We start from the raw sequence: 70,382 nt of genomic DNA, 5'->3' as shown, positions 1-70,382 counted from the left end.
GAAACCCTGCTAGTGTGTGCGGCCAGCCAGAAGAGAGCCCCGATCCCACTGAGCGAGCACGGCAGGCGGCTCCCAGCTCCACACATGGCACGTGGCGACAGCTCAACAGCGCTGGCGTAAAAGAGGAGGGTGAGCCTCCCGCGGCGGCCAGACTGCCACCTAGACTGCCTGGCTCGGCAGTGACCCACCTCGAGTCCCAGGTTCCCTGCAGGTCTGGATTTGGGCGTGTGCCCAGCAGAGGGTCCACGAGTCCACCCCGGTACAGACGCTGGGCTCAGCTCTGGAGTGGCCTGGCAGGCGTGTGAAATCACCATGAGGTACAGCTGAAGGCCCGAGGTCCCACATGGCTCCACCCCACACCTTGCTGTAACGCACGGGGCCAAGAGCATCACTGCGCAGAGTCCTAGCCCGCCACCACCCACCCGGGGCCGCAGGGCTCCAGCCCAAGGCCGCCGTGCACAGGCAGAGGCCACGGTCCATCCAACAGCAGAAACCAAAGGTGACACTTGGTGGGGACCGGAAGGCACCTCCTCTCACGCTAATCAGGAAAACACGCGACTATCACAGCCTCTGGCAACAGGCATTAAAATAAAAACACACTTCAGCCTCCATGACCCAATACCAAGAAGCCCCTGGATGAAAGGGCCGTTCTACCAAGACACTTGGTAGTGGAGAATGATGGGGAGAACCAAGGGTGCCCATCACAAGATGGTGCCCACAAGGCCCCGGGCGGGATCCTGAGACTCCACACACATCATCATTAGCTCCTCCTGGCTCCTCACAGTGGTGACCCACGCACCCACCTTGACCAGGGACCTCCCTGACCCTCTCCTGACCCAACACACTGAGCACTCTTTCACTAGCAGCCTGAGTCCACGGGACCACAGGATGATCCACACTTACCAGTTACACTTTGTGGGAAGACTACGAGGGAACACAAGGCCCCAGGGAACACCAGGCCCTAGGAAACACCAGGCCCTAAGAAACGCCAGGCCGCAGGGAACACCAGGTCCTAGGGAACACCAGGTCCCAGGGAACACCAGGCCCTAAGAAATGCCAGGCCCCAGGGAACACCAGGCCCCAGGGAACACCAGGTCCTAGGGAACACCAGGCCCTAGGGAACAACAAGCCCTAAGAAATGCCAGGCCCCAGGGGACACCAGGCCCTAGGGAACACCAGGCCCCAGGGAACACCAGATCCCAGGGAACACCAGGTCCCAGGGAACGCCAGGTCCCAGGGAACACAAGACCCTAGGGAACACCAGGTCCCAGGGAACGCCAGGCCCCAGGGAACACCAGATCCCAGGGAACACCAGGTCCCAGGGAACGCCAGGTCCCAGGGAACACAAGACCCTAGGGAACACCAGGTCCCAGGGAACGCCAGGCCCCAGGGAACACCAGGTCCCAGGGAACGCCAGGTCCCAGGGAACACCAGGTCTCAGGGAACACCAGGCCCTAGGGAACACCAGGTCCCAGGGAACACCAGGCCCCAGGGAACGCCAGGTCCCAGGGAACACCAGGCCCCAGGGAACACCAGGCCCCAGGGAACACCAGGTCCCAGGGAACGCCAGGTCCCAGGGAACACCAGGTCTCAGGGAACACCAGGCCCCAGGGAACACCAGGTCCCAGGGAACACCAGGCCCCAGGGAACACCAGGTCCCAGGGAACACCAGGCCCCAGGGAACACCAGGCCCCAGGGAACACCAGGTCCCAGGGAACACCAGGCCCTAGGGAATACCAGGTACTAGGGAATACCAGGTCCCAGGGAACACCAGGCCCTAAGGAACACCAGGCCCCAGGGAACACCAGGCCCCAGGGAACACCAGGTCCCAGGGAACACCAGGCCCCAGGGAACACCAGGCCCCAGGGAACACCAGGTCCCAGGGAACACCAGGCCCTAGGGAATACCAGGTACTAGGGAATACCAGGTCCCAGGGAACACCAGGCCCTAAGGAACACCAGGCCCCAGGGAACACCAGGCCCCAGGGAACACCAGGCCCTAAGGAACACCAGGCCCCAGGGAACACCAGGTCCCAGGGAACGCCAGGTCCCAGGGAACGCCAGGTCCCAGGGAACACCAGGTCCCAGGGAACACCAAGTCCCAGGGAAACCAGGCCCTAGGGAACACCAGGTTCCAGGGAACACCAGGCCCCAGGGAACACCAGGTCCCAGGGAACGCCGGGTCCCAGGGAACACCAGGCCCTAAGGAACACCAGGCCCCAGGGAACACCAGGCCCCAGGGAACACCAGGCCCTAAGGAACACCAGGCCCCAGGGAACACCAGGTCCCAGGGAACGCCAGGTCCCAGGGAACGCCAGGTCCCAGGGAACACCAGGTCCCAGGGAACACCAAGTCCCAGGGAAACCAGGCCCTAGGGAACACCAGGTTCCAGGGAACACCAGGCCCCAGGGAACACCAGGTCCCAGGGAACGCCGGGTCCCAGGGAACACCGGGCCCCAGGGAACACCAGGTCCCAGGGAACGCCAGGTCCCAGGGAACACCAGGTCCCAGGGAACACCAGGCCCTAGGGAATACCAGGTACTAGGGAATACCAGGTACTAGGGAATACCAGGCCCCAGGGAACGCCAGGCCCCAGGGAACGCCAGGCCCCAGGAAACACCAGGCCCCAGGGAACACCAGGCCCTAAGGAACAACAGGTCCCAGGGAACACCAGGCCCTAAGGAACACAAGGTCCTAGGGAACAACAGGTCCCAGGGAACACCAGGCACTAGGGAACAACAGGTCCCAGGGAACGCCAGGCCCAGGGAACGCCAGGTTCCAGGGAACACCAGGCCCTAGGGAACAACAGGTCCCAGGAAACGCCAGGCCCCAGGGAATGCCAGGCCCTAGGGAACCCCAGGCCCTAGGGAACCCCAGGCCCAGGGAACGCCAGGCCCCAGGGAACCCCAGGCCCCAGAAACCCCAGGCCCCAGGAGGGTTTCACCCCGATCCCTCGGCGCCCTTGCTCCTGCAGCTGGCTATGTGTGCTGCTGGCCAGCGCCCTCCCTGTCTGCTGGGCAGGCTGGTCTCTGCTGCTGTCACTGCACATGTTCTGGAGAGTGGCCTCTTCTGTCTTGTTGGGCCAACACCTCAAAGCTGACCTGCCAGCCCTGGGGACCTCAGACAACCATCGTAGGGTAAGGCACAGGACACAGGCCCAAGAGAGCCACAGGGCGAGCACCAACACAGGCCCCAGCACAGGTGAGCCTCCAGGAAAAGGCACCAGAGGCACCTGGATCTAAGCAACATGCGGCCGCCAGCCTGGCCAGGGTCCATAGCTGACTGCATACAGGCATCAGGGCCAGTCAGTACTCTGAGCGGAAGATGCAGAAGGCAGAAGGTGACGCGGGCCATGGCGGAAAGCCACCATGAGCCATGCACAGTGACATAGGCACCTGAGCCACAGGCACCCGAAAGGGGCTGAACACAAAGGCAGAAACCAGAGGGAAGAGCCTGAGCTGAAAACCCACACAAGCACCCGGACTGCCTTCTGTGACGTAGGATGTACACACACAGATACTAAAGCTAAACAGGAGAAGCACCAGGGAAGCAGGGCCCCATGTGTGACGTAGGATGTACAAACAGATGCTAAAGCTAAACAGGAGAGGCACCAGGGAAGCATGGCCCCATGTGTGACGTAGGATGTACATACAGATACTAAAGCTAAACAGGAGAGGCACCAGGGAAGCAGGGCACCATGTGTGATGTAGGATGTACACACACAGATACTAAAGCTAAACAGGAGAAGCACCAGGGAAGCAGGGCCCCATGTGTGACGTAAGATGTACACACACAGATGCTAAAGCTAAACAGGAGAGGCACCAGGGAAGCAGGGCCCCATGTGTGACGTAGGATGTACACACAGATACTAAAGCTAAACAGGAGAGGCACCACGGAAGCAGGGCCCCATGTGTGACGTAGGATGTACACACACAGATGCTAAAGCTAAACAGGAGAGGTACCAGGGAAGCAGGGCCCCATGTGTGACATAGGATGTACACACAGATACTAAAGCTAAACAGGAGAGGCACCAGGGAAGCAGGGCCCCATGTGTGACGTAGGATGTACACACAGATGCTAAAGCTAAACAGGAGAGGCACCAGGGAAGCAGGGCCCCATGTGTGATGTAGGATGTACACACACAGATACTAAAGCTAAACAGGAGAGGCACCAGGGAAGCAGGGCCCCATGTGTGACGTAGGATGTATACACACAGATGCTAAAGCTAAACAGGAGAGGCACCAGGGAAGCAGGGCCCCATGTGTGACGTAGGGTGTACACACACAGATACTAAAGCTAAACAGGAGAGGCACCAGGGAAGCAGGGCCCCATCTGTGACGTAGGATGTACACACACAGATACTAAAGCTAAACAGGAGAGGCACCACAGAAGCAGGGCTCCATGTGTGACGTAGGATGTACACACAGATACTAAAGCTAAACAGGAGAGGCACCAGGGAAGCAGGGCTCCATGTGTGACGTAGGATGTACACACAGATGCTAAAGCTAAACAGGAGAGGCACCAGGGAAGCAGGGCCCCATGTGTGATGTAGGATGTACACACACAGATACTAAAGCTAAACAGGAGAGGCACCAGGGACGCAGGGACCCATCTGTGACGTAGGATGTACACACACAGATGCTAAAGCTAAACAGGAGAGGCACAAGGGAAGCAGGGCCCCATGTGTGACGTAGGATGTACACACACAGATGCTAAAGCTAAACAGGAGAGGCACAAGGGAAGCAGGGCCCCATGTGTGACGTAGGATGTACACACACAGATGCTAAAGCTAAACAGGAGAGGCACCAGGGAAGCAGGGCCCCATGTGTGACATAGGGTGTACACACACAGATACTAAAGCTAAACAGGAGAGGTACCAGGGAAGCAGGGCCCCATGTGTGACGTAGGGTGTACACACACAGATACTAAAGCTAAACAGGAGAGGCACCAGGGAAGCAGGGCCCCATCTGTGACGTAGGATGTACACACACAGATACTAAAGCTAAACAGGAGAGGTACCAGGGAAGCAGGGCCCCATGTGTGACGTAGGGTGTACACACACAGATACTAAAGCTAAACAGGAGAGGCACCAGGGAAGCAGGGCCCCATCTGTGACGTAGGATGTACACACACAGATACTAAAGCTAAACAGGAGAGGTACCAGGGAAGCAGGGCCCCATGTGTGACGTAGGATATACACACACAGATACTAAAGCTAAACAGGAGAGGCACCAGGGAAGCAGGGCTCCATGTGTGACGTAGGATGTACACACAGATGCTAAAGCTAAACAGGAGAGGCTCCAGGGAAGCAGGGCCCCAAACGATTGATGCAGCATCTTAGACTCGGTACGACTATGAAAAGTGAACATAAGCTGCATAACATGAATTTATAGAGAACCATGATGAAAAGATAGTAGGTAATACACTAAGAACATGCATTATTTCAAGACACGCTTAGAAAAATGCAAAAAAATCAATTCAGTATGATGCTGCAACTGTTAACTCCATATCAAGCAGTATCAGGCAGACTTTGTCTACAATATAAGTTAGAAGTAAACAAACACTAATTTGATAGAAAAACATAAGGGAAGTTACAAAATACACCGAACTTGGTAACAAAGCAACCATGTCGAAGCTTACAGCATGCTGTTAAAAAGAGGTATTCTGTCTTGAATATATCAGAAAACAAGAAACTGAAAACAAATCAGTTGAATGCAAAAACTACCAAAAAAAAAAAAATCAAGGGCAAAATCCTTCCCCGCAAAGAGAAGAGAATGAGATGAGACTGCTGCAGGGACCACCACCAACAGGGACACCTACCTGCGAGCTGCCAGACACTCCTGAACGTCAAGGGAAAACGCCAAGGAGCCAGCACAGAAGCAGGCACAGGCCTGCTGCAATCCACAGCTCCACCAAGAAAATGGAAAGGCTCTGAATACACTTTTCAGCCTCAGAAAATTTCAAATTAAACAAAACGCCAGTTTGTGCCCGTCACCTGGCGACTACACCACCAGTGCAGACGGGACTCTCGTGGGGGAGGGGGCCCTGGGGCACCCTCTGGGGCGGCCTGGTGATAGCACGGGGAAGCACCTACACATCCCAACGCTGGACTCCATCGCGGACAGCGCCTGCTCTCAGGGGCACAGCAGGCCCATTCATTTCCTGAGGTCGCCAGCAGCTGGCAGCTCAGACAGGGACCACTAGTAGGATGAGCGGAAGGTGGACTCGATGCAGACGGTCCACCACTTTGCATGCAGGACCGCAAGTGTTGAGTTGCAGGGAGCAGGGTTCATAGGTACTATTTCTATAGACAATAACGTGCGCAGCGTGATGCAAAGAGCCTGAAAATGCGGACGTGGAAGGTGGGCTGTCAGGACAAGTATGAAAGACACAGAACCGGTGCCCACAGGTGAGGCAGGAGGAGGAGAGCAGAGATGCGCACAGGAGCTGTTCCGGAGGAGGAGACTGAGCCAGCCCAGCCGCCCAGCTCCAGAGAGGAGAGGCGACACAGGCCAGTTGGTGACCTGACTACACAGGCTCAGAGTGGGGCACAGGCCTCACCAAGGGAACATTTCCCCCTAACCTTGAGAACAACTGCCAAGCCCACAAACGGTGAGGGAAAGAGGACGTTTCAGAGAAAGAGACCCATGTAGGGAAGAGCCACGTCCAGGCACAGGTGAGAGGTGCACATGAAACCAGGCACCCTAACCCAACTACAGATGCAGAGGTCCACGTAAGGACCCAGGAGCCCTAACCCACAGCACAGGTGGGAGATGCACAGTAGCCAGGAGCCCCACCCACAGCACAGGTGGAAGATGCACAGGAGGAGCCAGGAGCCCTAACCCACAGCACAGGGGGGAGATGCACAGGAGGAGCCAGGAGCCCTAACCCACAGCACACGATAGGAAGAGCCAGGGATCTTGTAGCTGGTTTGAAGGTCAGGAAGATATACAACCCTAACGTCCTGGGTGGTGGTATATTTTTGTTGGTTTGCAGCATGAAAATGACAACCGGGCATGTGGTTCGCACAGACCACATCACAAATCACACATGGAATTAAGAGTGATGTCTGCACAGTGAAGTGCTGAACCCAAGCCTGGTTAAGTAACATGGACAAGAGAGAGCATGGTCTTGCATGACAGCAGAAACAGGAGGAACTACTGAGAAGTAAACAGCAAACCCACGAGGCCGAAAAGGAAGCAGAGTGCCTGCCGGAATGGCTGCTGAGAGCCTATACACGAGACAGCGGCATGAGACAATAACATTTTTCTATAAAACACAGGCATAGGTCCAGCACAAGTAATCAAGCCCACTGTGGAGGGGTCCAGGACTACACACATATGTCTGCCAGTCATCGACACGTAAACACCTAAGAGACCACAGGGAAAGGAGAAAGTGCAAGGTTCATCAGGGAGAACAGAGGGCTAGTGGCTGCCTGCCATGCTGGGGTTGGGACACGGTGCCCTATACTTCATATTCTGTATCACCACAGAACAGGGATACCACACTCTAGTTCACTCTCTGCACGAACGCTGCTTCTTCTCACAGGGCTACGGCTGAAGCTGCTCAGACCATCAACTTTAGGCTCTCCAGCTCAGCACCTGGCACCACAGAGAAAGGACACAGGACAGAACACCCTACAGAAGGACCATCAACTTTAGGAGCTCCAGCTCAGCACCTGGGAGCACAGAGCAAGGACACAGGAGAGAACCCCCTAGAGAAGGACCATCAGCTTTAGGAGCTCCAGCTCAGCACCTGGGAGCACAGAGCAAGGACACAGGAGAGAACCCCCTAGAGAAGGACCATCAGCTTTAGGAGCTCCAGCTCAGCACCTGGGAGCACAGAGCAAGGACACAGGAGAGAACCCCCTAGAGAAGGACCATCAGCTTTAGGAGCTCCAGCTCAGCACCTGGGAGCACAGAGCAAGGACACAGGAGAGAACCCCCTAGAGAAGGACCATCAGCTTTAGGAGCTCCTGCTCAGCACCTGGGAGTACAGAGCAAGGACACAGGAGAGAACTCCCTACAGAAGGACCATCAGCTTTAGGAGCGCCTGCTCAGCACCTGGGAGCACAGAGCAAGGACACAGAAGAGAACCCCTGCAGAAGGACCATCAGCTCTAGGAGCTCCAGCTCAGCACCTGGGAGCACAGAGCAAGGACACAGGAGAGAACCCCCTAGAGAAGGACCATCAGCTTTAGGAGCTCCTGCTCAGCACCTGGGAGTACAGAGCAAGGACACAGGAGAGAACCCCCTAGAGAAGGACCATCAGCTTTAGGAGCTCCAGCTCAGCACCTGGGAGCACAGAGCAAGGACACAGGAGAGAACCCCCTAGAGAAGGACCATCAGCTTTAGGAGCTCCAGCTCAGCACCTGGGAGCACAGAGCAAGGACACAGGAGAGAACCCCCTAGAGAAGGACCATCAGCTTTAGGAGCTCCAGCTCAGCACCTGGGAGCACAGAGCAAGGACACAGAAGAGAACCCCCTACAGAAGGACCATCAGCTTTAGGAGCGCCTGCTCAGCACCTGGGAGCACAGAGCAAGGACACAGAAGAGAACCCCCTACAGAAGGACCATCAGCTCTAGGAGCTCCAGCTCAGCACCTGGGAGCACAGAGCAAGGACACAGGAGAGAACCCCCTACAGAAGGACCCTCAGCTTTAGGCACTTCAGCTCAGCACCTGGGAGCACAGAGCAAGGACACAGAGGAAAATCCCCTACAGAAGGACCATCAGCTCTAGGAGCTCCAGCTCAGCACCTGGGAGCACAGAGCAAGGACACAGGAGAGAACCCCCTACAGAAGGACCCTCAGCTTTAGGCGCTCCAGCTCAGCACCTGGGAGCACAGAGCAAGGACACAGAGGAAAATCCCCTACAGAAGGACCATGAGCTCTAGGAGCTCTAGCACCTGGGAGCACAGAGCAAGGACACAGGAGAGAACCCCTGCAGAAGGTCTAGGCACAGCCAGCAGCCACCTCTCCTTCCCTGTACTGACCCAAACCTCCTCACACATATAACTCTAGCTCCCTCACTGTTTCTTCTTTATCGTTCTTATATGGTAGTGTATTTAGTATTCAACAAAATAGAAAACAATTTGGAAGTGTATTTTCTCAGAGAGCTTTTTTATATCTAGGATTTTAAAATTAAAGATTTAAAATTAAAGATCAAAGATTTAAGATTTTAAAGTTAAAGATTGTGTCGAACAATCATGCCTCTAGTGGACAGTTCAATGAGCTCTGACAGACAGTCCTGTCATACCCACACCAAGCCATACAATGCTCCTGCCCCTGAAAAGCTCCCTGGTCCCTAACTGCAGAGGCTAACAGTGCTCCACTCCACCCAGGTCCACACCCCACTGCCAGTGACAAGACACCAATCCCCTAGTGACGCTCTCACCCGAGGCAGATGTTCACGTGCACACACCACCCCAGTGCACACCCCATTCCATGGAACCTGTGATTTAGAGGAGACACCAAGCCCTTGATGGACTGTCGTAGAGCACAGTTGATCCTGGTACAGGGAGAGTCTTCAGTTGGGCCTGATCTTTCACACAGCCTCAGAAGCAGAGAGCTTTCTCTGGCTGATGTCAAGAGAAAGCCAGAGTTCTTACATTTGAGAACAAAATGGACTTGATGCCCCACTGCTCCTTGGAGGCCCAGGACAGAAAGGGAACAGCCTTTAGAGCAGAGAGCAGATCCTGGCTGACCGCGAGCAAAGAACTGCTCAGGGCCCACAAGCAACAGAAACTGCCAGCAGTGCAAGCAGACCTGGAGGCATATCCCTGACCACCAGCTCAGAGCCCACCCTGCAGACAGTCTGGTGGGACTCAGAGCCGAGAACTCAGAGAAGCCCATGAGCAATCTGCCTGCTAAAACTGTGAAATTCGTGGTCACTGTTACACAGTAATAGAAAACTAATACAACCAGTCCCAGGTAGACACCAATCTGCTTTCTGTCCCTACCATTTCAACTCTTCTAGACTCTCAGAGATGAAATCATACAATCTTTTGTTTGGCTTTTATCTCTTGGGATAAGATTTTTGTTTCAAGGATTTGCTGCACACATCATCAGCTCTCCTTTCCCTTATTATGGAGGAAGGTTCTTCTGTGTGGACATACCAACACATCTATCCAGTTCCCAGCAGACCTGCACATGGGCCATGAATGCTCAGGTCCAAGTCCTTCTGTTGAGGTTTTCTTCTCTCCTGGGCAAAAGCTGAGGACTGGGACTACTGGGCTGCCAGGTGAAGCATGTGCTTTGCTCTAAGAAACCGCCAATGTGCTTTCCAAAGCTTCTGCACCCTGTCCTGTTTCTAATCCCCACCTTCACACATGAGTGACTGCTGTGCACACCGCCATGCACTGTACATCTTTCTGACTGACGCCACTCTAGTAAACTAGGAGAACATGCACGTCCGCCATGACTTGGTGCCTAGCAGCTTGCACATACTCGTGTGCCATTCAGGTCACCTGCCCAGGGGAATGGAGGTTCAAATCTCCTGCTCCGTTATTTCCTGGGCTCTATGTCTCACTGACCCTTAAGAGTTCTTTGATGGAAAGTTTGTAATTATGACAAACTCTACTTTATCACTGCTTTTATTTTGTGGGTTTGTGTTTTTCTGTGTCCTGACAAATCTGTCACAAAAGACCTGCCGCTGTTATGCCCACACTGTGCTTCTCACTAGTAAAGTACGTCAGGTGTCACTGCAGGTAATCAGAAGGGAGTGGAGCTGAGGCGAGCTGAGCACTGTGCAGTCTCCATCTGGGAGCACCAAGGCTGGCTTCACAAAGCTGAAGGGCTGCAGCAGGAAGGAGCAAGTCAGGCACACAGAAGCAGGGCTGCTCCAGGAACTCAGGGGTGGAGAAGTCACCTTAGGGAGCTTACAAAGCAAGAAAATAAACCAAGGAAAAGCACCGTATGCCACTAACAAAAATAGAGAACTTTAAGCACCGTCCCATGTCTTTCACTTTGGGCCCTATTTCTGTGAGTCTGATGAAGAACTGTGCTTTATTTCCTGCAGCTTTCGCCTCTCACTGGCCTCCGCTGGTAAATGGCAGGACAGGAGAGCACAGGCAGGGAGAAGGAGCCCTGCAGCCCACCATGGGGGCACACCAGAGCCCCTGGCAGAGAGAGCAGGCTGCCCTGCAGGAAGACCCTCCTCTGCCTGCAGAAGATCTGGCGCTGGGCTCTGCTTCACAGGCTCCTTGCTCCCATCCGGCCGGGGTAACTCCATCTTCCCAGGTGCTCAGAACAAGTACCATGAATCACAGGTCAGATTCTGACTCCTTTCAGCCCCAGCGGGCACCTATACCTGTCTGCACTGCCAGGGAAGATGCAAAACTTCCTCTCAGCTTCCACCTTACCTGAGAAACAAGTCCATCCTTAGGTGCCACCAAGGAGGTCCTCCAAATTTAACCATGACATCATTCATCTCTGCTGAAAACCTGGCAGTCAGTATCTTTACATTCCAACTAAAAACCAAAACACCTTTATAAAGCCCCCCAAGACCCTTGACTAAGCCAGTCCGGCTGCAGTAACAAGACTCCTCAGCCTGGACACCTACAAACAACAGAAATCCACTGCCCTCCACTCTGGAGGCTGGGGAGGTGCAAGACCAAGGTGTCCGGTGAGAATTACTCTGCTTCAAGATGGGACCCTCCTGCAGCCGCACACCTGGAGGAAGGGGTGGGCAGCTCCTCACCCTCTCTGAGGACACTGATCCTGCTCATAAGCTTTCTTCACCTTTGGGCCTAATCGCCCCCCAAGCCCCAACTCTTAATAGCATTGCCCTGGGGATTAGGTATCAAGATGTGAATTCCAGGGTTCAGACAGTCACCCGCAGCAGCCCTACACCTCTGCCTCCAGCCTGGCCACCTCCCTGACGAGGAACCTCCACTCCAGTCACAGGCTGGTCACTCCTGACACGACATGAACACCGGCTGGCCCTGGCCTTTGCACTGCACCTCCGCTGACTGGAACACATTTCCCCTGAGCACACATAGCTCTGTCCCCTCTCGCTCCACAATCACTCTTCGGAAGGCTCACCTCCAACAGGCAGCCCACACCTCTTTAAAGCTGGGGGTCACATGCTCAGCCCCCTCACGCTGCCCATCACCAGCCCCCTGCTGTTTCTTTGCTGCTTGGCACCTTCCTATACAGCTGACTGATCTTGTTTCCTGTTGCTCTCCTCTCAATCCTCTTAGGACATAGGGCAAATCGCAGCACCTAGAACGGCTCACGGCACAGGCTAAGTACTTGCAAATAGTTACTGAATGAAGCTCAGGAGATAAGGAGAAATCTCCAACAGACCTCCTCAAAGTCAGTGTTGCCAAGATGAGTGGGCACGCAAGTGCAGGACAGTCCGCACTTGGCAGCCAGGCTCCAGGACTCCTGAGGCAGCAGGGCAGCCTCCTGCTCTTGGCAGCACCACAGGAGGGGATGCGGGTACAAGCGACCTGCTCACCTAGGTGTGGGGGGCCAGCAGCAGTGGGCGCAAGCTGCCTGTGCAGGTGGGCAGCACAGGTGTGGGCACAGCAGAATCGGATGGAAAGAACGCCCAGTAGGCTGACAAGCTGGAACCCTTGTTCACACCCTGACCTCAAACCCCAGGACTGAGTCGCCCTCTCCGACAGGGCTTCAGGCCACATGACACCCTGCCCAATCACTCCATCACTACAAGTTCACCAGCTTCATCATCACCTGCAATCATAATCCATGATAAAAGTACCCCAGGTTACTGTGAGCCCCACAAACCATGTGTAAAATGCCACAAGCATCCAAAACACAGGAGGCATTCAACAAATGTGAGCTAATTATAATAATGCTATCTTCAATGCATAATGATTTTAACAGTAGAAACAAAGAATTGAAAAAGCAAAAGCTGTATTATATTTTGTCTCACTTTAATATCTTTGTCCATTTCCTTAAATATCAAACTTAACTACTTTAATTCTATATACATCCAAGTGTCGATTTCTTAATTTTAAAACACACAAGTGGTTCTCAGTTGGTGATAAGCAATTTCGTTTATGGACCTATCGTACTTTTAAAAAAACTTAACATATGCAAAACCGTAACTTATAAAATAAATGTCTAGGAAAGCTTCACTTCATAAATGGATTTACCATTCTATTTGTTATTTCAAGCCAAAGTTCTTGGACTAGGGAGAAAGAGAGAGTGAGCTGAAACTTCAGAAGCTAATGCATCAGAAAGATGGTGCTGGCCCTGCTGGCCACCACCCCACATCCCTGGCCGTCTAGCACTCTTCTCACCCTCCCTAGCACCGCAATCCGCCTATCTTCAGATGCCCGCACTCACTGTCCTCACTCTGTAGCGACAAGGCATAAAACTCTAACAAAGGACACACAGTTCAGTGGCAAGCAGGAGAGGTAACGTGCCCTCTGCAACACAGGCAGATCCCACGCAGTCACTGTGAGAGGAAAAACCCTTTTACCTTCAGCAGCTCAGTGTACTGGGGAGGCTGAGGACGGCCAGAGACTTGGCTTAGAGAAGGAAGGATTCTTACTGGGGACTACTTCCACTGTCCTATTGATATCTGAACTTCTAGTGCCTCGCACACAACGGGAGGTTGATAAATGTTTATTCCATCAATTGCTAGCCCAGAAAAGCACAACAGCTAAGAAATAACGTCCAAAGACACTGTATTCTTAAAAAATTCTTATTTTCTTTGCAGATCAAAATGTATAAATTAGAAGACTAAGGTATTTTTCATATTAGGACATCTCAGATAACTGATTTTGTTCATTAAAACAAAGAGAAATGTGATTGGTGTTGCATGAAGCCTTGTTTTCTGCTGAATTATAAGTACAAAGCAAATTTTCTGAAGTCACATCCAGAACAAAGATTCTTCAGCCTGAGGCCACAACTTGTAGCCTTTGCTCCTGTCACAGACAATGTGTGGCCCAAGAAGGTCTCCACGGAACAGTGTTTCTAAATGTACAAAGTAAAATTCATGGGGTTAAAAAAAGACAAAGAAATCATCCGGTCACACATAAAACCAAGTATATCAAAATTTAATTCTAACCAATGACCACAGTTGTTATCTTGGACCTTAAGAACTGACAGATGATGAATTAACTTGGAAAGAATACAAATACTTTTTACCTGAACATTCCATGTACATAGTACCCCCATCATTAATAGCAGTCCTGTGACAGCTTGCCGAGGTCAGGACATTCTGTAGTTACTTGAAGTTTAAGACGCCTTGAGGATTTTATCTGTGGTAGAGCAAGCTGCAGCCATCTCTTGTTCCTATTAGGTGCATGTACTAAAATCATTTCTAAAATCACTTTATCAGTACCAAATTAATGAGTAAACTAATGCTACAATTGTATCACCGTAACATCCACACTGCTTCTCAAAGATGGTGCCCATCATATCTGCACAATTCCTTCCTGAAACCAGGGCTCACGAACAGGAGCTCTGCACCAGCTGCAGTGTGCTCCTGAAGCGAGGGCTGCCTCGCTTTCCAAAGTCTATAACTAGGCTGCACCTGCAGTTAGAGCTGTCCAGCCACACATGCAGAATGTATTTTAGAACCTAAATGTCTTTGCAGGACAGCTTAATCCACCACTCTAGAGATAAATATATTTGGGGAAAGCTGAGTTAAAGGGATGCTTCCGCTCGCCCAGAAGGTGAATTCCAAGAAGTCTCAGCAGTAAGTTACTTTGATCTTAGTTTCTAAAAGCCAGTATTACCTCGAAATAGATAAAAACTTGGGGTTGTTTGGTACCAGGAATTTAACCTAGGGGCATTTAACCACTGAGCCACATCCCCAGTCTTTCTCTCTTTTTTTTTTTTTTTTAATTTTAGAGACAGGATCTCACTGAGTAGCTAAGTTGCTGAGACTGGATTTAAACTTGCGATCCTCCTGCCTCAGCCTACCCAGCTGCTGGGATTACGTGTGTGCCACTGTGCCCAGCTAAAAAGTCATTTTTAAATGTGTCTTCCTGAAACAAACGTGTAAGCAGTAGGAACCAAAACTGTATTTCTTGACACTACACGGTATAACATTCGAAACCAAACCATGTGAAAGATCCTGAATTACAGTACATGTTGAAATCTTAACAGTACTATGACTTTCAAGGAAAAGAATATACCAGGTGGAAAAGTGTGATACCATTAAACAGCAATGTTTTAAAAACTACTTTTTTCATCTTTCAGGGAAAATCAAGTATTTTTTAAGAAATTGCACAGGAATAAGAAAAGGCCTGTTCCTAGTCTCTTATTTCTTGTACTAGTGGAACTACACACAACTGCCAATGAGTGTGATTCATGAACTTTGAATCAATCACTTTCATAGTTTATAACCAGTAAGGACAAACCTAGACAGCCTGTCCAAAAGGGTTCATTTCAGAAGTCTCTAAAACATACAACAAAAACCTTGCTTTTCAGACTGTAAGTCCTACCTACAGTGAATCTATTTGGAGTTCTTACAACAATGGATAAAGCCTATGTTACTTTTGCAGAATAAGTGTTGCTCATTTTTCTCTTCTAATTTCTGAGTAGCCTCGACCATTATCATGGAAAGGAAATAGCAAAACTTAAAACTGAATAATAAGTGAGCATCAATTTAATCAACCAAAAATTCACCTCTATCATAATTTCGTGTCAGCACTTGCTACTCCTTTCGAATAGTGAAAATCAAGGATTTTTTTAAAGAAGGAATCAGATCGCAGTCAACTTCGGAAACTGCAGTTAAAAGCACTGCAGAAACGACCTAGAAAATCCCCTGTAACCCTAACACACTTTCCCATGGGGAGCCCTCTGGGAACTTCGCGGACACATGAGCCCTGCGTTCTGCAAACTTCAGCCAGACTGCACGGAGGACTGGCTCTGGCGGACATCGAAGCCCAGGCCGCTGCGGGGGCCGCCGCACCTGGGCGAGCCGGCCTGCCCGCGGCCTCCGGGACGCAGGTGAGCCCGCCCCCGCCGCCCCGCGACCGCGGCGCCTCCCGGAGCCGCCGCCCGGCCGCCGGCGGGAGGAGGCTGCGGGCAGGGCGGGCTGGACTGGCGTCCCGCCGGCGGGAGGCAGAGCTGGGGAAGCCGCGCGCGCGTAGGCTGCGGGAGGCGAGGCCACAGGAGCAGGGCTGGGGAGCTGCGGGCTGGACCTGCGTCCCGCCGGCCGCCGGGGAGGCCGCGGGAACCGAGGAGAGGTCGCGAGCGGGGAGGCGAGGCTGCGGCGCGGCCCGGCCAGCGCTCGCGGGACCCGGAGGGCGCGGGTCTCCCAGACCTACCGTGAGTGCCGCGCTCCGGCGCCAGGCGGTGCGGCGCAGGTGACAGCGTGGCCGCGAGTCCCGCAGAGCCGCCGCCGCCGTCCGCAGACGCAGCAGCCGCCGCCGCGCGGAGCTGGCCGACTGGGACCAGCCGCCTCCGCCTCCGGGAGCCGCCCCACGCCGCCAGCCCAGCCTGCGCACGCGCCGAAGCCCGGACCGCGGCTGAAGCGACACCTGCGCTCGCAGGTCCCAGCGCCCGCCCCGCCCGCTCGCCTCGCCCCGCCCCTCGGCGCCCCGCCCCGCCCACCCTGGGGTCTCTTCGCCCCACCCGCGTCTAGTTCCTGGCGTCCGCAACGCCCGCGTCGCCCCGCCCGCGCCTTGTCCCCGACGTCTGCAACGCCCGCGTCGCCCTGCCTCTAAGATAGCCACGCCCACTCGAGCGGCTCCGCCCCTCACGCTGACCCGCCTGCGCCTAGTTCCTGGCGTCGCGACTTGGTGCGAAAGGAGGCGGCGGCCTAGAGACGCCCCAGAGGCACTCACTGAGCTGCACTCCGAAGGAAACGGCGAATAAGACAGTGGCTGCTGCCATGTCCTGGGGGGTTACAGCCCTGGGGGGTCCCGCCCTGCCCTCTCCGCCCCGGGACACCTGTTCTGCCCTCCCCTCCTGCCTTCCTTACAGCCCTGGGTATCCTCTCCTGCCCCACCCTCTTTACAGCCCTGGAGGACATGCCCTGTTGTCCTTACAGCCGTGGGGGGACCTGCCCTGACCTTGAGCTGTTACAACCTTGGGGAACCCTAACCTGCCCCGTGCTGGAGCCGTCACAGCTGTGGAGGGATCTGCCCTGCCCTCGGAAGCGCCAGGACACAGCTGGTCCTCTGCCTCCTTAGGGCTTGCCTGCTTGCTCCATAGCTCGTGCTGTCGGTGACCCTGGCCCCAGTGCTACATCCTGAAGCTACTTAATACTGCCCCTTAGGTCTGCTTGGGCAGTCTTCCCCCTTCAGGACCTGCTCCTGTGCATGCAAGACTCCCCTGTCCACTTCAGGCCACACCCTTCCAGGCAGCAGGTCTTGATTTGGTGTTCCTGATGGGTCTGGGCATCTTCAACATGACTTCTTGCTGATGCCGCTTGTCCGGCATCTGCAGTCCGGACAAAGTCCATTCCCTGTTTCAAATAATGACACCCCATTGCCCAGGTCAGAAATCCATGATGCCCGGTACTTCTTCATTCCCTCTATGCTAATATCAAGTGTTATTGACTCATATCCCCAAGTCTCTGAGATTCACCCTTCTTTCCAGTCTTCATTCAGTATTTCCATCTTTCAGTCATCGTTTCCTCTGACTCATCCCTTGAACTATTGCAATATTCATACATGCCCTACAGTTAAGTCTCCCACTGAACCAACGTTCTCCCCATAGTTTTCTACCATAAAAATGAGATCATGGTACTCCTCTGCCCAGAGCCTTTTCAGACTCCCCGTCACCAACAGGGCTCTTCGCCATCTGCCCCCAGGCTGCCAACTTCATCTGCCATTCTTCCCTGGACTCCACACTAGCCATTCTGTCCTACAGGCTCTCTCAAGATCCTGCAAGTCTCAGTTGAGTGCTTTCCTCCTCCATGGGTCCTTTCAGAACTCGTTCTTCCTTTACCCCTTTTGGACTTCTATTTTAACAGTCATGCTGTACTAGAATCATTTCTCTGTGTGCCTGACAGCAACTGCCACTCCCCCTCTTGAGAAATAATGTGAACTGTGGGTAATAAAGCCTTTTACAACCTGCCTTCCTCATTAGAGATTACAGAAGCGTAACTTCAGCTCTCTCTGCTCAAGAATTTGGCCAAATCCTGACTGTAATTTTTTCCCATCATATAATTTCCAACTCTCTACCAGTTCTCTGCAGACCTCCGCTCTGATCTTTAAACAGCTCGGTAGTAGTCCCCAATGTAAGCATACAGAGGGCAAAGTCTGAAGCAGATGAAAAGATGGGAAATTGACATTGTGCTGCCAGCTGGATCAGAGTTGCTCCCAGAAGACTTGGTGTTAGAAAGGTCACATTGTAGATGTAAACTGTATCACCTCTCAGTTCCTGTCAGTCCTTGAGGGACATGATTCAGTAGCTTCTGATGGGTGGACCCACACATATAAAGAACACTCTTTGCACCCTGCACCGGCAGAGGTACGAAAGGGAGCCCACTGCTTAAAGTGCTGAGAACACACCAAGTGTGCTCAGCTGCCACCCAGCCGCGGTACTCTGGGTTGACGACCACCCAGACTTTGGGAAGTGTGCTGCCCTCTGGCTAGACCCAGCCTCCCACTGACAAGGATGCACAGCTTTCTATTCTGATGGGCTGTGACCCAGTGTTTCAGGAGGCAATAGCAGCAGCAGGTGTGCAGGCCCTGACTGAGCTGGGTGGGGCGGAGCCATCATGGCAGGGAGAAGCAGAGACTGAAGGTCAAATCAGGGTAGGACACCAGGCAAGACCCCTTCTTTCCAGCTGTACTAATGGGGAGGGCCAGCAGGTATTTCCTGACCAAGCCTGGAGAGCAAAAGCCTGGTTTTAATTGTAGTCCTGTGCACAGCCCAGTGCCTGGCACAGAGGCCTAACACACGTCTTAGTGGGTGGAGTGGAAAGCTGGCAGTTCTCTTGATCTCCTGACTTTGAGAGGGCTGCGTGGGCCAGAGTTGCTGGAGAGGACTTCTGAATAAGCTCCAGCTTTGCAGATTAGAGGCAGGCGCATTTGAAGGCAGCAAGGAAGAGACGTGACTGGGAGAGCCAGGCTTTGGGAAGAGGTGAACAGGCCGGGGCAGGGCTTTGGGGAGGCCTTGTAAGCTCTTGAATGGCGTGATTCATATGGAGTCAGATGCCGGGAAGCATAGCATCGTGCAGGCAAGCAGAGATGCCTTCGTGCAGTGACTCAGGATGCCCCTGCCAGAGCAGCCCGGCCACAGCTGCCTGCCGGGCATGGCACCTTGCCCTTTCTGTCGTCCCCCTTTCATGGGCGTCCTCCTCCTCAGCTGTTCTTGTCAAGCCGGCACTTCCAAGCTATTTTAGACACTACCATGATGTGCCGATCCGAACCTCCCGGTCTTCATGGTATTGAATCCCTCTCCCACAGCACAGGAACATGTGGACGCGTTACTCCCGACTTGAAGTTGATCATGAGAATTGTCACACAGAATGAAATCAGAACTGTTTCAAGGCCTGCAGGGCCTGAGGACCTGCCCCTCCTGAGCGCCATGCCGCTGAGTGCTGTGTGTCCCTCTCCCTGTGTCCTTGGGGTAGCTCTCAGCCAGGCCATCCCCTCTCCTGTGGGACATGTGGCAATGGCAGAAAACATTTTTGGTTGTTGTCTTGAAGTTAGGGTGCTGCTAACAACCTACTACGGACATGACAGCCTTCCTCAGCAAAGAATTTTACAACCCTAAGTCAGATGTGAAAGGAAGAGCAACCCACCCTGGGACAGCACCCCTGCTCGACCAGCCTCTTAGGAGAGCGTCTTGTTCTGGGGCCCGCTGGTCTCTGCCTCGCCCCAGCCTGGTGCCACCTGGCAGCTGTTCACTCGGTGTCTGCTCTGCTGTTTCTGGGAAGATGGCTCCTAGAGGACCTGACTCTCCTGGTCATCATCCTTCTGTCCGTCCTGCTGTGGGACATGCCGTTCACCTGTGACGTCGACTCCAGTGGCACCCGTAGCCATGGGTGAATCATTCAACATCTTGGTTAGTATCTACCCCAAGTCTATGGAAGGAAACTTGATGATAGCACTGTCTTCCATTTTTTCTGTAAAATGAAAATCCAGTTACCACGAGAGTGGAGGGAGGACCCAGGAAGGACTGCGGAGCTGCACCCCCATGTGCCCCACATGCCCTTCCACGGTCTCCCCATCTCACAGCAGAAACCACAGGTGGAGTTACACTGTGACCAAGGAGCTGTCTAGGAGGTGGTAGACCTCGGGCCAAAGGAAAGGAAGGAGAACAGGACCTAAAAATTAAATTATGATGTAGTTTTCATGTGCACATCAACAAACCTATTTCCAAAGTACATTTGGAAGTATCTGGTGAGCATACATTTGCTTCAGTTCTTTCAACTAAGAAAATCTCTACTGAGGACATACATTGTTTTGTCTTTCCTGCTTCATAGCAGATCCACACTCTTACCCACAGACAGCTGGGGCCCCAAGTGGGGCATTTCTCCCTTTTCTGGGATCAGGGACTGGCATGCAGCTGCTTCTGGTTGATTAGTGTCCTTCCCAGAAGTTTTCAAGTCAGAGCTTTTAGGAAAGGCACCTTCTTCTCTGGTCGTGAGCCCGAGCTGCTGTCGCAGTGTGCCTTGATGTTTGGAGCAGCTGGTCTAAAAGAAGATGGCAGAGATGGGTGGAAAGGAGACCAAAGTCCAAGGGTTTTCTATCCTTCGTGGGGGGGCCGGCCATATAGGTCATCAAGTAGAGTGCCTGACTCTCTTGCTGGAGGCCCAGGTTCGAGTCCCCAGCCCTCTGTTCTTCTGCAAACAACAAACAAACAAGCGAAGGACTTCTATCCTTCGTGGGGAATTCAAGAGCTGGTTGTTCCCTGGTCTCCTGGAAGCTGTGCAGCATGACATGTCGTTAAACATCAGCGGTCAACCTCAGTGTCGCCAGCATCCGGACCAGCTCCTGCCTGACTGAGACCCAGTGGTGGTGCATCCCAGCCCTAGCCTCTGCTACCAGTGACCAGCTGTGGTCGGATGAGTGCTCGACTTAGACCGTTTTGTATCCCACACGTTATTTCACTTTGAAGCATCCTAATTTTCTCATCTATAAAAGTGGGACAAGAAATAACACGTATGCTATCTTTTGATGATGCCCCAGAGAAAAGCAACTGCACAGGCCAAAGTGCTGTTGGCACAGTCACCAATCCTGTGTCACAGGGGGGTGCTGTAAGCAGCTAGGTGCTGTTTGCCTGCTGAGTGTGTACCTGATGCAGTCTGGATGCGCAGGAAGCTGGGTTCCATCTGGCCCAAACACCCGTTCTCTGGAGGACCATCCCCACTACCCGCTTCCAGTCTCTGTCCCAACAGGACGATCCAGCTGGGGCAAACCTGACGCTCCTCAGGGCAGCCCATAACTCCTGTTAAAGACTTCTCCAACTGATAAGAAATTTTCATCACCTTGGCAGCAACAGAAATCTATATTCTCTTTCCATCAGACACTACTTAACTTTGAAAATATATTTTGTGTTTTGAAGTTAAAAATAATATTTTCTCAGAAAATTTGAAGACCCAGTGAATACTAGACTAATTCATCCATTCATATTTATTATATTTCACATGCAACATACTTAATACAGTGACTAAGCATAAATAATAAAAACCAGTGAACTACAGGGAATTAAAATGAGTAAAATGTCAGGAAATAAAATGAGTAAAATGTCAGGAATTAAAATGAGTAAAATGTCAGGAATTAAAGAGAACAAAACAGCAGAAGTATGCCCATCCAGCACCTCAGCGCTGGCTCTGATCCCAAACCACACGTGGAAGGAGGTTGGAGTCACGGTCACATCTGCAAAGCGTTTTCCCCGTGGGCTGTCAGGAGGCAGGCTCCTACAGGGCGGCTTGCGGCCGTCCATGGCAACACGTCCTAGCGACACGTGCCTGCCTGCGCAGGGATGGTCTCCACGTGCCTCGTGTGACTGAACTCAAGGTGCACTTTTGCTGTCAACCTTAGAAAAAAAAAATACGGCACCCAAAAACAAGACCAGATTTTTGCAATTAGTTGGATTGTGGTCTGGGGAAGTTTTTCCTTCGTGGTTCAGATAGTTATTTTTATTAGGACAGTTCAAATAAGGTTATTTTAAGATATTTGTTGTCTCTCTCACTTTGTTAGCCATTTAAGTTGATATTAAAAGTACTGAACTTTGGAATCAGCGGAAGCCAGGTCTCCTGGGTCTTAGAGACGTTGTCACTTTTGGACACACCTGCATGTGCTGCCTGAGGGCACAGCTACTCCACCATTGTCCTTCTTCCTTCCTTCTTTCAGTTGGTACCAGGGACGGAATCCAGGGCGCTTACCACTGGGCCACACCCCCCGCCCTCTTGAGCTGTCGTTTTGAGGCAGCCTCACTGAGATGCTCAGGCTGGCCTGGAACCTGCGATCCTCCCACCCCGGCTCCGGAGATGCCGGGGGTAGGGTGGCCCCTCCACCCCTCTCACACTCAGGACTGCTCCCTCACGGACTCCCTCTGCCTGGGCTGCAAGCTGAGTCCCATGCTGTCCCTCATGCTGCTCCTGGTTCAGGCGTCAGTGTTAGCTGTATCCTGTGGACGTGTGGGGCAGCTGCATGCCTGTGTCCACTCCAGGGCTGCCGCTGACCCCGGGCAGTGTCAGGAGGACTTGGGAAGCATAGCTCTGGGTGTGCACAGACCGGGGCTCGGGTTCCATTGCTGGTGTGGGAGCACAGTCCTCAGCTCCTCCAAGCCTGACCCTCCTGTGACCCAACTGGCCCCAGCTGGATGGCTGCAACAGGACCCGGAGCTTACCAGCCCCTGTGGGCATCTATTTGCATGGTTTTTTGGATTTTTTTCTGGCAATAGGGCAACAGGATAGACAAAAGGAGTGTCCATGGACAGCGCTGGACCCTCCTCCCTCTCGGAGCTGCTGTGTGGCATGGGCAGGTGGTTGTACCTCCTTCTCTCCTCTTTCTCCCTCCACAAATGGAAGGGCAGGTCCGGGACCTCAAGCCCTGAAGGCGGCTTTTCCAGGAGCTGTCTGACCCTGATAGTGTCAGGAGCCACATGCTTCCGCAGATTCTTCCTCTTGACTATCTCAGCGACACTGCCATTTGAACACTCAGGTGCCGCTGATACACCATGCAGCGTCAGGCACAAAGGGCCCTGGGGAGACACAGGCTGATGGCTTGGTGGCTACACGTCCCTCAGCATGCTCTCTGGGCAGAGCCAGGGAGTGCGGGAGGGTGAGGAGGAGCAGCGAGGCCTTGTGCTGCCCCGGCAGCCCAGAGCAGAGGTGGAGACAGGCCGGCCGTCACCGCAAGCCGTTCTCCAGGAGGTCTGGGTGTACATGTCCTTTGTCCTAAATCTTTTACAAATGAGTTTGTAACATAAATCTTTTACAAATGAGTTTGTAACATTTTATAGCTAAGGTTCTCTAGGCTCCAGCGTTGGAAGGGGCCTCAGAGACCAGCTTGTTGATGTCCTTGCTGTACAGATGGGAAACCTGGAGCTCAGGGCAGAGCACCCACCAGGCTGGCAGCAGCGCTGGTAAACCCGGTGAGATCAGCTCCTGAGCACTTGGACGTGCCTGGAATGACACTTGCCTGAAATGTTAGGAAGTTTTGAGAGAGAGGCTGCCGAAGTGCAGGCCACTGTCTCCTGCGTTCAGAGATGTGACAGACACCGGCACCCCATGCCCATCTGAGGACGAGGGAAGGGGCTAGGAGCACCTGGCACACGGGGTTCCACTCTTGGGAATCCTGGTATCTATGGTAGTCTGACCTTAGGAACAGTGTGAGGTGGTCGGAAATTTCCCACCTCGAGGCACACCAGAGAGCCCGTGACCTGCACACACGCTGCATCTTGGACAGGCTCATTTGTTAAAGCACTTCTTTAAGAAGCACTCCCCTCGGGGAGGCTGAGGCAGGAGGATGGCAAGTTTAAGGCAAGATGGGGCCATTGAGCAAGACCCTGTCTCAAAATGAAAAGTAAGCTGGGGTCGCTTGGTGCTGGGCTCCCGGCTCCGCCTGGAGCAGGAACAGAAGCGCTGGAGAGCTACACAGACTCTCGCCACCGCCCAGAGTCCAGGCCCCCATGCACTGCCCTGCAGCCCGTTTCTCTGAAAAGATGACATAAACACCCACCAATGGTGTTTCCAAGCTGAGCTTCCTGTTGAAATTCACTTCACAACCAAAAGGAAAAGGGGAAATTAAGACTCAACGTTTGGTAATGTAAAAAGTGGTTGGAAAATATTCAGTGATGGGAATATTTCAAAACAAGTAGGAACATCTTTAAGGAAGAAACTTAGTAGCATGTTGGATTTATTTCTAATCCTTAACTGCTCCGGTTCCTGACTCTTTCGTCCTCTTATCTGTAAAACAAGCCCTGCAGGAAAACAGCAGCTAACTTTTGTCAAGTAATAGCCCTGGTATGTGTGTTAAAGTCTTTTTACATGTTTTAAGATAAAAGTTTTCTGATTAAATTGCTTTCTACAAGTTTTGTTCTGCTAATGTTTCAAAGCCTGGAATGTGTGTGTGTGTGTGTGTGTGTGTGTGTGTGCGCGCGTGCGCGTGTGTGTAATAATGGGGTCAGATTCCTTTAATTCTGAATAACTCTCTTTATCAAATTAGAATAGTTTTCAATCCCCAGCACCGGAAAAAAAAAAATTAGAATAGTTTTAATGTGATAGAAAGAAGCTGTTTCAGTGACTGAAAACAGTGCTGACATTTAGCCCTAGATGGAACATTTGGCCCTAGATGGAACAGTAGGGTGTTTGAACATCCTAAACTGAAGCCTACAGCAAGAAGGGTTCTTGCTACTGCGATTGGCTGCACAGGAACACAGAACTAACCCAAAGTTTCATGAAATGCTTTCCCTGTGATTCAGATTTTCTGATATTTTATTCTATTTCATTTAAAAAGCTGCTAATCAGAGCTAAGTAAATTGTTTTCCGGCCCCCCTCACAAAGCACAACTACAGTCAGAAAGACAAGGAGCAAGAGGTTTTCACTGACAGGAGCAATGTTTACTGTTTCCTTTTATACAGAATGGAAATTTACTTCCATCCAGGCAGGGAAAAAAGTAGACTCAGTGTGGGTTATGAACTAGTCCATTTTCTATTTCTATGACAAAATACCTCAGGCTGCATGCTTTGTGGAGGAAGAGGCTTATTTAGCTCATGGCTTTGGGGGCTGACAGTCTGACATCAGGCAGCCTCGTCTGTTCAGCCTCTGGTGAAGGACTGTGACGAGTGGCATCACAGTGGTGTCACAGCGAGGTGGCATCACAGTGGGGACAGGTGCAGAAGAACCACATGCCTAGGCAGGAAGTCAGAGACTAGGCACCCACCTGCTAGTTGCCTCGCTCCCCGGGAGCTAACTGGTATCCAGAACCACTGTAACCCTGCTTCAAGGAGGTGCCCGTGTCCCAGTCACTGTCCGCTCACCCACCTTGCAAAGCTGGCACCACACTGGGAACCAAACCTTGGGAGACACCTGCCACCAGCATCTGAACCCAGGGGACGTGGCCACGTAACCGTCCCAGAGCTGCCAAACAGGACTTCACTCTGTGGCTCCACGTTTTACCAGTGTTGCCTTTACTCGTTTTCCTTCTCTGTGGTCAGTAAACACCACAGACACATCTCTGTCCGTGGATCGCCAGCAGGAGAGGTGCAGATCGTCTGGGGGCTAAGGCTGCTCTGCACGTGGCCAGAGCAGAGTGAGGTGGTGGGGTGTGTCAGAGCAGGAATCAGCAGTCTCACCAGTTAGGCCTGGGGTGTAGAGTTAGCTGGCTCCTTACCCTCCCCAATCTCAGGTGCACTCTGTGGACGAGATTGGCCTAGAATGTCTCAAGATAGCCTCTAATTCTCAAGTTGCCTTCTTACTGTGCCATCTTAATAATTCCTAGTACATTTACAGCAATACCTAACATTTATTGAGCACTTACTATGTATCAGGGGATATAGGTAATAATGCATCATTTTAAAGAGAAGCACTAATATTATCCTGCTCATTCAGATACTTTTATTTAATAAACATCTGTTTTCTCGGTAGGTAGCAGGCACGGACACGGATGGCACGGGAGAGTGCTGCCTCTGGACAGGACCCGGGCCCTGGCGGGGTCTTTCAGAGGGTGCAGTCTGACCCCAGGCCCCTCCCTGGGGGTCTTCCGACTCCCTGCATTCTCTAGCCCTCCCCCACCCCATAGCCATTCCTCCTAATATGACTCTTGCACGTTTGATCCCATCTTGGCCGCTCTTCTCAGGTTAGAGAGTAAAGAGAACTAAAGGCACAGGCAGCGGCTTGAAACAAGCTTAGACAGTGGTCAGTGACGGTCTCAGGAAGTGCCATTGTGGCCTGTGGTTGGGAGACCTGTTTCCAGAGTGGAACAAATTCCCAAGGGTATCAGCACTCGGGCAGACTCTGCATGAGAACCCCTCAAGCGCAGCGGCCCTTGCGCTCTACTGGTGATTGAGGGCAGAAAACGTGAGAACGCATCACGTGTGTGCTGTCCAGGCGGAGGCTGACTGTGGAGGCCGTGTGCAGAGGCTGCAGGGCCGAGCTCGGCCCTGGAGCCTGCCTGGCCGTGGGCGCTGTGGTTGCTCCAGCCTGCTTCCCCTCCTCCTTAGGACCCCGGTTCCTCTCCCTGGCTTCTGCTGGGAGCTGCAGCGTCCATGCTACTTCTCTGGTCAGCAGTTCAGGGAACAACACTGAATCTGTTTTTCCCTCTGATTCTTTCCAGTCCTGTTTCCCGAAATGTCTCCACCGCCTAAGTCGCTACTGAGTGGGTTTCAAAATACTGCACAATACGGAATAATAAGCACATTCTTATTTGGATCCAAATTTCAAACTCTTAGAAATAACATTCTTGCCTTTCCCTCTTTGTCCATATTTACCAAATCTTCCAGTGAGGATCACATTGTGTTGAGAAGCCAGGGGAAGTTTATATCTAAGGTCAAAATCTAACTCCTCTATGTAAGGGATCCAAATAGGAACACACACTAAAAATCTAATAACGTTTCACTCTAAGTTGTTGAAAGCCTTACGTTATTTTACATGCTCCATCTTTACTCCTGTCAAGTTTAACTTTACAAAGCATCATCGTTTTTAACATATTCTTTTAAATATTTGCAAAGTGCTGTGGCCAGTGGGTTTGGAGTGGATGCCCTGCACGTTCTGTAGACGCCTGGTGCTCTTCCATCTGCCAGAGCGGCTGCCTTCCTCCCCCGGGGCTGGATGGAGCTGGAGGGCGAGTGTTTTCATGAGGAAGGGAGCATTCCAGGCAGCCCGTCCCAGGCATCACAGAGAGTAGTTGTGCCCCAAAGTCGCAGTGACATCATGCAAGTTTTATCTTGCATAAGCAGCCCAGTGAGGAAGTTCCAGAATGAATAAGTCTGCTGGCGCAGCTGTGCCCCAGTTGAAAAGTTCAGGCTGTTCTTTTCAAACCCAGGACTGGACATTTTGCTGCATTTCAGACTTTGCAAGGGTATCTGGCTCCCTCCATGCCCACACTTCTAAAACATTTATAAATGGGTCTATTTAAGAAATGCAAAATTCTAAATGGATGCAAAAAGCAGTTACAAATGGATTGTCTCCATTTGGCTGATTTTGAAATAACCAGCAACTAGTTACCTTAGTTGTCCTTTCAGACGCTGATTAGGAGGTGGAAAGAACTCGGTTGGAGACTGGTTTGAGGAGGTGGAGGCCAGAAGCCAGGGCGGTCTGTTGGTCACTAGCGCTGCTCTAGTATCCATCTGGAGGGCTTTGCCCAGCTCCTCAGTCCTGCCAAGGGGCTGGGAGGAAATTGGCTTAAGTAAAGCAGGAGCTGAAACCTCCCCATCAGAGTGTGTTGGATTTAGGGTGCAGACGGCGTGACCTTCTTCCTCTGAGGGCTGTTCCTGCGTGTTCCGCGCTGGTGGCCTCCTTCAGCTTCTGGCTGTCACTGCCATGGCTTCTCCCCTTCTGCCCCTTCTCTCCTTCTGTCTCCCTCGTGTGGTGGAAGGTTGCTGTCTTCTGCCTCCACTCTGCACATCTGCCTGAGTCTTCAAGCTGACCAGTGCCCAGGCTCCTGGGTAAGAAGCTTCTCGGTTTGTAGCTGCGTCTGTGCAAATTGGAGATCTTAAAAATCATTTTTCTAAATATAATAAAATGAAATTGTCTGTCTCCGTGTAACAAAATGCAAAGATGTGTGGCCGTGTCATGGAATGGCTTCAGGAAGAGATGTGGAGACCGTGGATTCTCAGAGCCTGTGCTCCACACTCTTCCCCTGAGTGGGCTTCGCTCCTGCGGGGTGTCCCCAGGCTGGTCTTCCCTGGGAGCTGAAGCTGAGAGTGTTTGCAGCCCTCCTCTCGGACGGTTGGGAGGGGGCGCGGCAGGTGAGCCGAGGCCTGTTGAGCAGAGTTGCACTGGCGCTCCACAGCCACTGAGTTGCAGCTGCACGATCTGGTCCCTGTCCCGCGACTCCCGTGTAAATGCACGGAGAAAAGACGCCACCATGCTCTTGTTGTTCCAAAGACAATAGCACGCTCTTCTGAGGCCAATGGAAAAGCCCTCCGTGCTCCTGATTCTTAATTGTTGGCATCTCTGCAGGCGTCAGTCAAGCAAGAGCCAGTGACGTTGCCGGGACAGTGGGAAGCACGAGAGGGAAGTTAGCCTCACTCTCCTCCAGTCTTTTGAAGCCGGCCTGGGATTCTGCCCCCTAGACATGCTTTGAGACTGCCGGCTGCCTTTCAGCAGGGGACAGACGCCCATCATCACACAACTCACTGTTGAAGGCATTGGGACGATGCACTGAAGTCACCCATTTCAAGATGCTAATAAAGAACTAAACCACTTCATCTAGACTCATAATAGAGCCGGGCACAGTGGCTCACATCTGTGATCCCAGTGGCAGAGGAGCTCAAGTTCAGGCCAGCAACAGAATAAAGGCTTTCACTCAAAATAAAAAACAAAGGGATGGGGATGTGGCTCAGGGGTAGGGTGGGTGAGCTGGGGGTTCAGTCCCCAGTACCACATGCACACACACAAAGCATAATAAAGGAAGACTAAGATTTTTAAGATCAAAATAAGCAAACATGGTACAATAGGGACCTCATAAATTTATCACAGATGGCAATATTGTTTTTTTTTTTGTTGTTGTTGTTATTTTAAAACAAGAAAACACCAAAACTTACGTATAGCATTAAGAAATATCTTAAAATACGTCCTAAGGACATTTGAGATTATTCAAGTTCTCCACAGTGATCCTATGAGCACAATGCTGGCTGTCTAGGGACGTACTTTTTGTAGCCATCTGTACAGGTTTCTCCACTTGCACTCCAGAGGATGAGAGCTACAGTCCCCCGAGCAGCGTGTGGGCTGGGCTTAGGCCGCGCCATGCCCCGCTGCCTACCCTGCCTCTCCCCTGTCTCCCCTGCCTTTCCCCTGTCTCCCCTGCCTCCCCTGCCTCCCCTGCCTCTCCCCTGCCTCCCCTGCCTCTCTCCTGCCTCTCCCCTGCCTCCCCTGCCTCTCCCCTGCCTCTCCCCTGCCTCTCCCCTGCCTCTCCCCTGCCTCCCCTGCCTCTCCCCTGCCTCCCCTGCCTCTCCCCTGCCTCTCCCCTGCCTCTCCCCTGCCTCCCCTGCCTCTCCCCGCCTCCCCTGCCTCTCCCCTGCCTCTCCCCTGCCTCTCCCCTGCCTCCCCTGCCTCTCCCCTGCCTCTCCCCTGCCTCTCCCCTGCCTCCCCTGCCTCTCCCCTGCCTCTCCCCTGCCTCCCCTGCCTCTCCCCTGCCTCTCCCCTGCCTCTCCCCTGCCTCTCCCCTGCCTCTCCCCTGCCTCCCCTGCCTCTCCCCTGCCTCCCCTGCCTCCCCTGCCTCTCCCCTACCTCTCCCCTGCCTCCCCCGCCTCCCCTGCCTTTCCCTGTGCAGCCTGCAGGGAGCACTCAGGGACAGTGATGCTGACTTGCCGTCAGCGCCATCACAAGCCCCGATGGGTGAGGTTGGGCTTACCCTAAGCGCAAATCAGGTGCTCCCCAGGCCTGCTCTGGGGTCTCGCTTCTCGGGAGCCTGTGTCTCTGGCCATGTCAGGCCGGCGTCGGTGGACACTGCTGTGTGCTTGGGCCTAGGGGTTGGTCAACTCTTACTCAGTCCTGTTGCTCAGTACGGAGCTCCTGGAACCCGAGGAGCTGGGTGGAACGTGGACCTTCGGGAGAACTGCTGTATCCCTGTTCTAAGGAAGCTTACCAGCACGCCGGGACCTGTGGAATCTGGATTCCGGGCTCAGGATGGTCCTGAGAGGGAGGGCATGAAGTCCCTGCAGTGGCTGGCTCTCAGACTCAGGAGTAAGCAGATCTAATAACCCACGGAACCCTGGACAGTGTCATCCAGCAGAATCACCTGGTGATTCCAGACACGATGGGGAGGACACAGAGCTCAGAAGGCCAAGGAGGACGGACGAGGGACTTCATCCAGACCCGGTTCGGCCTGGCCGCCAGGAAGAGCCCAAGCCCTCCACCAGCAGTAAGAGGGCTCCTTCCACATCCCCTCCCCCAGGAGAGACTGCGTGAGCCCAAAGCCCTGGCGGGGTCTGCCTCTCCATTCTGCTCGGAACATTTGGTCGCACTGACTGGTGAGATGAGGCGGAGACGAGCCTTCCAGCTTCCTCTCCCTCCGCGCCTTCTCAAGGAGAAGGCTGGGGTCTAAACCGGACGGACATGAAGCCATGAATGAAGAAGGCGAGTCAGGAGCTTTAAAATAGGGATTTTAATGTTCACCGGCGTTTGACCTGTGATGGAGATGCAGAGCCCTGAAAGGAAGGCCGTGGACGGCCCTCGGTCCTCTGCCGGCGAAGCGTATGGCTGGCCGTGCCCGTGAGAAGGCTGCTGGCCACTCTGCCGAGCGGTGGTGCCCACGGCCAGCCGCCTTCTCACAGGTCCTCCGACTCTGGCACGGTGGTGTCCGCGGTAGGCTCAGGGGTCACCACGATGGGGACATTCTCGGACACCCATCCCTTCGGAGTCCTGTTGAAGGACCGTCGGCCGGAGAGGGGGTTGGCAAAAGCCATGAACCTGGGATCTGTCAGCAGCAGCAGCTCAAAATCTGGAACTTTGAATTTCACCATTTTTGATGCCTTTTCAAAACCTCCAAATGGGGTGGCCACTCTGTGGGAAATTAAGAGAAAAATAAATAAAGATTAATATTCAAAGTTAACGGGGGCAGCTTGCTCTCTTGGGGTTGTGCTTTTGTGCTCCTGAACTCTTAGTGTGTGTCCTCCAGTTCTTGGCCTGGGAGGCCAGCCTTCCGGGAAGGACCAGGCCTCGGGACGGAGCCGTGCTGGCAGCCTCCGTGTGCGAGCTGAGTCGTGAAGTCCCTCGGCCCTGAGCCTGCAGGAACCTTCCTTGCTACTGCCTTTGCCGGCATGTCCCCTGTTTAAGGTCCCTCCTCCTGCCTTCTTCTGCTGGAGTAAGTCCTGTGGTCCTTCTGGGCCAGTCGCCCTCCAGGTGCACCAGCCCACCATCCCTCAGTCCAATTCCTGTAGGTTGGACTGTCTCCCAACCTCCCTGAGCTTAGAATACGGAGATTTGTGTCCACAGCTTCTTTCTTCAAGTACATAGTTTACGTGGGACGTCTGTGCATTATGAATTCTTTGAGGGCAGGAAGCATGACTTTTGCATCTTTCCAGCTTCCTCTCAGACACCTCCAGATCTTCTACTTGCTTTCTGAATATCATCCTGCCTCCTTCTCCTGGCAGCCTAGGTCCCACTCGGACTTCCAGCTGGCTTGGATTGAAGTGCTCATTCATTCATCCCTTCCGTGCCTGCACTGTTCTAAGCGATCAATACAGTCAAAAACTGGAGTCTTGGGTTGTAAGGAAGGAGAGCCCAAGATAACAAACAGACACAGGCACAGCCAAACGCCTCGCGGTGCAGGTGGTGGGCAGACGACGATGATGGGGCGACGTGATGGTGGCCCAGCGTCCGCCTTCCCGGGCCTGCCGTGATCTTTCTAGTTGGTTCACGTGTTTTTGTCACCATATAGCACCTCCGAGCACTCAGGACACAGAGAGTGATCAGGAACATGTCCTCTTCCCAGAATGTGCTGGAAGCCTATGAGGAGGCACCAAAGACCCCGTCCTTCCTCTCTAGGAACTCTTCCAGGATGCTCAGGAAGCAGATGATACGGAAACCAACACATGCCAGTCAACGTGGACGTTGCCTGAGCCCCTGGGGACCATTAGGACCATGGCTGTAAGCCAGAGATACGATGGGAGAGGACCCTCCTGAACTAGAGGAAGACAAGCTTGTAGCCAAAGTCACCAAGTAACTGGGAGGAAGGAGGTGAGAGAGCCGCAGAGAGGCCACCGCCCACCCCCCCATCCGAGTTTCCATTTCCTCGAGAGTAATGAGCTGGGGTGGGGTGAGGGAAGCTGGGAATGAGTTAGAGGCATAAAAACCAGGCTAGCTACAACCTTTTTCAAAACATTAAATACTGAAACAGAGTGGAATGACGCGGACTATATGTTGAGGAGAAAAGGCTGTAAGAGTCTGCATGCAGTGGCACATGCTGTGATCCCAGACACTGGGGAGGCCCAGGCAGGAGGATGGCCAGGCAGAAGGTTCAAGACCAGCCTCCAAATCTTAGTGAGGCCCTGTCTCAAAACAAAAATTAAAAATAAAATGGATGGGGATGTGGTCCAGGTGGGGTGTACCTGGTTGAACCCAAAAGAAAAGAGAAAAGGCTGACCCTGAAATTATCACGTGCCAAGGTCTTCTCTCCTGCGGGGAGAAGGTGTGGACTCCCTTTCGGGACTCTGGCAGGTGGTGGCAGGAGAGTGCCCTGCCCTGGAGGCAGCGCTGAGGCCGGCGCTCCTCCATTCAAGGGGAGGCAGGCAGCAGAACCGCGCATTTCATCAGGAGCGCTCAGCACGTGGGGAGAGGCGCCTCAGCCAGCCAGGAGCCTCAGCCAGAGAGCAGGGTGGGAGGAGACGCCGGAGTTTAGGGCCCTCACAGGGGCAGAAGAACTGGGCAGTGAGCAGAAGGGGGCTCAGTGGGGCTGATGGTCTCCAGAAACACAGAAGCAGTGGCGAGCGAGCGGACTCGGAGCACCACTGAAGGAAGCAGTGCGGGGCAGCAAGGGGTCTAGGAGACGGAAAGGAGCGTTGACTTTGAGGTGACACAGACAGGGCAAGGACGAACTCTGAGCAAAGCCAGCGTGCTGAGGGGGCTGAGGGGATGCCCCTCAAGAGGGACCCCGGAGGACCTGCCCAGCGGGCAGCTCGGGGACCATCCACGTGGACACAGAGGCTGGGCAGAACGCCACCCGGAGCCGGGAGCCTCGGCTGGCACCTCCTGGTCCTCCAGTGTCCTCTCCTGCTGCAGAGCAGTGTCCACCTTTCCACCGTGTCCTCAGGATGCTGCTACTACAGCTCCCCCAGGACTCCGCGCAAGCCGTGCCCAGCAAGGCCCGGGCCGGTCTGCGACCTTCGTCTGAGGCAGTACCTCAGCAGTGCGTCCTATAGGCTCCTGTGCTGGGCCTGAACCATTGATCTGGACACGAGGGAGATGGACTTGGAAAGCAACCTTAGGAACCAGATTGGCATTCAGGTATGTTCATGATCGGCTTCGGAAGTAGTGACCAGAGCAGATGCTTGCTGAGTAGATACTACGTACCGGAGGTCAGGCAAGTGCTTCTTGAGCCTTTGGCTCACCCTGGGCTCCAGCTGAGGTGTGTCAGTCTGGGGTGGGTCCTGAGGCCACATTTCTGACCATTCACAGCTTTGCTGAGGGCTCTTGGTGACCACGCCAGGACAACGGAGGTGGCGTGATTGCTCCCCCGCGGCCACCCACAGCCTGCCCTGCCTTGTTTGGACTTGGAGTCAGGGTCTGGACCAGCTCATAATTTAAGGGACCAGTGCAGAGCAAGAGCATGGCTCCCCTTGTTCAGAGAACGAGGCCAGGCAGAGCAGCCTGTCAGCCAGAGCGGGCCCCCTGGGCGCAGCCCACGCAGGCCACAGTGAACCCCTCCTGGCCCCCAGCAAGGGGGCTGCAGCGAGCATCTCTAGATTCAAGCCGATTCGATCAACAGATTGTGTGGTCATTAACGCCAGAAACAGATCTCCTTTGTTACCCACTGATCTTCTGAATCAAAGGAGAAACGTTCCTGTGCACTCAGAGCCATGATTCCGCCCGTCCTGGGCCGACTGCTCTCTCTGTTCTAACAGCTCCATTCTGTTTTTTTCCTATGGGCTCGTGGGTGACTTTCTTTCCTGTGAATGACAGTGCTCCCCGTGTCCCCTCGGCCTCCTGCCTCCTTCCAGACCAGGAAGGCTGCTGTTTGGACAGCGGGCTTTCTCTTTGCTTTGGCAACACTGAGGTGACATCCTGTTTGACTTTTACTGCCCTCAACACACAAGTTAAAGAAAGTCCATCAGCAGAGATGCTCAGCGTTCAACAGAAAGACTTGTGACATTTTTAAGATCTGTGAAAATGGCTTTAAGTTTCAGTCCAAGTTAGCGATGCAAAATTTTCCATGGAAAGGGCTGAAAAGTTCTACTGAAAGATGACAGGTGAAGCCGTAACTCCCTGAACACTCACCCTCCACTGGCCGAGGACAACCCATGCCTGTGCTCTGCCAAACGAACCCCCGGCTGCTGTGATCTGCCAGGAGCTCTTAGGTTCTCTGTGGACCTGATCGGGTCATTTAGACATGACGGCAGTTCCATTTTCCACCCCTCGTGTTGTTGATAGGCTTGTCCTGTTGTCTAGGAGGACAACAAACACAACTTGAGGGGCAGTGTCTTTGCTTGGTTTTGACTTTTGCCTCCGGAAGATATTTCCATGGGATACGAATTACCAGCTGGGCTATGTGTTTGTGGTACAGGTTTTCCTCTCTTCCGTGAGGAAGGCAGCCACCCTGTTGTTTCCTGCACATTGGTATGTCAGTGTGTCACTTGTTCCCTATTGTCCTGGGCTTGCCCTTCCCCAGGTGCAGCACATCTTGGGGGTGTAGCACGTCCTGGTATGTAGTACTTCCTAGTATATAGCAGTTCCTGGTATAAAGTACCTCTTGGTGTGTAGTGTTTCTTGGTGTGAGCAGTTCTTAGGTGTGGAGTACTTCCTGGTATGTAGCACTTCCTGGGTACAGAACGTCCTGGTATGAAGCACTTCCTGGTATGTAGCACTTCCTTACATCATTACTTCTTGGTATGTAGTATTTCCTGCCATGCAGTACTTTCTGGTGTACAGTGCCTCTTGGGATGTAGTACTTCTTGGTGTGAAATACTATTCTGATTTGGATATGAGGTATCCTCCAAAAGCTCATGTCTGAGACAGTTCAAGATTTTTCAGGGGTGAAATGATTAGATTAATAAAAGCTGTAACCTGATTGGTGGATTAATCCACTGATATGAATTAAATGGGTGGTAATTATAGGCAGATAGGGTGTCTCTGGAGGAGAAAGGTCCCTGGAGATGTGCCTTTGGGGCATTTGTCTTGTCCTCCATGAGCAGAGGTCCTTGTCTGCCAGGACAGGTCCTTGTCCTGGCCAAGACCTCAGCTGCTTTCCTCCTCCATGCCCTTCCATCATGATGTTCTGCTGAGGCCTAGGCCTCAGGCCCAGAGCCGTGGAATCGGCCAACCACAGACTGAACCTCTGAAATTGAACCAAAATAAACTTTTCCTCCTCTGTTATTCTTGCCAGGTCTTTAGGACACGGCGACACAAAGCTGGCAAGCAAACACTGATACCAAGAAGTTGGGTCCTTGCTGTGCTAGCCTGACTATGTGGTTCAGAAGCCTTGGAGCTAGTGTGCAGGGGGAGGGACTTGAGAAGTCGGGACCTGGAAAGCTCTCCAGTGTTGTAGGTGCGCGTGATGGTGATGCTGGTGGGCGTCCAGAAGGCCCAATGCTGAAAGGATGGTGAGCAGTGAAGCCTGGGAGCGCGAGGTTTCAGAGCAGCGGGGGGACTCTGTCGGAAGCAGCAGGGGGACTCTATCGGAAGCAGCAGGGGGACTCTATCGGAAGCAGCAGGGGGACTCTGTTGGAAGCAGAAGGGGGACTCTATCGGAAGCAGAAGGGGGACTCTATCGGAAGCAGCGGGGGACTCTATCGGAAGCAGAAGGGGGACTCTATCGGAAGCAGCGGGGGACTCTATCGGAAGCAGAAGGGGGACTCTATCGGAAGCAGCAGGGGGACTCTATCGGAAGCAGAAGGGGGACTCTATCGGAAGCAGCAGGGGGACTCTATCGGAAGCAGCGGGGGACTCTATCGGAAGCAGAAGGGGGACTCTATCGGAAGCAGCGGGGGACTCTATCGGAAGCAGAAGGGGGACTCTATCGGAAGCAGAAGGGGGACTCTATCGGAAGCAGCAGGGGGACTCTATCGGAAGCAGCAGGGGGACTCTATCGGAAGGAGGACTCTATCGGAAGCAGAAGGGGGACTCTATCGGAAGCAGCAGGGGGACTCTATCGGAAGCAGCAGGGGACTCTATCGGAAGGAGGACTCTATCGGAAGCAGAAGGGGGACTCTATCGGAAGCAGAAGGGGGACTCTATCGGAAGCAGAAGGGGGACTCTATCGGAAGCAGCAGGGGGACTCTATCGGAAGCAGCAGGGGGACTCTATCGGAAGCAGCAGGGGGACTCTATCGGAAGCAGCAGGGGGACTCTATCGGAAGCAGAAGGGGGACTCTATGGGAAGCAGCAGGGGACACAATCGGAAGCAGAAGGGGGACTCTATCGGAAGCAGACGGGGGACTCTATCGGAAGCAGCAGGGGGACTCTATCGGAAGCAGAAGGAGGACTCTATCGGAAGCAGAAGGAGGACTCTATCGGAAGCAGCAGGGGACTCTATCGGAAGGAGGACTCTATCGGAAGCAGAAGGGGAACTCTATCGGAAGCAGCAGGGGGACTCTATCGGAAGCAGCAGGGGGACTCTATCGGAAGGAGGACTCTATCGGAAGCAGAAGGGGGACTCTATCGGAAGCAGCAGGGGGACTCTATCGGAAGCAGCAGGGGGACTCTATCGGAAGCAGCAGGGGGACTCTATCGGAAGCAGCAGGGGGACTCTATCGGAAGCAGAAGGGGGACTCTATCGGAAGCAGCAGGGGGACTCTATCGGAAGCAGCAGGGGACTCTATCGAAAGGAGGACTCTATCGGAAGCAGAAGGGGGACTCTATCGGAAGCAGAAGGGGGACTCTATCGGAAGCAGCAGGGGACTCTATCGGAAGGAGGACTCTATCGGAAGCAGAAGGGGGACTCTATCGGAAGCAGAAGGGGGACTCTATCGGAAGCAACAGGGGGACTCTATCGGAAGCAGCAGGGGGACTCTATCGGAAGCAGAAGGGGGACTCTATCGGAAGCAGCAGGGGGACTCTATCGGAAGCAGCAGGGGGACTCTATCGGAAGCAGCAGGGGACTCTATCGGAAGGAGGACTCTATCGGAAGCAGAAGGGGGACTCTATCGGAAGCAGAAGGGGGACTCTATCGGAAGCAGAAGGGGGACTCTATCGGAAGCAGAAGGGGGACTCTATCGGAAGCAGCAGGGGGACTCTATCGGAAGCAGCAGGGGGACTCTATCGGAAGGAGGACTCTATCGGAAGCAGAAGGGGGACTCTATCGGAAGCAGCAGGGGGACTCTATCGGAAGCAGCAGGGGGACTCTATCAGAAGGAGGACTCTATCGGAAGCAGAAGGGGGACTCTATCGGAAGCAGCAGGGGGACTCTATCGGAAGCAGCAGGGGGACTCTATCGGAAGCAGAAGGGGGACTCTATCGGAAGCAGCAGGGGACACTATCGGAAGCAGAAGGGGGACTCTATCGGAAGCAGCAGGGGGACTCTATCGGAAGCAGCAGGGGGACTCTATCGGAAGCAGAAGGGGGACTCTATCGGAAGCAGCAGGGGACACTATCGGAAGCAGAAGGGGGACTCTATCGGAAGCAGAAGGGGGACTCTATCGGAAGCAGAAGGGGGACTCTATCGGAAGCAGCAGGGGACTCTATCGGAAGGAGGACTCTATCGGAAGCAGAAGGGGGACTCTATCGGAAGCAGAAGGGGGACTCTATCGGAAGCAGCAGGGGGACTCTATCGGAAGCAGCAGGGGGACTCTATCGGAAGGAGGACTCTATCGGAAGCAGAAGGGGGACTCTATCGGAAGCAGCAGGGGGACTCTATCGGAAGCAGCAGGGGACTCTATCGGAAGGAGGACTCTATCGGAAGCAGAAGGGGGACTCTATCGGAAGCAGAAGGGGGACTCTATCGGAAGCAGAAGGGGGACTCTATCGGAAGCAGCAGGGGGACTCTATCGGAAGCAGCAGGGGGACTCTATCGGAAGCAGCAGGGGGACTCTATCGGAAGCAGCAGGGGGACTCTATCGGAAGCAGAAGGGGGACTCTATGGGAAGCAGCAGGGGACACAATCGGAAGCAGAAGGGGGACTCTATCGGAAGCAGACGGGGGACTCTATCGGAAGCAGCAGGGGGACTCTATCGGAAGCAGAAGGAGGACTCTATCGGAAGCAGAAGGAGGACTCTATCGGAAGCAGCAGGGGACTCTATCGGAAGGAGGACTCTATCGGAAGCAGAAGGGGAACTCTATCGGAAGCAGCAGGGGGACTCTATCGGAAGCAGCAGGGGGACTCTATCGGAAGGAGGACTCTATCGGAAGCAGAAGGGGGACTCTATCGGAAGCAGCAGGGGGACTCTATCGGAAGCAGCAGGGGGACTCTATCGGAAGCAGCAGGGGGACTCTATCGGAAGCAGCAGGGGGACTCTATCGGAAGCAGAAGGGGGACTCTATCGGAAGCAGCAGGGGACACTATCGGAAGCAGAAGGGGGACTCTATCGGAAGCAGAAGGAGGACTCTATCGGAAGCAGCAGGGGACTCTATCGGAAGGAGGACTCTATCGGAAGCAGAAGGGGGACTCTATCGAAAGCAGAAGGAGGACTCTATCGGAAGCAGCGGGGGACTCTATCGGAAGCAGCAGGGGGACTCTATCGGAAGCAGAAGGGGGACTCTATCGGAAGCAGCAGGGGGACTCTATCGGAAGCAGCAGGGGGACTCTATCGGAAGCAGAAGGGGGACTCTATCGGAAGCAGCAGGGGACACTATCGGAAGCAGCAGGGGACACTATCGGAAGCAGAAGGGGGACTCTATCGGAAGCAGAAGGAGGACTCTATCGGAAGCAGCAGGGGACTCTATCGGAAGGAGGACTCTATCGGAAGCAGAAGGGGGACTCTATCGGAAGCAGAAGGGGGACTCTATCGGAAGCAGCAGGGGGACTCTATCGGAAGCAGAAGGGGGACTCTATCGGAAGCAGCAGGGGACACTATCGGAAGCAGAAGGGGGACTCTATCGGAAGCAGAAGGGGGACACTATCGGAAGCAGCAGGGGACTCTATCGGAAGGAGGACTCTATCGGAAGCAGCAGGGGGACTCTATCGGAAGCAGCAGGGGGACTCTATCGGAAGCAGAAGGGGGACTCTATCGGAAGCAGCAGGGGACACTATCGGAAGCAGAAGGGGGACTCTATCGGAAGCAGAAGGAGGACTCTATCGGAAGCAGCAGGGGACTCTATCGGAAGGAGGACTCTATCGGAAGCAGAAGGGGGACTCTATCGGAAGCAGAAGGAGGACTCTATCGGAAGCAGCGGGGGACTCTATCGGAAGCGGAAGGGGGACTCTATCGGAAGCAGCAGGGGGACTCTATCGGAAGCAGAAGGGGGACTCTATCGGAAGCAGCAGGGGACACTATCGGAAGCAGAAGGGGGACTCTATCGGAAGCAGAAGGGGGACTCTATCGGAAGCAGAAGGGGGACTCTATCGGAAGCAGCAGGGGACTCTATCGGAAGGAGGACTCTATCGGAAGCAGAAGGGGGACTCTATCGGAAGCAGAAGGGGGACACTATCGGAAGCAGAAGGGGGACTCTATCGGAAGCAGAAGGAGGACTCTATCGGAAGCAGCAGGGGACTCTATCGGAAGGAGGACTCTATCGGAAGCAGAAGGGGGACTCTATCGGAAGCAGAAGGGGGACTCTATCGGAAGCAGCAGGGGGACTCTATCGGAAGCAGAAGGGGGACTCTATCGGAAGCAGCAGGGGACACTATCGGAAGCAGAAGGGGGACTCTATCGGAAGCAGAAGGAGGACTCTATCGGAAGCAGCAGGGGACTCTATCGGAAGGAGGACTCTATCGGAAGCAGAAGGGGGACTCTATCGGAAGCAGAAGGAGGACTCTATCGGAAGCAGCGGGGGACTCTATCGGAAGGAGGACTCTATCGGAAGCAGAAGGGGGACTCTATCGGAAGCAGAAGGGGGACTCTATCGGAAGCAGAAGGGGGACTCTATCGGAAGCAGCAGGGGGACTCTATCGGAAGCAGCAGGGGGACTCTATCGGAAGCAGCAGGGGGACTCTATCGGAAGCAGCAGGGGGACTCTATCGGAAGCAGAAGGGGGACTCTATGGGAAGCAGCAGGGGACACAATCGGAAGCAGAAGGGGGACTCTATCGGAAGCAGACGGGGGACTCTATCGGAAGCAGCAGGGGGACTCTATCGGAAGCAGAAGGAGGACTCTATCGGAAGCAGAAGGAGGACTCTATCGGAAGCAGCAGGGGACTCTATCGGAAGGAGGACTCTATCGGAAGCAGAAGGGGAACTCTATCGGAAGCAGCAGGGGGACTCTATCGGAAGCAGCAGGGGGACTCTATCGGAAGGAGGACTCTATCGGAAGCAGAAGGGGGACTCTATCGGAAGCAGCAGGGGGACTCTATCGGAAGCAGCAGGGGGACTCTATCGGAAGCAGCAGGGGGACTCTATCGGAAGCAGAAGGGGGACTCTATCGGAAGCAGCAGGGGACACTATCGGAAGCAGAAGGGGGACTCTATCGGAAGCAGAAGGAGGACTCTATCGGAAGCAGCAGGGGACTCTATCGGAAGGAGGACTCTATCGGAAGCAGAAGGGGGACTCTATCGAAAGCAGAAGGAGGACTCTATCGGAAGCAGCGGGGGACTCTATCGGAAGCAGCAGGGGGACTCTATCGGAAGCAGAAGGGGGACTCTATCGGAAGCAGCAGGGGGACTCTATCGGAAGCAGCAGGGGGACTCTATCGGAAGCAGAAGGGGGACTCTATCGGAAGCAGAAGGGGGACTCTATCGGAAGCAGAAGGAGGACTCTATCGGAAGCAGCAGGGGACTCTATCGGAAGGAGGACTCTATCGGAAGCAGAAGGGGGACTCTATCGGAAGCAGAAGGGGACTCTATCGGAAGGAGGACTCTATCGGAAGCAGAAGGGGGACTCTATCGGAAGCAGAAGGAGGACTCTATCGGAAGCAGCAGGGGACTCTATCGGAAGGAGGACTCTATCGGAAGCAGAAGGGGGACTCTATCGGAAGCAGAAGGGGGACTCTATCGGAAGCAGCAGGGGGACTCTATCGGAAGCAGAAGGGGGACTCTATCGGAAGCAGCAGGGGACACTATCGGAAGCAGAAGGGGGACTCTATCGGAAGCAGAAGGGGGACTCTATCGGAAGCAGCAGGGGGACTCTATCGGAAGCAGCAGGGGGACTCTATCGGAAGCAGAAGGGGGACTCTATCGGAAGCAGAAGGGGGACTCTATCGGAAGCAGAAGGAGGACTCTATCGGAAGCAGCAGGGGACTCTATCGGAAGGAGGACTCTATCGGAAGCAGAAGGGGGACTCTATCGGAAGCAGAAGGGGGACTCTATCGGAAGCAGCAGGGGGACTCTATCGGAAGCAGAAGGGGGACTCTATCGGAAGCAGCAGGGGACACTATCGGAAGCAGAAGGGGGACTCTATCGGAAGCAGAAGGGGGACACTATCGGAAGCAGCAGGGGACTCTATCGGAAGGAGGACTCTATCGGAAGCAGCAGGGGGACTCTATCGGAAGCAGCAGGGGGACTCTATCGGAAGCAGAAGGGGGACTCTATCGGAAGCAGCAGGGGACACTATCGGAAGCAGAAGGGGGACTCTATCGGAAGCAGAAGGAGGACTCTATCGGAAGCAGCAGGGGACTCTATCGGAAGGAGGACTCTATCGGAAGCAGAAGGGGGACTCTATCGGAAGCAGAAGGAGGACTCTATCGGAAGCAGCAGGGGACTCTATCGGAAGGAGGACTCTATCGGAAGCAGAAGGGGGACTCTATCGGAAGCAGCAGGGGACACTATCGGAAGCAGAAGGGGGACTCTATCGGAAGCAGAAGGAGGACTCTATCGGAAGCAGCAGGGGACTCTATCGGAAGGAGGACTCTATCGGAAGCAGAAGGGGGACTCTATCGGAAGCAGAAGGAGGACTCTATCGGAAGCAGCGGGGGACTCTATCGGAAGCGGAAGGGGGACTCTATCGGAAGCAGCAGGGGGACTCTATCGGAAGCAGAAGGGGGACTCTATCGGAAGCAGCAGGGGACACTATCGGAAGCAGAAGGGGGACTCTATCGGAAGCAGAAGGGGGACTCTATCGGAAGCAGAAGGGGGACTCTATCGGAAGCAGCAGGGGACTCTATCGGAAGGAGGACTCTATCGGAAGCAGAAGGGGGACTCTATCGGAAGCAGAAGGTGGACACTATCGGAAGCAGAAGGGGGACTCTATCGGAAGCAGAAGGAGGACTCTATCGGAAGCAGCAGGGGACTCTATCGGAAGGAGGACTCTATCGGAAGCAGAAGGGGGACTCTATCGGAAGCAGCAGGGGGACTCTATCGGAAGCAGCAGGGGGACTCTATCGGAAGCAGAAGGGGGACTCTATCGGAAGCAGCAGGGGACACTATCGGAAGCAGAAGGGGGACTCTATCGGAAGCAGAAGGAGGACTCTATCGGAAGCAGCAGGGGACTCTATCGGAAGGAGGACTCTATCGGAAGCAGAAGGGGGACTCTATCGGAAGCAGAAGGAGGACTCTATCGGAAGCAGCGGGGGACTCTATCGGAAGGAGGACTCTATCGGAAGCAGAAGGGGGACTCTATCGGAAGCAGCAGGGGGACTCTATCGGAAGCAGCAGGGGGACTCTATCGGAAGCAGCAGGGGGACTCTATCGGAAGCAGAAGGGGGACTCTATCGGAAGCAGCAGGGGGACTCTATCGGAATCAGCAGGGGGACTCTATCGGAAGTAGATGGAGGACTCTATTGGAAACTGGACTGGAGGTCATTTGTATTGTGTTCTGGCGAAGAAGTTATCTAGGGTGCCACATCCTGAGAACTTCTGTGAGGCTAGGTTTCAAGGCCATGCAGCAGGGAATCTGGTGAAGGAGATGTCAATGCAGCACAGTATTGAGGCAGTGGCATGGATATTGCTAGTGACTTTTCAACAAATTTACTATGATATCAGGAGCAGAAACAAAGTAGAGGTATTTGAAAAATGCAGTTTGGCTGGAAAAGTGTGAGTAAAACTGGGGCTAAGGAAATCATGGTTGTTAAAGACAGACATCACAGTCACTAACGAGATGCTAAACCCTTTACCCAGAGACAATAAGAAAGATGACTGGACAGCATTTCAGGAATTGGCATCTAGTCTACTCCATGGTGTAAAAGTAAATTCCATAAAGAAGAGACCTCTGGGTCACCTTGCTTGCACAGGGGAACCGAGGAAGGTGTTTCACTGTGCTCAGCCACACAGGCCCTCAGAGGCTGCTGCAGCCAGGGTCCCAGAGGCTCGGCTGCTGCTGGAGATGGCAGCAGACTGGCATCAACCATGTGGTGCTGGTTCCACAGGAATGCAGGATGCTGGAGTGAGGGGGTCATGAAGGCTTCCACCAAGATTTCACAGCAAGGCCTGGGAAGCCAGGCACAGTGTATCAGGGGTGGAGTCCCTGTGGACAGCCCCTAAGAAGGCAAATAATGGAGATTGAGAAGAAAGCCAACGCTGCAGTGGAGACTCCCAAGATTAAGAAATGCCAGTAATGTGGGATGTCTGCCAAGGAAAACTGCAGGAATTGAGCACAGATAAGCCAAGAGAGGCCACATAGGCTGTGAGCAGCAAAGCCACAGGGGCAGAGCTACACAGCCCTTGGAGAGACCATCACGATGCCATGTGACGTGAAGCTACAGGACTTGTTTGCCCAGTTGGATTTTGGTCTTGCTTTGGCCCCGTCCCTTCTTTCCCTGCCCCTCTTTCTCCATAGTGGAATGTAAATGTCTCCTCTGTGTCATTACATATCAGATGTATGTGACTTGATGTTGGTATTTACTCTCAGAGCTACGAGTTTGCCTTGAGTCTCTGCTGAGATTTTGGACTTGAAGTTTGGGGCAATGTTGGAACTGTTAAGACTATGGGAGACTGAGGAGACTCTTGGACTAAATGGACTGAAGATATTCTGCATTGTGAGGTAGACAAAAAGCTTTTAAGCGCTAGGGGCAGAACGTTAGGGTTTAGAGATGAGGAATCCCCCAAAAGCTCATGTCTGAGACAATTCAAAAATTTTCAGAGGTGAAATGACTGCATTATGAGAGCCGTAACCTAATCAGCAGATTAGCTGGGTGGTAACTGTAGGTAGGCAGGGTGTGGCTGGAGAAGTAGGCCACGGGGACATGTGCCTTTGGGGTTTATATTCTGTCCTAAGTGAGTGGAGTTCTCTTTGATTCCTAGTGGCCAAGTCCTCAGCTGCCTTCCTCCTCCACGCCCTTCCACCATGATGCTCTGCCTCACCTCTGGCCCAGAACTATAGAGTGGACAACTGGGGACTGAACCTCTGAAACCATGAGCCAAATAAACTTTTCCTTCTTTAGGTTGTTTTTCTCAGGTCTTTCACAGCAATGCAAAGCTGACTAAAACAACAGTTCTTGGTGTTTAGTATTCCCGAAGTCAAGCATCTTCAGGGTTGGGGTACTTCTTGTTGGGGAGCTCTTCCTGGTATGTAGTACCTCTTGGTGTGCAGTACTTCTTGGTGTGCAGTACCTCTTGGTGCACAGTACCTTTTGGTGTGCATACCTCTTGAACCTGAAGCTGGATGCTTTCTGTCAACTTTGGAGACCCATGGCTGCTAATTTCTCTGGTGGTGCGTCTCCCTCTCCTGTTGGGTCTCAGTCACACACACAACCCACGTTGTCACTGCTCCATGTGTGTTTTCTGCTACCTTCCTGAGTTTTGAATCCTGTTCTCTGTTCAGAACGTTTTCCTGTATCATGGCAGCAGTCCAGCCCTCAGCCGTGTCTAGTCTGCTGCTCATTCTATGCACTGAGTGTTGTAAAGCATCGCCATCATTCCGTACAAGCGCAGAAGCCTCATAAACACACACTGCAGGCATGAGGTGAACGAGGTTGGAAGAGTGCACACTCATGCAGCTTCCAGAGCCCAGGTGTGTCCCTGCTCAGTCCTGACCCCTTCATGGTGACACAGACTTACACAATATTTCTAAAACTACAGTGAAACAAGCCAGTCCAAGAGGGAAAATGCTCTAGGATTCCTCACACAGGAAGGACTGAACATACCACAGATGGTTGGTCGGAAGGCAGGATGCGGTTGCCAGGGACTAGGAGGGGTGGGAGCTCTCATTCATGGTGCAGATTCAGGCTTTTGGAGAGGGAGAGGCTTGGAGACGGCAGTCCTGGCCGCGCACAGTGTGAACGTGTCCGGCACTGCCAGACTGTGCGCTTGGAAAGGTGGAGACGTTGAATCAAGTGTGTGTTTTGCCATAATAAAGACAGTGAAGGAAAAGCCAGTGGAAAGGCTGTCCTCCTTCCTGCCGAGAGGGCCCCGGATCTGGAGGAGGGCCTGGCCAGCCTGGACTGTGCCGGCAGCCTCCGTCTTGGCTCTGGGGCCTCCCCTCCAGGGTGAGAGACCTGCAGGGTCCAGCAGGAACCGCAATGCCCCAGCTCCCCTCCTGCTACACCCTATTCTCTTCCCAGAAGGAAGCAGTGGAGGTGTGCTCCGTCGGACTCGGGGTGTTATGGCACCGTGCTCCAGAGTCCCGGGTTCGCATCCGCACTTCCTGTGCTCCAGGACCTGGGTCTCGAGGACCCTCTTCCCTGATAGCTTTCCAATCGTTTAAAATTTTTTGAACAGCATTTCTAGTTATTTCATGAGGTTCTCCCACAGTCAGAAAAGAAGTACAGCCGGGGTGGACTGCGTGCCCAGGCGTGAGCAGACTCCAGGGCACTGTGCGCAGCGCGCAGGAGCCCCGCACCTCGCCGGCCAGCGGCAGGCGCAGCCTTCAGGCTTACTTTCCCTGTGGGGCAAGTAGCCGTCGGAGGACCTCACACTACGGTGAAAGTCATGTGACCGAAGAGTGGACTGTAACAATTCAAATGTCCACGTCCATGGGAATTATGAGGAAAGAGCCCGGGAAACGGAGCCCACGCACAGTACTCCCACGGAGTCGCACGCCCAGCAGCTCCGGTGGGCTTGTGCGTGTGCTGGAGTCCTGGGCCGTTCGGTTTGAGTGACTTTTCATCTGGCCTAAAGCCTGCAAGAAGATAAACTGTAGCCTGCAGTTACACGGTCCCAGCCCAACAAGTTATTTCTGAAAATTTGAACAGCATTGTCATTTGAAGCAACACATGAACGAATATCAATCTTTCAATAAAATAACATTCTTAAAGTGTGGGGGGTAATCTTGATGTTCTAACAAGGCAGATTCCAGAATCACTTCTTTCCTTTTCAGACTGAAAAGGACCCAGGTAAGAATATTAGCCTTAGAAGAGATCCAGTATTTCTGCGCAGACTCTTCTCCAGAGGAAGACCCTTCTCCCAGAGGCGGGTAGACCTAGATGCGGCCTGGCTTACCTGTTGAAGCTCCTGTAGTCCTGCAACTGGGCCTTGCCCTCAGGCTGGAAGAACTTGGGGTGCAGTGCCTGCAGCAGCTCAGGGTCACTGCCAATGGCCTGCTCCCAGGGAGACTGGTAGTACTTGGGCACAGCTGTGGTGTTGAACCTCTCGGGAGGGATCTCCTTCAGTGGTCCGGAATAGCCTGGGAAGAGAGCAAGCTCAGCAGATGGTGGCCAGGGCTCAGCCCCTGCTCAGGCTCCGTGGGACCTCTCATGTGGGGGTGACGTGAGCGGCGGCTCCTCTGGCCCCTGGAAAGCAGCAGTCTGACTGCTAGGCCTTTGGAAGCTCCTTCAGGCTGTGGAACTGGCCCCTTCCATCGACTTACAGTAGACCTTAGATTCCACAAACATTGATAAACGGGCTCCGAGGGCCTTGGCCGTCAGCTCTGGGGAAGGGCAGTGAGGACAGAATCCCTCCTCCCCCAGCCAACTGGACCTGAGTCTCGCCACCTGGATGGCTGAATGACCTGGGCAGTGCAGAAGCTTCAGGAGGGTGGGCCACAGCCCGCCTTGCGCAGGCTCCTGTCCTCACCCCCGGGCGCCCCTCCCTTCTCTGCCTTCCTGCTCCAGAGGTCTCACCTACCTCTTCTGTGTCTGGCCTCTCCACCTGCCTGACTTATTCTTCCCCCCAAACCTAGAAGCGTTCCACAAGTACCACTTCAAAACCACCCACGGCACTGTCAGGCGCACCGAGCGGCACACTAGCCACTTGGGTCTGCACCTGCACCCCACCCCGGGCCCTGCACTCAGGCTTTTCCTGCGGCCACAGGGACCCCATCAGTTGGTCACATCCGCTGCGACTTCCGAGGCTCTTCAGAGCTGGGAGATGTCTTGCTTGCCCCATGTTCCCTTCGCTCTGAAGCGGTGGCTGTCTGCTCACCCGTCCGTGACAGGCGCAGCTCTAGGCAGTCGCCTGCGCGGGTGCCACCCCCGAAGGCCCAGCACCCATGCTTCGTGCCTCTCAGACCTCCTCCCACAGACTGTCCACGCCGCCCCGAGGGCTCCATTCACGTTCTCCACCTCTGTGGACCTATGGATTGGTGGTTCCAGCCTCGTTTCTAATCTTCAAGCCGTTCTGTTTGTCCACATGAAAGTTTCCGTGGTGTCCTGGCCTTCCCACCCGTCTGGACCCAAGGCAGCCATTTCCAAAGCACCCTGCTTTATCTTCTAGGTCAGTCGTCAGAACCGCCCTCAGAGGCCACAGCCTGCTACCCTGACCATCCTCGTCCTCATGGCAGATCACTACCAATCACAATGAAGCATTTCTAAAATACGGCTCTCAAGTCATCTATGTCTGTGAATCACCTTGGCCACTATTTAAATAGCAGCTGGGGTGCAGGCGCGGCTCGGGTAGAGCACTTGCCGGCATGCAGGAGGCGCTGGGTTCCTCCCCAGCACCACAATACACAGGTAAACACAGTGCGAACAGCTCCTCTCCCCAGCCGTCTGCCTCGGCAAGTCTCAGGTATGCCCACACAGCCGGAAGTTCAGCAAACTCCCTTGCATCTGATGCAGGTAGTCTGCAAACAGAGCCATGAGAACGTTCCCTCTCCTGTCCACTTCCTGTCCTGTTGCCCCGTTTCTTGCCAGGGCTCCTGGGCCCCCTTCTCACTGCTCCTTCGCTCTGGGTCCCTCTCTCTGCAGGTCACCTCGCACACCTGCCTCAGTGCCCTCCAGAACCCCAGGTGTGAGCCACCCTCACTTCCTGCTGAGAGGAAGACCAGCATTCCCGCCTGCCCACCTGGTCTGATGGTCCTCTCTCTCACGCCCTCAGGGCACCTGCCAGCACGGCAGGCCTGCTGCTCTCTGGGGTCCCCCAGGCACCTGCTTGGTCCATCTGTTGCCTGCCTGGAAGGTCCTGCCTAATTCTGTCCCATGCATGTTCCTCTTTGGGTTCTGGCTGAGGTCCTCTTCTCTGTGATCATCCCTGTTCCCCAGGAAACAGTTTCCCTCCCTGTCTTCCCCTGACAGCCCCCTCAGTGCAGGCCTTCGCCTTCCTGAGTCCCGAGGGTGGGCCTGGAGGCTGAGCCGTGGTCTCGCCGGCCTCTGTGAGAGGAGGTCCCTCTACGTCCAAATGTCTACATTTATGCTGACTCATGCGTAAAGCAGGCTTTTAATGAGAAAAGCTGATTCACTGAGTGGAGGCTTCGAAGGACTGGGGTCCTGTCTTCAGGCAAGCCATTCTCCTGTTCTGACCCTCAGGTTAGTTACCTGGAGCAAGGCTCTCTGGGTTGGGAGGGCTCCGCGGGTCTGGGGTGTTGGGAGGCGTCAGGGGGGCCTGCTGGGAGCCCCCTTCCAGGATGCTTCCGTCCAGCTTCCCATTCTGCATAGCGATGCTGTGCTGTTTGATTAAAAGAAGAGTCTGTTGAGAGCTCCAAAGCTGGGCTCCTCGGAGCTGCTCCGCCTGCCTCCCCCGGCACATCGGGACCTGAATGCCCTGGCGTTGCTCCTGAGCAGCTCAGGGGCATTCTGCTGTTCCCGCCCAGACCTGCTCTGCACCTGGGCTCACCTCAGTCCCTCGGGTCTCAGGGCCCAGCTGCCTGGAGGGCCCTGGTGTAACAACCCGGGCGCTCTGGCCATGCATTTGGTTCAGGGCTTCTTACCTTATCCCTGTATTTTGTAGCTGGCCTTTATTTCTTTGCTATGTAGGAAATTTTAAATTTTTATATGAAATTTGAATAGTAGCCACACATACCAAGTCCTTTCCCTGACAAACAGATGAAACAGTTGTACTTTAAGCTGCATGAATTTATAGAAGGAAGACTTTGTGAATTTCAGAAAATAAAACGCTTAAAGGAGACTTTTTCTCAAGTTTTAGATGAATGATTTTGCTATTTATAATTTATTCTATGGCAATAATATACTACCTTAAAACTTTGCATTTAAAGAGAGAAAAATGGAAATTGTATTAGATTATGTACGTGAAGTATGGTTGGGACTTACCCTTTCAACAAAGTCTTGTCTTGATTATGTCTGAAAACTATATGTTTTGGAAAGAAGTTCATAAGATCAAATTCAGAAAGAAAATTTAGTGAAGAGCATGGCAGAGACTAACGCCGACTTTTTTTCCTGTGTGAAATGTGTAGAAAATATTTACTAATGTTTTTCCATTTCTAAATATATTACATTTTGTGATACACATGCCTTTGCATTTTCATACTTATTTAACTTTATAAAAATTTGGTGATAAAATCTGTTTTGTCCTAAAATTCAAATACCAAAAGGGCCACAAATTAGGCACGCGGCCTGATGGATGCGGAAGCAGGGAAGGCGTGTCGTGCCTGGGAGCTCCACCCCCAGGTGCCGCTGCAGCGGCCCTTGGCACGCACGTCTCCACGGCGTCGAGAAGGCCTGATTCACATCAGAGGCGCCCTCTGCTCTGCTAATATGGAGCACTGCCCACAGGAAACTACAAATCCCACCACTACGTACAACTGTAAGGCACCAGTAAAAATGTAGAAGAGTAAGCGTAGCGCTCCACCCTCTTGCCTGCTGCGGGAGCCGGGCTGGGGGCTGCGTCAGCACGAGAGGCAGTGGTGGTGAACAGGTTGCTTTCACGCAACGCTGAGCCTCGGACTCGCTGACGTGCATATTCTAGAAGGACACATCTTCCAGGAACGGCAGTCTCACGCGCCAGGGCTTGATTTCTAGTAGACGTGGGTCGTACCTGGGGCCTTCTCGTCTCCTTGGTGTCTCTGCCTGAGGCCGACCTCCGCAGCCGCCGCCTGGGCTCTGGCCATCCTCAGCCCCAGCCCCTGCACGCCCCGCCCGGCCCTCGCCCTCACACCTGCACACCACGCTGACTAGAGCCTGAGGTGCGCCTCACACTCAGACCTGCCCATCCAGCCTCCTCCGGGCCATTTTGGAGCGCCCACCAACCCTCCTGGACGCCACTGCCGTGTGCACCACTTTCCCAGGCCACTCAGTGCATCCCCACGGGTCTGTCAAGGTCCCTGGCCACCACTCTCCCTCTAGCCTCCAGGCTCTGTCCTGTGGCGCTCCTGCCATCCGTTCCGCCGAGTCAGTCAGTGCCAGTATCGGTGCGTGTTGCTCACCAGCTCCTGGTCCACTGGGAGAGGACTTGCCTGACCCATCCACTTGGGTTTCAAGGGCTCCTAGGGCCTCACACGTGAAGCCTGCTGAAATCTAACCAGGAAATACCCAGACCTGCGATTGCTCACTGGGACCCGTTTCAACACATGGCCTTCCTTCCACGTAGGTCTTGGCCACACACCCCATGTCTCACTCTTCCTCTGGGTCACCTGCACAGCCTGTCACTCACGCTCTTCCCCTGTGTCTCCTGCCTCCTGCTTGATTCCCAGGAATGCCTGTGAGGCCTGGGGGTGGTGCTTCTGAGCATGGCCTGAGTCCTTCCTTGCTGGCCACTCCCTGCTGCCTTTGGAGCACAAGGCAGAGCAGCCAGTCCCAGTGTCTCCTCTCTGGCTATGGGTCACCACCCGCCAGGGGCTGCTCCCTGCCTGTAGATGCCCCCTCCTCTTCACCGACTCTCCCACATCTGCTTGGAATGCCCCTCCTCTTTGTCACTCCAAGTCCCAGGTGTCCTGAGACTGTCTCCAAGCTTAGGTTCCTGGGTCTGACCACCCTGACCCACCAGGAGCAGCTCCAGGTCTGCATTACCTCACACTTCAGCCAGACCTGCCGTCACCCTCTCCTGAACTTCCTTGTTCTGTTAGCTGGATTTTGTTCCTGCGTTTGTGTCATCTTGGGTCCCCCGCTAGTTTGCGATCTGGTTTGGATCTAATAGAGCCCCATCATTATTTTTCCTTCATTCTATGATGATGTTTTGCTGAAAGATGATTTTTAATAATTGATTGCTAAAGGCATCGCACTTTCACGTACACACATATATACAACACTTTGCAGGTTGGGTTTACATCTTGAAGGTTCAGCTTAATTGATTAGATAATTTTTTTTTTTTTAAGTTCGGAATCTATTCTACCTCTTAAAGTGGAAACTTCCAGACAACCTTCAAATAAAAGGACAGCTGAGATAAATGCAGACACTCAGGTGTGCAGTGGATAGGTGATGAACTTTTCTAATCGCCCCTCCACTACTCTATAAGGTTGTAGACTACCCTTCTCCAACCTCCCGGGGGACTGATGGTGAACAGGGTTATACTCTTCCCACCAGTCCCTCATATCAAGAGACAACTGGACCCTGCTGCCACCGCCATGTCCAAAGGAGAACCTCAATAGTCCAGAGGGACTGCGTCAGCTAGCCCCAGTCTCATGCTACAGTGTCCCACGTCATCTGTGGTCCCCTGCAGAAGAGCCAGACAGACCCAGGGAAATGTTATCTCTTTGTACCTTACATAAGCTGACCCTGGACAATTTAAAGCTGGAAGAGTTTATTTTGAGCACTGGGAATTGAACCCAGGGCTGAACCCCAGCTCTTTTTATTTTTTTATTTTGACACAGGGTCTTGCTAAATTGCTGAGGGCGGCCTTGAACTTGTCATCCTCCTGCCTCAGCCTCCTGAATCCTGGGATTACAGGCATACACCAACGCATCCCCCATAAGCATTTGACTTAAAACGTATGCATTACTTGGTGTCCGTTAAATATCAGTGGAAAAAAGTGGGATTCTTTTGGGTGTGTTCTCTACGTTGTGCCAAATACATAGAAGTCATTTTTTGAAGAAAATAGCATACATGCAGAATCCCAGTGTATTTAGTATGGTCTTATTTCAGAATGACTTCTGATAGTGTGCTAGTGTTTCTTACGAGTTCTGGAGAGTTGGGGACACGACACCTGAGCCGCCCTCCCAGAGGGAAGGTTCTCACCACAACTCACCCCTCCGTCGTTGGCCTGGGTCCTGCTTTCCTGTCTGTTGCCTCTTTTACCTTTTGTCTAAGAAGTAGGGCAGTTCACGCACTAGGGCTTCAAAACTGCTCAGGCAGCAGGCAGAGTTTCTCCATTTCTTTTCAAGAACACACATTTCCTGTGTTTAGGATTTGTGTCACAGAAAGTAAATGTGGCTTGAATTTGCCAGTGTCCCTCAGTAGGAGCATAAGCTCGAAGCTGCATTTATACTTTTTGCTTTTAAAATAATACTTGCTGTTCAAATAAATAGAATTGATGATGAGGGATTTGATTTAGATTTTCGACTGTGTGAGGTCCTACACATTATACTAAAATAAGGAACAAGGGTAGGTTAAATCCTTATCTTGACAATATCTATAGCCCAAGGGAAGCAGTTAAAGCTTGTTCCAGAAGGTGGTTGATAAATTTGACTGACGTATGCAGCATGCAAAGATGGTTCAAGAACCCAAAGTCAAGCTCACTATTGCTCTCTGACTTCCAATGGTATTTGGTTTCTTCCTTACTAGATGAAGTTATGTTTATTTTACTTACTTACTTACTTACTTACTTACTTACTTACTATTATTTGTAAGGGAGATTGAACCCAGGGGTGCTTTACCACTGAGCAACACCCCAGCCCTTTTTATTTTTTTATTTTAAGACAGGGTCTTGCTAAGTTGCATAGGGCCTTGCTAAGTTGCTGAGGCTGGCCTCGAATTTGCAATCCTCCTTTCTCAGCCTCTCAAGCCTCTGATCACAGGCATGTGCCACCTTGTCTGACAGTCTATGTTTGAACTCCCAGCAGCCACTCAAGTTTAGATGAATGAGTGGAGATTGACCCAGATGCAACACAGCTGTCAAAATTCCTGTTGCCCCAGAGGTGCTCCAAGTCACCACTAGTGCTGTGCCGAACCCCTCACCATGCGAGGTGGCTGGTGTCTGCTGCAGTGGTTTGTTGTGCCCACAGGTTTTACACAAAATCAGAGAGCATGCAGTTTGTTCACATCAGAAGGCACCATAGGGAGCATTTGAACCTCTGCCATATTTTACAGATGAGAAAAGAAATCCAGAAGGGCAAGAAACTTTGAAATTAATCGCGCTCACAGGGCGGGTGGCAGAAGCAGGACGGCCGCCTGACTCCAGGCAAGAGTGAGCCTGGTTATTTGCATCCAAGACTGGAGCTGCCAGAGCTGGCTGTGAGGCATCCTCAGCTTCCGAATGCCACTTTCCTCATCCCTGACGAGAGTCCCTCTCATCAGACTTCAGTAGGTTCTTGAGTTCAGTGCAAAGTGACTTCCGGCATACTGTTGTTGCTCATTGCTGAGTTATCAGCATTCAGCTGTTTATCTCAGCCTGCCTCTTCAGGGCTATTGTATCAAGTAGCACCCAGTTTTCTAGGAACAGTGAGGGTTTCTCATGGTGGGCGCTTGTCCATTGTCTGGATCCCCAGACATTGCCCATTGGAGTACCAGTTCCTGCCAGCCACCGCAGGTGCTGCTGACGAGCGTACGCTGGGCTCTCCAGAACTGCAGTTAGAGCATCATCCATGGAGATCAGCAGGGAATTAACAAAAGCTGGTTTTGTCCCTTTCCCTAGATGCCTAGACATGCAGGTGATTTTTCAAGATGTCCCTAAGGCACCTAGTTGTTTTTATTCCACCAAATCTCCTTATAGAGCATGCAATTAATAATCAGGCTGTGGGGTGCAGGCGAGGTTGCTCTTGGTTCACCCTGTGTGAGTGTAGGCACTTTTAGATAAGAGGACACTGTGCGTTGTTACGGGGTAACATGGCATCACATTGATCTTCCACCTGGATCAAGTGGAAAGTGTCCCTTCACAACCCAGAAGCTGCAGTTGCTCATGATTAGAAGTCCATGGGAATTCACAGCTAAGCTGGGTTAAATCCATGCATGGTGAAGAATGCCCATGAACATGAAAAGCATCTCCTTCATTGCTTTCATGCTGTGCTGGGGATGGAAGCCAGGCCTCGTTCATGCCAGGCGAGTACTCTAGCACTGTCACAAAACTTTTCATTTAAAATGTGTTCACAACACTTATTATTAATAAGCATAGCAAAGGAAAGAGAAATCTGAGGAATTAATAAAATGTGGTTTATGAGTGTAAACATTGCATTCCAAGTTTGATTTAGCAATCTGGTAAAAGAACTTGGTAAATCAGTCTGCTCTAAACAAGTGATGCACCCATCCACAGCATGCTAGAGAGGCAGGTGGGAACATTCATATATTTGCAGGTAGACAGAAGACCCTCCCAGCTCCAGGAGACCTAGCACAGGGAGTGTTCACATACCCCCCAATTCCAGGAGGAGACCTACCACACACAGCGTCCAGGTTAAGTCTACAGGTGGACATCTGACCCCCAGCTCCAGGAGACCTACCACACAGAGTGTCCATGTTAAGTCTACAGGTGTCCAGCTGACCCCAGCTTCATGAGACCTAGCACAGGGAGTGTCCAGGTTAAGTCTACAGGTGGACAGCTGACCCCCAGCTTCACGAGACCCAGCACAGGGAGTGTCCAGGTTAAGTCTACAGGTAGACAGCTGACCCCCAGCTCCAGGAGACCCAGCACAGGGAGTGTCCAGGTTAAGTCTACAGGTGGACAGCTGACCCCCAGTCCAGGAGACCCAGCACAGGGAGTGTCCAGGTTAAGCCTACAGGTGGACTCCAAAGTCCAGGAGAGCTAGCCATGAGGCACAGTTGCCGAGTCTCCACTGTCCTCTCCCTGTTCCTCTTTGACTCTTCCTGCCTGGCAGTTGAGAGTCCTTCCTCCGCCAGGCTCTAGGGGCAGGTCGGGTGAGGTGGTGGCAACACAATAGGTAAGATGGGGCTGCACTAGCTAATCAGCTTGCTATCAGCTTTCAGCTGGGCAACCCTTTGTCCAGAGTTGTGTCTGCTGTGCTTTTTTCACTGAGAGGCACGAGGCTTCCCTGCAGATGTGAGACCAGTGCTGAGAGCAGCCCTGGGGATGGCTCACAGGGTCTCAGGGGCAGGGGCAGGCATGGGGCCAGCACAGTGCCTGTCCTTGCTTTGGGGAGCACCGTGTGCTTGGGAGGTGTTTGCATCCCAAACATTCGGCGGGTGGCGATAAGACCTGGAAACTGGTAGCACTGCTTCTCCCCACTCACCCTGGCTAGCTGAAAACCCAGCTCCTGCTGCCAAGTCCACAGGCCCTCAGTGTCCCTACACAGGCCCACAGTGTCCCTGTTGAGCCCAAGCATGCTCACGCCATGTATAATGCTCCTTTTGTTTCTCCACCTAGCTATTCATTACCACGAGAAAACCACGTCCAGCAGAATCAACTGGAAGGAGGTGTGTAGAGCGGCCTGTTTGGGAGTCTAGCAAGGTGTGTGGGTTTGCACAGGTCACCGCTGGTCTAGACAGCGCACGTCGCGGTATACCTACGTTTCTCTGTACTTTAGTTTCATACTGGAAGTTTTCAAACGTGTACTTGTCAGACCTTCTCTGGCGCATCTTAAACAGCCTGGCGCCGCGGTTGGCGAGGTGGGATAACTCCTCCAGCATGATGTCTCTGGGGACGCTGACCTTTTTTCCCAGGTCCATGCCGCCTGCATCTGCAACACAAGGTGCATGTGCGTGAAAACCTGCGGGCAGCGTCCAGGCTGAGCTGCTCAGCCCCACCTGCTCTGACCTGGACGGCGGCTCTGGTGAAACCCGGGCCCCGCCCAGGTACCTGCAGGGGCTCGGATTGTCTTCAGCTCACTGTGCACCTCCATCCCCGCCTCTGAAGTGTGGTTAAGAATCATCATGTGTGCTCAGAGGGTCGATATAAGTAAACCAGGGGCTTCCTGCAGGCCCTGGAGTGGGGCCTGGCTCGCAGTGAGTGGAGGGAGCTGTCCCTGCTGCTGGTGCAGTGTGGCCTTGTCACATGGGGTGAGCGCTCTGAAGGTGCCCTTCATGGCTGTCCAGACAGACCATTCTTCTCCCCACACCTCCATGTGCCAGCTCAAGCTGTGCCAGCCCATGGGGCTCTCCGAAGGGCTCCAGGCCGTCTCCAGGAGGAGCGCCTCCCCAGAGTCTCCTCTGTAGCCAGTGGTCAGCCTCGGGATGTCCCCTGACACCAGATCCCATCGAGCTTTCTCTAGGTGTTAGTGCTGCCCTCAGCTCTGACAGGCGTCTCCCAAATCCAGGTACTTCACACTGCCCAACCTGCTCCCTGAACCAGGCACAGGCATGAGCACAGCCAGCTGCCATCAAACGCAGGGGAGAAAAGACCAGCCCTGTGCAAGACCACTGTTCTGATGAAGCAATGTCCTTAATGATTGACACATTGACCATGATCATTAGCTCTTCTGTAGTGCTTAGGAGGAGACAGCAGATCATTCATTAGATATGCCCCCCGCTCTGCTTTTAAAAATCTACTCTGTTTATGTTTTGCTATCACATTGAGAAGAGCCCACCATTTATGAAATTCATAACGACATCCAGACCTCCACTTCTGGGAGGATGGGGAGACAGTGCCCAACGCGTCTGTGAAGCACAGCTGGTACTCTGATGTTGCAGGTAAAGCAAATGCAGCGATGGAGTGTGTGTGTGGGGGGGTGGCAATGTGGGTGGGCGGGCCCCACGAGCGCCAGTGTGGTGGAGTCTCTGGTTCCTTCTGGCCCCACGCACCAGGGTTCTGCAACTGAAGTAGGAGAGCCTTCACTCTCACCCAGGAGCAGGAGAAAGGGGCCTCAGCAAGACCAGACAGCACTGTGACATTAACCGCTCTCAGCAAAGGCCCAGGGGACCCTGGCCTCACCCATTACGCCCACCAGGTTCAGGCAGAGAGCCCAGAGCTCTGCTCTGAGAGGCTCCACCAGGGCAATCCAAGAGGCTGAGCGGAAGCTGGGCTGGGCCCTGCGGAAGTTCCAAACTCTTCTCCTCTGCTGTGCTGCGGAGACCATGGGCGCCCAGTCTCCATCCACCCTCTGCCACCCAGCGGTAACGAGGAGACCTGGAGCTTGAGTAGGTCCAAGCAGGGGGCCTGGGCCTCCACCTATCCAGTGCAACCAGCTTCTCCACATGTGGAGACAGAAGAAAGGGCAGTGCCTCCGCATTCCCAGGGAGAGCAGGCAGAGCCTGCAGGAGAGGAGCTGGGTGGGAGGGCAGGGGCCTCGCACCCTCCCGCAACGGAGCCAGGGTCGAGCTCTGCAGGGAGTGCTCACTCGCCCCGAGCCCCGGGTGCACGGCAGGGAGGGGACACTGGGCTGCCCAGCGTCTGTGACAGTCCGAACAACTGGGCAGCATCATAGAAATGGGCCATTTCAACAGTTTTGTTCTGGAATCAGAATAGCAAATGTCCTTTAGACTTAACAACAATGAAGAGGGTAGAGATCACATTGCCTATAGTAGTTTCGTGTAATGCCAGTAGAAAGGGAATCTGTCTCTCAAGGCGTCTGAAAGGATCGTTGGCAGAGAGAGAATAGGATGTTAACATGGAAAATCGAAGTCCAGGTCTTGCCAATGGAGCCTTTTCTAGAACTACACTCTCTGTCATGTGATTACCTATTACAAATAATGTTTTTAAACAAACTTGCATTTTTCCTCAGGAGCCCTCCCAGTGGGGTGGTCTCAGGAACAAGCAGACACTCAGGAGGAAACTGAGAGGCAACCAACCGCCTGTAGCACAGGGTTGTTTCCACTGTCCCAGGCAGGCCGCTTCCTCACACAGGGCCTGATCCCAGCAAGAGGCCCGAGCTGGACCCCACGTCCACCTGCTCCACCTCCTGCTGCTGCTGCTAACTGCAGCAGCCTGAAGGACCGTGGAACCAGAGCTGCGGGTCTGAATGTTGTTGGTGGGATCAGCGAGCCAGAACTCAGGAGATGTGTCTACCCGGCTCCCTCCCTAACGGCCCTGCCTTGGGACACCGCCAATGCTTCTAAAAGGACATGTGGCCTGGGTGAACTGCACCCCTGGCCGCCAGCGCAGTATCTGGGCTGCTGAGGGAGCAGGTGCGTGAGCTGGGGACAGAGTGAGCGCGAGTGCTTTGTGGGCAGATGTGCCCAAGGCTGCTCTTCCTGCTGGAGGCGAGCAGGCAGGTGCGCGGGCACCGATGGCAAGTCTCTGGGGAGCATGGAGCCTGGCTCCGCAGGCAGCCCACCGCGGGGCCGTGGACACGGGGCCCTGGGCCTGGCAGAGCCCTGGGCACCTCCCACAGGCCGCCAGGGCGTTCCCCTGGTTTGGTGCTGCCCCGCTGGCCGAGTGTCTTGTCTGACTCTTCTTGCTGACTGAGGTCTAAAATGCAGGTGGGAGTTGGAGTCACGGGAAGGGTAAGACCCAGAAGCAGGAAGGAAAGGCAGAGGCGAAGAGGAACCTGCAATCACACTTGCCCAGCAGCTGGCTCCTCAGGTCCACAGGAATGCTGCCCCTCTCTGACCGCATGCCAACCTCACTCCTGCTGCTGCAGGAGGAAAGGTGTCACGAGAGCCACAAGGGCATGCAGGCCTCGGTGGCAGGGCACGTGGAGAGATGGGCACCTGCCACAGCCCACTGCTGTGACAGCCTGTGCACCAGAGAGGACAGGTGGACAGAAGGAGGAGGAGGCGCTTGCAGAGCGCTGGCCCCCAGCTCTTATTGACCAGGCCTCCCATCTCCTCGACGCCCGCCTGCCTCCTGCCTGAGGTCCACTGTGGTCAGTGGGTGAGTTACGTGTCTCGGGTCAGAAGCACTGGATGTCACGTGCAGCGCCTGCGCTGGCTCACATGGAGGCACCTGTGAGCAGAGCTTACACACCACCATGTGAACACAGCGGCATTAAAGTTAAACTATGTGAACTTCACGATTAAGCAAATCACATCAAGAACAAAGCAGTAGTAAACAGTATCAGCTCAGGGTGCTTCTGCCGCTTTTTGCCAGGATGGAAGCGTGGGGGATGATTTTCATCTGTCGCATTGGCGTGGTGGAAGCAGGTCTCTGCTGGCCCTGCCGCAGTACAGATGGGAGAGGGAGTCGCTGTCCACCTCAACCCACCTCTGCACGTGCTGCCTCTGGGTGGCAGCTTGGGATTGGTCCAGGAGAAGCACTCATACACAGAAACTGGAAAACTGCACAAATCAAGGCATTTTCTCCCAGACACCCAGTTACTAAATACCACATATTGCTGGACACACCCATCAGTGTCGGGAATATGTTAGGTCAACACACACTGCACAGACAGGCACCCAAACAGGAACCACACTGCCCAGGCTCTCCTCCTTTCCCTTCCAGGTAGGTAGGTCTGTGATGCCACCAAAGTTAATATCTAGGACCACTGTGGGCTGGGGATCCCACTCCCTGTCATCATTCCTCAGCCTTCCAGTGAGGAATGTTGCTGTCTGAGCACTCAGATTCCACACTCAGCTGTCCCCTACCCTTTATTGCAAACCCCTACATGGGGTCCTGAGGGTGTGCTGATCTTGGCTTGATAAACGGTATCTGTTATCCAGGTTATGCATGCTGGCCCTCCTGGCTTAGAAGGTTGTCTTTGTGGCATGAGATCATCCATTGAAAATAATATTGCTAAGCATACTTTCCTACTGGTGTCATCTGTAGTGGTCTAGAACTCGAGTTCGGTCAGCAGATCCAATCCACACTTCACACAGACATCCACCTAGCCTGCCAGCTGCCATTCTGAAGTCTGATGGAACAGGTGAAACTGCTGGTGGGGTCGCCGTAAGGTGGGCATACGGCCTTGATTTAGAAGCCCAGTCGAGGCAGAGAGATCCTGTCTGTGCTTGTGTAGGACCTTCTGCCTGTTCACAGGTAGGCGGCTCATGTGAGTACAGCAACAGCCCATAGAAGAGACATTATGTGGCCAGGCACGGTGGCCATGCCTGTAATATCAGCAACTCAGGAGGCCGAGGTGGGAGGATCACAAGTTCAAAGGCAGCCTAAGCAACTTAGCAAGGCCCCAAGCAACTTAACAAGAGCCTGTCTCAAAATGAAAGTTTAAAAAGGGTTGGGGATGTGGCTCAGTGGTTAAGTGTCCCTGGGTTCAATCTCTGGTACCAAAAAGGAAAAAAAAAAAAAAAAAAAAAGAAAGAAAGAAAGAAAAGAAAAAAGATATATCATGCATAACATTATATATATAATACATAACACAAAAATCACAGTCCAGGCTATGATTGTGAATAATTCCTGAGAAGATTCTAATTGATAAAATTTATTGACAATTTTTTCTAGATAAAAAGTTTTAAAGACCCACCTGGGATTCTTTATTTTCCTATTTCATGTGCCTTTGTCTCAATTTGGCTTCTCAGACCCTTTTGTAAAGTCTGGAAATCCTCCCTTAATGAAAACATGAGAACTGCCTGAATCTATCTATAGGCATTTAAGAAAAGAGACGACCGGTGTGTCGAATGGCACAGACCACACGCAGAGCCACCTACTGCGGTCAGGAAAGTATACTGAGGGGGAATCGGGGGAAAGACCAGAGAAGACTAGCACGGTGGAGTGGCACAGCTAGAAGGAGGCTCTGCAGTTTGGGCTTTGGTGAAAACAGGATTTGGCCGGTCCTCTGGGACCAGTGTCCTGGGGCGCCCTGTCAAGGTCACATGCTCAGGAAGTCTGAGTCCGCAAGGGGGACTGCAGACCAGGCTCAGATAAAGCAGGGCACATGGCTGGCTCTGGCTTTTTTTGGTCTCACGAGAAGTTAGACCACACGGAGGAAGACTCCAGAATGGTCCAGGGACTCCTCCTCTGTCCCCGCAGCATTTCACCTTTGCCCCAGGTAGAGAGGCCACCCTGGTGTCTTCACTTGGACCTTGAAGACGCGATTCGCTCTCCCAAGACTTGTGCAGGGCAAGGCAGAAGGGCTGCTGGCGACCTTCATCTGAAATCTGAACCCGGGACTACCTTTCAAAGGGCCCTGGGACACAGGTCAACACACCGTTGTTTCCTTTGTCCTGGTGGAGAGGGTGGCTGAGGTCTGACTCAGGGCCCTCAGGGATCAGAACCCGGAGTGGTGGAGCCGGGAGCTCTCCCTGCCCTCCTGCTGAGGAGTGGGAGGCTGGTGGGAACCAGGCCCGGGCACCACGTCCACAGCAGCACTCCATTTAGAACAGGGCTTCCTGTTTTCAGACCGCAAAGCAAACTCTTTTCCTGAAATCACAAAAATAATCTGCCCAGTTCCCGTCTGTCTGCCCGGGAACGCTGCCGCCCGTCGTGAGGAGAGAAACACAAACAAGCCAAGCACACACGGCGGCCTTGGGGCCAGGCAGGAGCTCTGCAGGGAGCTCTGCCCTCCCTGTTTCTAAGCCCCACCAAGCTCTCAGCGAGCCCAGCCGCAGGCCAGGCGCCATGTTCCAGGCACACCTCCGGTTACTTCAGTTCTGACTGCTTCCCATTTCCAGAGTCGCCAGCTGCTGCCCAGCTGTTCTTGCTCCTCCCCCTGCCCGTCCCTCCTTGCCAAGCTGTGGTTTCCTGTCCCGTGTGCCCCCTCCCCAGTGCTGCCCGTCTTCCTTCCGTCTTCAGGTTTGACATGAGTTGAGGACCCTGGCGGGTCCTGGGAAGTAGGCGTGGATGCCTGGTGACGGGAAGGGGCTTCTGCACCCACCACTGATGCACCCCATGATGGACAGCAAGACGCTCCCGTGTCTGTCTCTCGAGTAGCACCTGCTGGCTGCTAGCAGCTGCGGCAGACACGCCTTGAAGAAGGTCACAGGACACAGCCATGCAGCCTGGCCCTGGGCTCCCGTGACACCTGAGGAACCGACTGTGGCCATCCTTAGGCCTGGTGAGGACCCGGGGAGGAGGAAGGTGACCTGAAGCCGCCGTTACTGGGCATGTGCCATGTTTGCTCCAGCCACACAACTGGACCCTGGCTCAGGGTGGATCCTGATGAGAGTGGGGTGTGCTGTGGTGGCTGGGAGGCCTACCGTTCAGCGCCCATTCTGCACCCGGCACTAGGACAGCCTGGCAGCGCCTGTGCCTCCTCCTCCCTCATGCAGAGCTCTCCTTGGGACTCCTGTTCACCTCTGATTGACTTGAAGACTCACCAGCTCTGGCCTTTCCCCAGGCCTGTGTGGGGTTCACACCTGGTGTCCAGAGGGCCCTGGCTTTGCTGGCTAATGGACACTGTTCATCGTCCCCCTGGGGCTGGGTGTCTTTGAGTGTGGCGATGATATAAGAAAGTGTTAAAATACTGGAAAAGACATCCCAATGCGTGGGGGCGGGGGCGGGGGCGGCGCAGAGAAGGGGTTTGGAAATGCTGCCCCATTCATTTCCGTGAAGGATGCTCCAGTCCGATTTGGCCTATTTCCTTGTTTGATTAAGATCAAAGCAGTTGCCTGCTTTATCTGAAACCCCTCGGAGTTCTGCTGCCCCCGTGTGCTGTTCAGCTCGGAGGTGTGCTACGCAGGACACTCGTGTCTCCCTTCTGCATCCTCAGAAAAGATGGCACATTCCACCCAGAGAGACTGCCTGCGAGGTCCCACAAGGGACTCAGAGAAAACAGGGAGAAAACCGCAGGGAGCCAGAGCCGCGTCCTCGGGTGACAGCTGTGATCACGCCACACTCTCTGGGTCTTGTGACTGCTGTTGAGGAGACTGGCGCTCACCTGCAACAGGAAGGTCCCCAGACTACAGGTGGCCAGCATCGCCCGAGCTAGGCAGTGGTTTCGGGGGTTCTTCTCCCTTAGGGTACGATCATGTTTTTCCTTTTACATTTCATGGGAACAATAATCATGAGGTAAGAAATCCAAGAGCCCGTGCCAGGGCTAGGGGCAGAACCCAGGGTTTGGACTGAGTGCATCGGACGGGCTCATGTGCACAGGACATCGGGCAGTAATGAGGCCACTCATCCACAGTCCAGCTTCACAGAGAGCAATCAGTGTCAGACTCAAGAGTGGTCTGAGTTTTGCCTTATTGACCAGGAAAACTATGAACAACTTCAAATAAACAACCTGAAGCAGGAAACACAAAGATGACCAATTGGAAAGAAGCACAGATTTTGGACTTCGGATTGGTACAAATTCAGTTCTGGTATCTAGCCCAGAGATTTTTTCCCTTTTACTCTAAGCTAACTCAACATCATAGAAAACAGGAGAACAAAGTTCAATCCAGGACAGGGACCATGGCTTTGCATTGCAGAAAACAGAGAACAAAACTTGACCTCAGGACCCTCAGCTGCCACCACGTCCTGTGGTGCAGGAGGACACTCACCAGGTCTGCCTGCCCCAGTCATGCCAAGGAAGACGCCACTCACAGCTGCCAGCACCCCTGCACCCAGGCCTCAGCTGGCCATGGTGAAGGGCTGCGCTCTGTGTCCCCGGAGGGGACGGCAGGCACTTTAAGTCCACGGTGGGCCTAGGGTGGCTCACCTCGGTCCACGCAGACCTGGCACTCCACTTGACCTCTGTGACCGATGCTGGCCTTTGCTCATGGGCAAAATCGAATTTCCTTCATAGCAATCAAAATGCAAGGTATGAGGCATGTCCTGAGTCGTTTTCCAGGGATGAGTGGACCGAGCTGAAGGACACCTCCCTTCTCGCACACATGAGAAACATTCCGAATTGGTGTTTGGGGACTACAGAAACTTTTTCAATCTTTCTCAGAAATCACACACAAGTGTAGATCTTGCTCACAAGATATGTTAGTAAATCAGTACTAAATGTGAAGACTGGCTTCAGGGTTAAACAAACAAGCCATCAACGTGCATTCCAATTTAATCAGCAGCTCTTGTAGGAAAGGGGGCAGAACATCTTCTGAAGGACTTGCATCGCGTAGGGTAAGAGACCCGGACAGGGCGTGTGGGGTGGGTGCGTGTGGAGACCAGCTGGTGCGAGGCCCGATCAAGCGGGAGGGAATGGCCAGGCAGTGGCCAGCGAGCAGAGCGGACATCAGCTGCTGCCTCGCCTCATCGCTCTGCAGTTGTTCATCTGAAAATAGCTTCCCACCCGAAGGAGGACTGCTTGAGAGCTGGTGGCCGCAGGCCCCCACAGTCCGAGCTCAGGTCTGCCGGGCGCCCGGGGAGCCAAGCCCCAGGACGCCAGCACATGGGGGTTAGTGTGAGCTGCTAATGCTGCCCTGACGCACACGGATACCGTTTCCGTGGACTTCCTTCACGATGGCGGACGCTTGCTGCTTCCTCTGCTTCACCGTGGCGCTGTGGGACAGCATGGTGCTGGCTCCCTGCAGGGAGAAAGGACATCACTGAGGCAGCCATCCTTCCGGAAGAGTGCCCCTTTCTGAGCATTGCTGCGCTCTGTTGGAGGACCTGGATGTGCATCCTTCTCTGGTGACCTCTGGTGACAGGCAGTGTTGGGCCAGTCCTTCCTGTGCACTCACACAATGTCCCCAGCAGTGGGGTAGGAGAAGAGCTGCCCATCCAGGGTTATTTTTAACCCACCATTGTTTCCTTAGGGCTCCATGTGTACCGGCGTCTGGGTACATCAATTCCAGAAAACCGAGAGTGAGAGGACACCAGACTGAGCCAGACCCTCTGTCGGTGCATCTGACTGCTGGCATGCACAGCTGTCCTCACAGCAAGAATGTGCCTTCTGCGCCCAGCCCTGGGCCTCCTGGGCAGCGACTAGCAGCCCTCTGGGGAAGCAGTGTACTCACCTTGCTGTGGGACTGGGCCTGTGAGCAAGGGCGATCCCAATCCTGGAGGAGACCTGGAGATGGAGGAGATGGTGCTTGGGCCTGATGAGTTTTATCCTTGAACCTGGGACAGCATGGTCCCAGCTCTGACTCAGGCTGGGACTGAGCCTTTCTGAGGAGACTGGCATCCAGCTGACCTCATGGACTATATATAGCACCAAATAACTTCAGCTACTCATATCTTCCTGGCAAAAGGGAGGAACGGGGAACATCAGCTTCTCTCCATTGTTTCCAGCTTGTGAGATGTTGAAGGAGGTATGCATTCATGGGTGTGCAGAGAGCTCCTACTGCATGCCTTCTGTTCGAAGAGACGACAGCCAAAGGGGACTTGGAAGACGTTTCACAATGTGGTTCTCACGCTGTTCCTCAGTTGAGGAGGCAAGAGATGTATACTTGAATTAGAATAGAATGGTGAACTGTTCATAATTAAAATGAACGCCATGGACAGCAACATCTCTGGAGACTCAACAGGAAAAAGCGAAGCCCTTCTGCCAGTGGAGCCCGCCCTGCGTTCAGTGGGAGCCGGCGCGCGGGCCACAGAGGCCTCACTCTGGAAGGTTGTGGGGGACGTTTTGAAGAGGGCCGTTTTGGGCTGAGCCAGGAGGCTGAGCAGGAGCCGAGCCTCATGACTGGGCCACATCCTCCAAGGAGACCCACAGAGTAGTGCTGCACTGAGGACCTCCCCACGGCCCGGGCCCAGGGCTTCCATTGTGATGGAGGACACGGGCCGGGAGGTAGGCCACGTGGCCCCAGCTGGGTCTGCGCACAAAGCCTGCCCCTTCTCCAGGACTCCTTTCACTGTTCCCTGCTCTTGGAGCTTGTTCCCCCTGCCACCAGGCTTTGCTCAAAGGCAGGGTCCTCATAAGCCCTCCCCAGTCTCCTGCACACAGTGCCACCTGGCGCCCTCCGAAGCACTCCCTGTCCCATGGCTCCTCAGACCTTCGTATTAGTCACCGCAGTGATTGAAAATCCCAGACTGACCTTCAAAGAGGAGGCGACGGAGGCTCTCCTCTCCTGGTGAGCCAGGCTGGAGGCGACGGAGGCTCTCCTCTCCTGGTGAGCCAGGCTGGAGGAGACGGAGGCTCTCCTCTCCTGGTGAGCCAGGCCGGAGCGATGGAGGCTGTCCTCTCCTGGTGAGCCAGGCTGGAGCGATGGAGGCTGTCCTCTCCTGGTGAGCCAGGCTGGAGGAGACGGAGGCTCTCCTCTCCTGGTGAGCCAGGCCGGAGCGATGGAGGCTCTCCTCTCCTGGTGAGCCAGGTTGGAGTGATGGAGGCTCTCCTCTCCTGGTGAGCCAGGTTGGAGTGATGGAGGCTCTCCTCTCCTGGTGAGCCAGGCCGGAGTGATGGAGGCTCTCCTCTCCTGGTGAGCCAGGCCGGAGTGATGGAGGCTCTCCTCTCCTGGTGAGCCAGGTGGAGCGACGGAGGCTCTCCTCTCCTGGTGAGCCAGGTTGGAGGCGATGGAGGCTCTCCTCTCCTGGTGAGCCAGGCCGGAGCGATGGAGGTTCTCCTCTCCTGGTGAGCCAGGCCGGAGCGATGGAGGCTCTCCTCTCCTGGTGAGCCAGGCCGGAGCGATGGAGGCTCTCCTCTCCTGGTGAGCCAGGCCGGAGTGACGGAGGCTCTCCTCTCCTGGTGAGCCAGGTGGAGCGACGGAGGTTCTCCTCTCCTGGTGAGCCAGGTTGGAGGCGATGGAGGCTCTCCTCTCCTGGTGAGCCAGGCCGGAGCGATGGAGGTTCTCCTCTCCTGGTGAGCCAGGCCGGAGCGATGGAGGTTCTCCTCTCCTGGTGAGCCAGGCCGGAGTGACGGAGGCTCTCCTCTCCTGGTGAGCCAGGCTGGAGCGATGGAGGTTCTCCTCTCCTGGTGAGCCAGGTTGGAGGCGATGGAGGCTCTCCTCTCCTGGTGAGCCAGGCCGGAGCGATGGAGGTTCTCCTCTCCTGGTGAGCCAGGCCGGAGCGATGGAGGTTCTCCTCTCCTGGTGAGCCAGGCCGGAGCGATGGAGGTTCTCCTCTCCTGGTGAGCCAGGCCGGAGGCGATGGAGGTTCTCCTCTCCTGGTGAGCCAGGCCGGAGTGATGGAGGCTCTCCTCTCCTGGTGAGCCAGGTTGGAGGCGATGGAGGCTCTCCTCTCCTGGTGAGCCAGGTCGGAGCGATGGAGGCTCTCCTCTCCTGGTGAGCCAGGCCGGAGTGATGGAGGCTCTCCTCTCCTGGTGAGCCAGGTGGAGCGACGGAGGCTCTCCTCTCCTGGTGAGACAGGCTGGAGCGATGGAGGCTCTCCTCTCCTGGTGAGCCAGGTTGGAGGCGATGGAGGCTCTCCTCTCCTGGTGAGCCAGGTCGGAGCGATGGAGGCTCTCCTCTCCTGGTGAGCCAGGCCGGAGTGATGGAGGCTCTCCTCTCCTGGTGAGCCAGGTGGAGCGACGGAGGCTCTCCTCTCCTGGTGAGACAGGCTGGAGCGATGGAGGTTCTCCTCTCCTGGTGAGCCAGGCCGGAGTGATGGAGGCTCTCCTCTCCTGGTGAGCCAGGTGGAGCGACGGAGGCTCTCCTCTCCTGGTGAGACAGGCTGGAGGCAAGGAACCCAGGGCCCACCTGCTAACCTTTGCTCCCCACTTCCTGAAATGTGGACCTGGGGGCCTCTTCAGTTGCTCCAGCTCCTCAGCATGCTCAGAGCTCAGGCAGTGAGAAAGTTCCCGGCTCCCCCAGCGAGTGTCTTGATGCCATTCATACATCCTCTGCATCCAGTTGGGCAAAGGGCATTTGTGCAACCACAGGTGACTCAGGAAGCTGGAGTGTGGCTTGTGTTCTGGGTGACCAGCAGAAATTCACTCACTGAGGAGGAAGATCATGGCTGCCAGGTGGCCACTGCCAGTCTCTCCACGAGACGTTAACATGAGTCCACTTGTCCATCATCTGCCTACCTTTCTGCCCATCTTTCCAAGGTCTTTTTCCTGCTAAGATAGGAACTCCCTATGACTTGGCAACCTTCAGCCCCTAGACCTGTGTCAGGCACAAGGTCATGCTCAGTGGCCAGTGAATGATGGCAGGGCTGGCAGAGCTGGGGCTGGTCGTGCAGTGCCTCAGGGGTTTGGGTGGGTTTGATTCTCTTCTTGTTACAATAGACACAGGAGGAAATGGGATTGTGGTAACTGCAAAGGGGAGGTGGCCATGCTAGGAAGTGAGGCTGAAATAGGCTGTGTGTTTGGGGTCTGGTCACAGGCTTCAGAGTGCAGGGCTGCAGATGGTGGGGTCAGGGGGTGGGGCTACAGGTGGAGGGTCAGGAGGTGGGGCTGCAGGTGGAGGGTCAGGGGGCGGGGCTGCAGGTAGAGGGTCAGGGGGCGGGGCTGCAGGTGGAGGGTCAGGGTGTGGGGCTGCAGATGGAGGGTCAGGGGCTAGGGCTGCAGGCGGGAGGTTTATGCTGACCTGTTGCGATTGCTTCTAGGCAGAACTTTACCATGAAATCACTAATCAGGTGTCAGTGAAAACCTGTTTAGCCCAAGGCAGTGAATTTGAGTCCCTCTGGAGATGTTTGGTTGTCCTTTGTTCCTGGATGTAGCTGGCCCTTCCTTAAGCCTCTTGGCTCTTGATTCCGCATCTGTAAGATGGAGGTTTTGGGATCTACCACAGAGTCACGGACAGTTTCCACCTAACTGTGATTCGGCAGCAGTCCTTTCCTTTAGTAAATCCTTAGCAGGTACTCCTCTTCCTCTTCCTTAGCAGGTGCTCCTCTTGCTCTTCCCCCTACCATTCCTGCACCTGAACCATGAACTGAGTTGTTTAGTGCATTTTAAAATACATTAGGAAAGGCCCATTTCCCAACAGAAATGGTATCAACCATCGCTGTTGTTAATTTTGGTTTCCAAAGACAGATATTTATAAAGATTCTTTAAAAGTTTTACAGGATATATCTTGTTTTTGTTTACTTTTCAAGTGTCCTTAAAGTTGTCTTGCTTTATTGTTTAAACTCAATTTTATATGCTAGCTTGCTGGCCGAGTTATTACAGGTTCTGAAAGGAAAAAAGACCGGCTGGCTGGTTAAGCTTCAAGCAGTGTGTGTGGCTGTGCAGCTCAGGAGGCCACTGAGCCTGTGCCCCCGCAGTGGACGCCAGAGCACCGGTCTGTTCTGAAGCCCGGAGCACTGCTATGTCCCCGCTGCCCCCTCACAGGTCGGCAGAGGCCGAGCCCCAGCTGGGGTGCCATCGCCCCATTCCCCTTTGCCCAGCCCCTTGTCCCCAGGGCCAGAATGCCCCCTGGCCAGGGACCCCGCTCACAGGGAGGCCTGCAGGCCCTCTGCCGGCTCTGCCCGGGTAAGCACAGTCATCCCTTCTTTCCCTCAGGCACTAAGGGTTTTAAGGCAGGTGGTGAAGGAGACCAAAGGCAGGGCCTTGGTGGCAGAGCAGGGCCTCCGGGAATCTGGTGAGACGCGGGTTCCAATGCCTCTGCCAAGCCATTTTCACTGCGGGCGGCCACGGCTGGGCTCAGCTCCTTCAGCATGTGTACAGAGAGACGGAGAGTCCCAGCGACCCAACGACTGCAGCCAGTGGACGTGCGAAGCCACGTTGTCCCCTCTTCTGAGCACTGTCCTCAGATTCGGGCTCCCTCCTGTCCTGTCCGCAGTCTGCATTGGTGTCTGTGGGCAGCGAAGCCTGTGGGCACTGCCTGTTTGCTGAGTGGGCAGGCAGCAGGCCCGTCACAGAGGCCCAGCCAGGTGGGCAGTGTGAGTGACCAGGACGGGTGGCTATACCGCTAACCCTCACCGGTTGCTGGAGAGGCTGTGCATGGACAGGTAGGCCCTGGCTGGCTCTTTCTCCTTGGTGCCTAACTGCTTGCTGCATCTGCCCTGGTTACTATTTCCCTGTCCAAGAGGGTTCAGCCTCAAGTGATCTGCTCACCAGGCCAGAGCTGGGGCAGAGCACCACACTGGCAGCACCTGGATAGTGTTCTCCAGGCCAAGTGGGCAGCACAGGAGAGCTGGGTCTGCCACTGGACCCCGCATGGCCAAGGCCGAGGGCAGTGAGGGTGGAGGAGACACTGGGACCACTCTGGTGCCAGCTGGACCTTGGGCCGGTTCCCAGTCCCAGAGCATCACACCTGCAGGTAGTCGAGGAGGCTGAGCCGGTCTGTAGGTGGCTGTACTTCTGGTCAGTGGCTCTCTCTGTGTTGGGGTGGACAGGACAGACAGAGGAAGCTGGGTCCAGAGTGGCCTGTGCCTGCAGCTTCCGATCAGCCCGCACACGGTGTTGGTCGAGGTGCTTTTCACGTCTAGCCTTTCTGTCCCGTCCCGACGTGGGCCTCTCGGGTTTGCAGGCCTTGGAGTGCCTGTCCTCT

At 54.1% G+C, this 70,382-nt stretch overlaps 1 protein-coding gene and 1 long non-coding RNA gene across 2 annotated transcripts; one reads left to right on the top strand and one right to left on the bottom strand.

Annotated features, from left to right (window-relative positions):
- Window positions 1-30,772: 30,772 nt before the first annotated feature.
- On the bottom strand, window positions 30,773-65,203 carry MYOZ2 (myozenin 2). Its single transcript, XM_079152910.1, has 6 exons — window positions 65,031-65,203; window positions 64,511-64,598; window positions 55,890-56,059; window positions 48,861-48,990; window positions 46,609-46,792; window positions 30,773-31,057 (listed from the first exon to the last, which is right to left on the bottom strand). The coding sequence occupies exons 2-6, from the start codon at window positions 64,584-64,586 to the stop codon at window positions 30,823-30,825; spliced, it is 795 nt and encodes a 264-aa protein (XP_079009036.1). The 5' UTR covers window positions 64,587-64,598; window positions 65,031-65,203; the 3' UTR covers window positions 30,773-30,822.
- Window positions 65,204-67,133: 1,930 nt separating this feature from the next.
- Window positions 67,134-68,311, top strand: LOC306670057. The gene is made up of 3 exons (XR_013766307.1): window positions 67,134-67,203; window positions 67,355-67,393; window positions 67,620-68,311. It is a non-coding gene; the product is annotated as an uncharacterized lncRNA (long non-coding RNA).
- The last annotated feature ends 2,071 nt before the right edge of the window (window positions 68,312-70,382 follow it).

Source organism: Sciurus vulgaris, assembly GCF_902686455.1.
Source record: "Sciurus vulgaris genome assembly, chromosome: 9".
In the NCBI taxonomy this organism is placed as follows: domain Eukaryota; kingdom Metazoa; phylum Chordata; class Mammalia; order Rodentia; family Sciuridae; genus Sciurus; species Sciurus vulgaris.
This window is presented reverse-complemented; position numbering and strand designations above follow the sequence as displayed.

Bases quoted from the DNA above. Each gene is read 5' to 3' on its own strand.
- MYOZ2 (XM_079152910.1), bottom strand. From the start codon at position 64,586: ATGCTGTCCCACAGCGCCACGGTGAAGCAGAGGAAGCAGCAAGCGTCC. The intron at 46,793-48,860 runs GTAACTAACCTG...CTCTCTTCCCAG, and splicing joins CCCAGAGAGCCTTGCTCCAG to GCTATTCCGGACCACTGAAG. The intron at 31,058-46,608 runs GTAAGCCAGGCC...AATTTCCCACAG, and splicing joins GACTACAGGAGCTTCAACAG to AGTGGCCACCCCATTTGGAG.